General features: G+C 45.8%; 1 pseudogene; it reads left to right on the top strand.

The window, feature by feature from the left end:
- Positions 1-33,789: 33,789 nt before the first annotated feature.
- Positions 33,790-34,467, top strand: LOC144510270 (protein CDV3 homolog A-like; annotated as a pseudogene).
- Positions 34,468-72,089: the final 37,622 nt, after the last annotated feature.

The following is a 72,089-nucleotide window of genomic DNA, read 5'->3' as shown; positions in this document are numbered from 1 at the left end:
CTGAGCGTGTTTCCACTAGAGTTTAGAAGAGTGAAGGATAACTTGATCGAAGTACATAAGATCCTGAACGGTATTCTCAAGGTGGATGTTGAAAGGATGTTTCCTCTTGTGGATAAATTCAGAACTGGAGGGAATGTTTTAAACTTGGGGGTCACCTTTAAAGGACAGAGAGGAGGAGAAATCATTTTTCTCAGAGGGTTGTGGAACTTTGGAACTCTGACTCAGAAGCAGTGGAAGTGGGGTCATTGAATATTTTTAAGGTGGATGTAAATACATTTTTGTTAGGCAAGGGAATCAAAGGTTATCAGGGGTAGAAGGGAAATATGGAACTCAACACATACAGCTCCGAGGGGCCAAATGACTTACTTCCGCTCCTATTTTGTATGTTCATATGTTGTGCCCTGGGGCAACCTAATATGGCTGCCCAATTTGTTCCCACCTCCTTTCAGATGATTTGTTTCTGATGATACATGTAATCTGTCTGTTATCAATCTGAATCTCAAACCTTCACAAACTCTTAAGTGCCTTCAATTGAGATGTGCCAGAATCTGCCACCTTGAAAGTGACACTCAGCACTAGTATTTTTGGGGCCACTCCCAGCATCTGTTCCCAACTTCGGAGGGGGATGGTGGATGGGTGGGTGCATGAAATTCCAATCATTTGTTTCAAAACAACTAAACAATATTAAATCTCTTTGCTTGTTGAATACAAAATGAGTGTTCACCTTAATCTTTTGAGGTGAAGTGAGTTTTTCAAATTCGACTGCATTTTTGAAAAGATTCAAGTGGTTTGTTTATAGAAATATCCCTTTATTACCTTCTGGTATTTCATCATTATGAAATTGATGAAAATAATTTCTGTGGCAATTGTTCCTTTAAGGACAACGCAGCAAAAGAGGTTCACCTGATTTGAAGGATCAATTGGGACTGAGAGTGGGTAATCATCCCAGGGTTGGAGTTCTCTCTTAGACAGAAGACAGTCTGAAGGCAAATAGAAGACATGTAGGCTGCTCCGGGGCAGAGTGATGCTGTGGGCCTCTAGTTTTCCCTTGTTAAGAAATACCTTTTGTGTTCCTGACCAAGACTGTAGCATGCATCATTACAATTTTCACAGTCAATATTAATCTAATGAATGCATTTTAAAATACACTATTACTAGATTTGGGAATAAAATTGTCCTTTGTACTTTTGATGTTTTTTTAAACTGAAGATTGCTAATATTGCTGGTGAGATATGGGATAATTTTGAGAATGTACCACAGAAAGTGATCCCCTGAATGCAGTGGATAACATCCTTGTCCAATATATTGCTGAATTTATTAATGTTAACCAATTGATTAATTTTCATCAAATTGTCTGTCAGTCTGCCCTCTAATTTATACATCTCACCTTGAAAACAGTAATAATTGCTAGAGTAGAGTAGTTTATTATGAATTACACTGAAGTGCAGTGTCGGCAAAAGTGGCAACCATTTTGCACTCAAGAAAATTCCACAACTAGATGACAACTTTCAATGTCAAGGGCCGTGGAAATAAAAAATTGCGAGAGAGAAAATAGACTTGCATTAATTAGACACTAGTCCGCAGGATGTGCCCATGTGCTTTACAGCCAATGAAGTACATTTCAAGAATATTCATTGTTGTAAGAAATATTCACAGGCTGTGATCTTACGACCTTGTCCTGCCCATCGATTGGCGTGGTGAGATGGTAAGATTTGGTGCGACGCGAAAAATTGGAAACGTGTCCAATTTCACACTGTTTCTGATGTTACCAGCCACCTTTTCCAAGCATGAACAGCTTTGCGCCCAAAATGGGTGAAATACATTAGCATGCATTTAAATGCATTTCAATATCATCAGTTGTAATTGTTGTTGGTGTGACGTCTGAACCAGACATCACACTGGCAACAATTACAGCTGGTCTATGTAAGTGTGGTTCAGGCGCAGCAGTGACTGGGAGTTGAGTGCCACTGAGCAATAACCTCAGGGTGCGGGGGGGCGTTCTCAGCCATGGCCATGTGGTGGGGTGGGGTGGGGGACTTGCATGGGTGCAAGAGTTGGGGAGGCTCGTGCCGGTTTGGGGTCCTGCAGTCGAGGGTTGCCGCGGCTTCGGGCTCATGTTGTACGCATTCCCTGCTCATTTATATCGGCGAGGGGTTGCATGTGAGGTCGACTCCCAACCCCACTGGCGTTGCAATGGCTATCCTGCCATCTGTCTGCTGGACAGGTTCTGTGGCTGACTGCAGACCATCCATCCCAGGCCCCACTAACAGTAACAAGCAGCAGCTCTGAATAACCTCACGGACTGTCTCTCTCCCTCGCTCACCCATACCCCCATCCCCTCCCAGAGCAAAGATGGATGTGACAGACCCTACATCACCTAAAGCCTGCTAATTGCAGCCCTTTCATGCTTTTTAACGTAACTGGGACCTCTTCCTGTCCCTGTTCCATGCATAGGACTGATTAAAACTGACAGACTAAGAACTGACTCCCCAAGAAGTATTGTTCACTGACCCTTGAACTGATCCGATGAGCTATAACAGCATACCAAGTGGTTTCTGCCCTTGTTACTAAGCAGGTCCAAACATAACAAGCAGTAGGACATCCTGTACCTCAAATGTTATACAGAGACACAAAAATAATGGATTTCATAACTCTACATATCTGTGCCATCTCATTCTTGATCCTTCCAGCATTTTGGCTAAGGTGAAGCATCAGATCAAGTCCAATATGGGTGCAATACCTCATCTTGGCAGCTTAAATCTTGTTCATCCCTCTCGTGGGGACCATGAAATTGGGTTGAATTTGAATTTGATTTTTTGGATGGAATAAAAATTTTAAAAGAAATAATTTTAAAAATCCTTCCAATAGTAGAAACAATTTTTCACGAACTACTCTGTCCAGACCCCTCATGATTTTGAATACCTCTATCCACAAAAAGGTGGCTTCAGGTGTGCACAAGATGCCGAGGGACCAGCCATGATACTTTCATCCTGTGGCAGTCCAGAGTTTCTGCCACTGCGCCCATCCTACAACCTAATTGAAAAGTCACTATTGCTGTGTCCTTCCCCTAACAGAAATCAGACCTGCAAACAACAAAGTATCCCTTTCAAATCCCCCTTTTCTTTCTGCTTCTGAGTGGTGTAACCGCTGTGGCTTCGATGAAGTCAGGCCGCTCAGATCCCTATTATTGAGTTTCTCTTGACTGACATCCTTTGGGGTTTGGTGCCCTTGAGGGCCCTGTTAAGGACTGTGCTGCATCTGTGCAGAAGCAGACTCAGTTACTGTGACACAAGGCAGCATGTTGAGTGGGGTGAGGGTAGGGGTTTGGGAAATGAGTGAGAAATTGAAGCCCTTTAAACAACACCCCTGCTTTCATATCACCATGAATTCTCTCATGGCCTCCACTATCTGCTCTTAGTCATTTGTGAAGTACAATTCACCAGGTAAAAATCCAACACTCTCCATAACCGGTTCCATCGCAGTGCCAAGTATCTGAACTGGTGTATTGTCAGTTTAAGCCTCATTACAGTGCAAACTTAGGGGGATTGAACTCCTTTAAGGATTTGTTGTCAGCAATCTTGACTAATTCCTGCTGAATGTATGAAGGCCCTGTGGGAATTAAAATACATGAACGTGTGTTATCAAGGTGAGAATGTTTGAAGTTATCATTATGAATATGATCATAATTCAATCGCTGTTGGCATCAAATCAACTTGACTAAGTGCTGTATGCTTATGTGGCTGGCTGATATTTAATTCTGTTATAACCCCCATCGCCCATCTCAGACAGCCAGAGATGTCAAAACTCCAATGATTTCCAGTGCCCCATCCTTTGCGCTTGTCACTAATAATGTTTGCGCCAGTTAGGCCATTAAACTGTTTCCAGAATTGTATCCAGGAGCATGCCACTATGCTATTGGTTTATTCTGACACCTCCAATCCTAGTTTCCCCAGGAAACCATTTCCTCTAGTTGGAAGGAAAAGAATATCTTCCTCAAGCCCCCAGCACATCCATGGTCGCATTTATGAAGTGGAGCAGTCTTGACTCATTTGCTTCCACTTCTGACCTTCCTCCTCTCTCCTTCCCAAATCCAAATGCTTCAACTTGCATATTTGGAGTGTATGGAGCTGAGATAATGACATGGGGTCATCAACATGCCTGATGATTTTGATTGAATAGAAAACCTAGAAATAAAATGCTAATGAAATAGCTGCGTTAAAAACCATTGAAAGACACAATAACATATTTTGGGCATCCATTGCTAACAAGCTGCAAACCTCACACTACCTTTTAACAACACCTTGCAAAGTCCATAAATCATCAGACAGTTTTCACAATTGCACATCATTCTTTGGTGTAATACATACTAGAAAGTAAGTTTCAAATACAATAATTAAAACAGTGCAAAAAGTCCCAAATTAAATAAAGTGAGTTTCTGGCTGAATATTACAGGGCACAATATAATGCTGTGACATTAATATAACACTAAGAGAAACTGCTGGTAGAGTTATGATTTGCTAGACTAGTTTTTTCAAAGTTGTATGGTGAATCACACATTTAGTACATTCTATTAAATAATCAACTCTCCAAGTACAGATTTTATCATGAATCGTAAGCTAAAACTAGAGTACAGACCAACCATCTGCAGGAGAACCTACTATTGAAAAGCCCGCAATTCAAGCATTGTTATCAACCTCAAGACAACATAGTTCCTGCTGGCACTAGACCACAAAACAATGATATATTCTATACAACCTCTTCACCTCAGGGATGAGATGTGCGCTCATAGTTAAACCATTAGGTTACGCAAACATCACAACTTGGCAATAAATTATATATTTGAGCCCTGCTGTAGGGCATCAGCATATAATCTAACTTGACATTTCAGCGCATTATTGAAGAAGTGCTCCATTTTTGGAAGGGTCATATGAGAAAGACAGTTTGCATTGATATAAGACTTGTGATGACTTGCAGCCCATCCATAAGTTCTTTCCAGCCAACACAGTACTTTTGAAGTGAATCACTGCTGTAATGCACGGAAATGTGGCAGCCAATTTGCATACCTCAAGCTCTCACAATCAGCAATGTAATAATGACTAGATAATGGTTTAATAGAATGTTGGTTGAGGAAAATTATTGGTCAGCACACTTCTGACAGAACCATGGAATTGTTTATGTCTGTCTGGGATGGCAGGGACTTTGATATAATGTTTGATTCAAAAATTGGCAGCTCTGACAGTGCAGTATTCCCTCAGCTAGTATTGAAGTGTCAGCCATAAATGTGGGCTCAAACCTATGGCCTGAGACCTAAATCTACAAATACCTGACTCAGGAATTTTTGTGCTACCAATGAACAAAGACTGTTACCAAGTCTAGCTAATAAGATGAAAACATGTCAAAAAATACAAGTAAATTCTACATTTGGTATTTCTAAAACTGACTTAGTCTGATTGAGCTGAAGTGAAATATTGATTCGGTTACAAGTTTGGCTTTGGTTGTGATGGAATCAACTTGAGCTGATTAGTTGAGAACAGCAAACAAAAAATACCTTGGCACAGCATTAAATATTTTATATCTTTTTGAAAGGACAGAAGGGGCCTGCCAGTTTAGCCAGTGAATATCACAATGGGTTTCCTTTTTGTAATCATGTGACTTATAGTAATTGATTGTAAAGGATTTTCCACAATAGACGTAAATTACAAAGTACGATGTGAACTTCAACGCTGCCATATAGTTCAAGTTCAATCTGTGAAAAATTATTTGTTGGTGCATATTGTTACTGTTTCCACCTACCTGTTTTTTGTCTCAATCCTTCTTATGATGTACAGGATAGATTGTGACTTGCCAATAATGCCTACCCACAACTTGTTTCTGGGACAGAGAGGAAAGTAGAGCAGAGCACTCTGTATGAAATTCCCTCGCTTCTCAAAGAAAGTGCCATCAATTGGAGAGCAGAGCACATGACAAACTGGAAGCACTCCAATTACAGGTGACAGAATAAACAGGATCATTAGTCAGAAGTGATGTGTGGGAAATCTGAAACCATTCATCTACACAGACAAAGAGAGAATCTGAAATAAAAACAGCAAGTGGAAACACTTCCCCAAGGACCTTGAAGTCACAATCCATCATGACTGATTGGCACTTTACTTAGTCAATTCTCTATAATTCTAATGAAAGGTGCCATCAGAAATATAAAATAGGTATGGAATAGAAATTATATTAGATGGTTGAAGAGTGTTGGACTAGGCAGCATTGTCTCATAATTCGAGCCAGATCTTTCAGGAGTGAAATTAGGATATACATCTGAATACGAAGGGTGGTAAAAGCTTTGAATTCTCTTCCACAAATGGGAATTAATGGTAGGTCAATTCTAAATTTTAAATATGAGATTAATAGATTTTTGGTATCCAAATATGCTAAGGGACAGGAGGTAAAGGCGGGTATATGGTGTCGGCGACAGATGTCACTGAATGGCGCAAAACAATTCAAGGAGCTAAATGGCTACTTCTTTCCCTCAATTCTCTTTCAGATGCTGAATGACAGCTATGTATTTCTAGTACTTTCCAGGTGGAGTCCAGGAGGTATGCTCTAACTTGCTATCCTCCCCTCTTCTAACAAATATGATTCTTGCAAGGTTTCACAAGATGACACATCCTTATATTTCATTTGTGAATTGAAACGAGTGCTGAATTGGTGGGAGAACTGTTCTAAATCCCGGCTGTTCTGTCAGTTCAGCTTCTCACCTGAATCTCCGCACTCTGTGCACTGAAGAGGTCCTAGTCGGGAATTGGGAATCTCATTAAAAACCCGGGGGGTGGGATCTTTTTGCTCCACTGCATGCGCAGTGGCCCCAAACTGTCAACCCACCATTTGCTGGCCAGCTCAATCGCCGGCCAGCCTGGGACCACCGCAGTGCTGCCCCTCCAGCCCCCACCGCAATTCCCGGGCCAGCCCTGACCCCCCCCCCCCCCCCCCCCCCCGTCCTGGAGCGCCCTGATGTCCAGGCCCCATCCCCCAGCATTGGAGATCCCCCACAACCCCCTCAACCCAGCAGACCCCCCCCCCCTAGGGTCAGACCCTCCCGGAGGCAGCCCCTCTCGGGGCAGCCGCCCTCGGCAGGCCAACCCCCTCCCTCCAGCCCACCCCAATCACTGCCCTCTCTCCATCCCAGACCTGCTTCCACTCTGTGTGCAGAGTGGAAGCAGGACCCCCACCCCCACCAATCACCCCTTGGCCCTGCCCACAATAGGCCCCACCCCCTTGACACTGCCCAATGCCCGATGGGCAGTGCCAAGATGCCCCTGGGCAGGGGTACTTTTCCCCTTGGGCAGTGCCAGTGGGCACAAGCTGGCACTATCACAGTGCCCATGCCTAGGGGGCACCAACCCCCACTGCCCGACTGCCCCAATTGCCCCTTCATTCCGGCGGGGTCCCCCGCTAGTTCCCCAAATGTGGGGAGCTGGTCTGTATCCCACCAGAATGAAGTACCCCTGGTGGGGTGGGAGATTCAATCGGGACCTGAAAGGTCCTGATAATTAACTAATATGCATATTTAAAACAGATTAAAAACAGATTTAAATGATTTACCTGCCTATCCGCCGGTTTCCACTGTGGCAACTGTTCACTGGCTCTGGGAGACGCACATGCGTTCTCGGTGCATGCGCAAATCCCTGTTCAAGGCCGCAGATGCGCGTCTCCCACCGCGACCGGACAGAAAAGTTGCGGGTCGCAATGGGAGAATCGCAGCCTCGGTGTCCTATCCATTCATGAAAGGGAACATGCAAAACTTCTGGGTTTATTCAAGGTGAAACGGAAATGAAGTAAAGATGGAAGTAGATTTCGGAGCAGCAGTATCACTTCTCGCACAAAGCATATACAATCAGAAACTTAAAAATTTATCACTAAAACCTGCAAACGTAATGCTGTGAATTTATACTGAGGAGCTGGCTCACTGAAGGGAAATATCATAGTTCAAGTAGAAGCTAATGGTCAATCAGCAGAATTGCCTCTGCACATAGTAAAGGGAAATTTTCCTGCACTCTTTGGAACAGCATGATTACACAAAATCAAGCTTAACTGGAAAGCAATTAACCAATTGGTTGACAGCAAGGACATGGTGCAAAAACTACTGGAGAACTATAGGGAAGTTTTCGTGAATACCCTAGCATCCATGAGCGGAGTGGAGGCAAAGTTCAAGATCAAACCTAATAGCAACCCTAGATGTTTCAAGACAAGATCTGTGCCTTATGCAATTAAACCAAAGGTAGAAGTGGAAGTAGAAAAATTAGTCAAAGATGGCGTGATTGAACCTGAAACGATTAACAAATGGGCAACCCCAATTGTCCCAGTTATTAAATCTGATGTTCCTGTACAAATATGTGGGGACTTTAAGACAATTAATCCAGTCCTGTGTGTTGACTAGTACTCCTTTACCATTAATTGACCTATTCACTAGATTGTTCATATATTCTTGACTTTCCAACACCTCAAAGGCTACTTGAGCGCCCTTCTATGTCTGATAGGCTTTCTATTAATAGATCTTTTAATAGATTTTCCAGACTTCTCTCATAATGCTCAGTAACAACTTCCAGCCTTTCATATTTGCCATGTGATATGTCCACATACTGGTAGAGCCTGGGATGTGAGATGGCCTTGAGGATTTGGAATTGTCCTAGAATCTGGATGGAGTTTGGGGAGAGTGGAAACCCATTGCTGGTTGTCAGCAGTTCAGTAAGATAGGCTTGTCCCAAGCATATCTCCAGATGAGGGTGGGAAATAGAGTCATAGAGTCATAGAGGTTTACAGCATGGAAACAGGCCCTTCGGCCCAACTTGTCCATGCCGCCCTTTCTTTTTTAAAACCCCTAAGCGAATCCCAATTGCCTGCATTTGGCCAATATCCCTCTGTACCCATCGTACCCATGTAACTATCTAAATGCTTTTTAAAAGATAAAATTATACCCGCCTCTACTACTACCTCTGGCAGCTTGTTCCAGACACTCACCACCCTCTGTGTGAAAAATTGCCCCTCTGGATACTTTTGTATCTCTCCCCTCTCACCATAAACCTGTGCCCTCTAGTTTTAGACTCCCCTACTTTTGGGAAAAGATATTGACTATCTACCTTGTCTATGCCCCTCATTATTTTATAGACCGCTATAAGGTCACCCCTCAGCCTCCTAAACTCCAGAGAGAAAAGTCCCAGTCTATTCAGCCTCTCCTAAGAACTCAATCCATCAAGTCCCGGTAGCATCCTAGTAAATCTTTTCTGCACTCTTTCTAGTTTAATAATATCCTTTCTATAATAGGGTGACCAGAATTGCACACAGTATTCCAAGTGTGGCCTTACCAATGTATAATTTTATACGTTTTTATAAGATCGCCCCTCATTCTTCTGAATTCCAATGAGTATAGCCCCAGTCTACTCAGTCTCTCCTCATAAGCCAACCATCTCAACTCTGGAATCAACCTCGTGAATCTCCTCTGCACCCCCTCCAATGCCACTATATTCTTTCTCAAGTAAGGAGACCAAAACTGTACACAGTACTCCAGGTGTGGCCTCACCAGCACCTTATACAGCTGCAACATAACCTCGCTGTTTTTAAACTCCATCCCTCTGGCAATGAAGGACAAAATTCCATTTGCCTTCTTAATTATCTGCTGCACCTGCAAACCAACTCCTCGTGATTCTTGCACAAGGACACCCAGGTCCCACTGCTGCAATTTTTTACCATCTAAATAATAATCCATTTTGCTGTTATTCCTACCAAAATGGATGACCTCACATTTACCAATATTGTACTCCATCCACTGGACCCTCACCCACTCACTTAGACTATCTATATCCCTTTGCAGACTTTCAGCATCCTCTGCACACTTTGCTCTGCCACTCATTTAATGTGTCATCTGCGAATTTTGACACATTACACTTGGTCCCCAACTCCAAATCATCTATGTAAATCGTAAACAATTGCGGTCCCAACACTGAACCCTGAGGCACACCACTAGTCACGGATCGCCAACCAGAAAAACACCCATTTACCCCCACTCTTTGCTTTCTGTTAGTTAACCAATCCTCTATCCATACTAATACATTACCCGTAACACCGTGCACCTGTATCTTATGTAGCAGTCTTTGATGCGGCACCTTGTCAAATGCCTTTTCGAAATCCAGATACATCACATCCATAGGTTCCCCATTGTCCACTGCACATGTAATCTTCTTAAAGAATTCCACCAACTTAGTCAAACATGACCTTCCCTTCATGAACCCATGCTGTGTCTTACCAATGGGACAATTTATATCCAGATGTCTCGCTATTTCTTCCTTGATGATAGATTCAAGCATTTTCCCTTCTACAGAAGTTAAGCTAACCGGCCTATAGTTATCGCATTTTGTCTACCTCCTTTTTTAAACAGTGGCGTCACATTTGCTGTTTTCCAATCTGCAGGAACCACCCCAGAGTCCAGCGAAGTTTGGTAAATTACCACTAGTGCATTTGCTATTTCTATGCCATCTCTTTTAGTACCCTGGGATACATTCCATCAGGGCCAGGAGACTTGTCTACCTTTAGCCCCATTAACTTGCCCAACACTACCTCTTTCGTGATCATGATAGTTTCTAGGTCCTCACCTGCCATAGCCTTCCTGTCATCAATTTTTGGCATGTTATTTGTGTTTTCCAATGTGAAGACCGACACAAAATACCTGTTATAATAGAGAACAAGGCAATGGCAGGCCAATTTGAGTTCTGTGTTTTAGTTCTGCGTTCATGGATGAAGAACCAAATAATTTCCCAGAAATATCAGGAAGCCTCGGCTCCAACGAGAAGGAATTAAAGCAAATTAGTACTACTAAAAAAAAACAGTGTTGAAGAAATTAATGTGATTGAAAACTGATAAATCCTCAGGGCCTGATAATCAATTTCCCAGGGTATTAAAGGAGGTAGCCATGGCAATAACGGTTGCCATCTTCCAAAATTCTGTCGGTTCTGGGTGACATATGTAACCCCGCTGTTTAAAAAAGGAAGGAGGAAGAAAACGGAATTACAGACCAGTTAGCCTAATATCAGGAAGAGTGAAAATGCTAGAGTCTATTATAAAGGATGTGAAAACAGGACAAATGAACTGCAACCATTGCTAACAATTGTTACCCACAAGGGATTGTTCTAATATGTTGGGATAGCAATAGCATTGACACCGGTCATATTCCAGAAATCAATGGACCAAATCGTAAGTGGTCTCAATGATGTCCAGTGTTATTTGGATGACATTCTAATCACAAGCAAAACTGAACAGGAACATTTACAAAACAGGACACTGGAGTATCTAGAGAAGTACAACCTCCACGTGTAGAAAGAAAAATGTAAATTTTTTAAATCATTCATCAGTTATTTAAGTCATGTAATAGACCTCAACTAAGAAAATGACAGCAATGCTAGATGCGACAAGACCATAAGGGCTATTACAGTTGTAATCATTTTTAGAACTGATCAATTATTACAGGAAATTCATCCCAAACCTTACAACACTACTAAAGGCACTTCATACTTTATTGTGTGCTGCCCAAAAATGGAATTGGATGAAAGAGTGTGAAAGTGCCTAAAAAGGAGTTAAAACATGCTCAAGCAATCCGAGGTATTGGTCCACTTTAACCCAGAGTTGAAAATTCAACTAGCCTGTAATGCATCACCCTACAGGATGAGTGCTGTTGTATCTCACATTATGGCAACTGGGGGAGAGTGACAAACAGCATTCTCATCAGGAATGTTATCAAGCGTGGAACAAAATTATGCCCAACCTGAGAAAGAAGCGCTCAACATAACTTTTGGTATTAAATGATTTCGCCAGTATCTGTATGGCAGATGATTTACTTGTTTGACCAACCACAGGCTATTGACAACCATTTTTGATCCGTATCATTTAGCTGCAAGTCATCTACAAAGATAGGCATTGATACTGTCAGGGCATAATTATGAAATCAAGTATCGGAGATCAGAACAGCATGCCAATGCAGGTGCCTTATTGTCACTTCAGGACGAAACAAAATCACAAGACAGCTACATCAATATATTATACATCTTCAGGTAGAGAATGTCCCAGTAACATCATCTAGGGTGCAAAGGCACATGAGGAATGGCTCAGTAATGGGTAGGGTCCTGGACATGGTTTTAAGAGGAACATCACTGGACAAACAAAAGAAGAGCCCTGAATTTCGACCTTCTATGAAGAGGGAACTTGAATTAATTGTCCAAAATGATGTATTTCTCTGGGGGATCGGGGTGATCATTCCTCCATGCTTACGAAGCTGAATCCTGGATCAACTGCATGAAGGTCATCCAGGGGTAGTGCAGATGAAAGAGCTCTCACAAAGCTATTTTTGGTGGCCGGGACTTGACTCACAAATAGAAGAAAAAGTAGGACAATGCCAGTCATGAACGAGAATACGGAATACTCCACTTCTACAACCATTTCACCCATGGGATTGGCCAAAGCAGCCTTGGCAGAGGGTACATATCGACTTCGCAGGACCCATTGAAGGCTACATGTTTCTTGTCCTAGTGGACGTGCATTGAAAGTGGCATAAAGTCAGGATGATGAAATCTATCATGACGGAAAGAACCATAGAGGAGCTGTATGAGTTGTTTGCAAGAATTGGACAGCCCGAGCAACTAATCAGTGATAATAGGATGCAATTCACATTCCAGGAATTTGTGGATTACCTTAAGAACAATGCTGTACAACACATAAGGGCTATTACAGTCACAGAAGCATGTTATTAAAGCATCCAAAGATGAAAATCCTTTATCCAGGAGAGAAAACAACTTTCTCATGTCTGATTGGAACTCTGTTGGTGCCACCACACAAAGCTCACCAGTAATTTTGTGCCTGAAAAGGAAATTGAGAACTAAATTTGATCTACTCACACCACCTGACACTCCTATAATAATAGTGACAACAACAAGCACAGGTTACTCGTCATGAACAAACATTGAAACCGAAGAATTTTTAACAAGGAGAAAGAGTTTTAGTGAGGAACTACCCTACAATGAGAAGTGGGTATCTACAACAACCTAGCGACGACAGGGTCAATTTGATGGAGAGAATATGGCGAGACACTGATCAAACCCTCGTTTCAAAAGTGAATTAGCAGATACAGTATCAGAAAGGCTTACATCAGGCACCCCAAGGTTGTGAAATCCCTGGACCAAGGATTACTACAGATCCAAGTTCAGATTCTTCTGTAGTCGAACAGCCAACATCTCCGGAAGCTGAAAATGAAGCAACTTCACAAGATGAAGTACCCAATATTCATGAGGAACAGGCTATTGAGGGTGTCAAAAATCAGACTAGAACGTTATATCTTACCAAAATGAAATCAACCTCTACCAAACGACTCTCTTATTAATTGTACATACGTAAGTAATAATACTTGGTAATGTAACTGGTGTTCATGGTGCACAATCATTAATGTTTAAAGTTTGTTGTCATACTACTGAAGTGAAGGGGGGGTTGTTGTTATGGATTGTAAAGCAATGCATCTCTGTGGATTAGTCACATGACCTGTTGTGACATCACCAGAATCATTCACAGGGTTCTATCCCTCTTCCACCCTAGGCTGTGATGAAGCAACACCTATCTCAATAAACTCTGACTTGGTGGTTAAGTAATCTATGGTGTGGCTAGCTATTCTTTTGTTCTTTGCTGTAGAAGAGGCTAAAGCACAAAAAATATAACAATAGGGAGTTTCAGGATTCTGATCCAGCGACAATGAAGGAATGGCAATATAGCTCAAAGTCAGGGTGGTGTGTGACTTGGAGGGGAATTTGCAGGTGTGGTGTTTCTATTTGTCTGCTGTTAGGGACCATCAGAAACTCCAAGATATATTATGAACAAAGAAAATTACAGCACAGGAGGCCCTTCGGCCCTCCAAGCCTGCACTGACCATGCTGCCCGACTGAACTAAAACCCCCTACCCTTCCGGGGACCATATCTCTCCACTCCCATCCTATTCCTGTATTTATCAAGACGTTCCTTAAAAGTCACAAACGCCCCTTAAAAGTCACTATTCTTAGAGTTGTTCCCTGGGGTTTTGAGAGTATTATTTGTTTAGGTTAGCCTAGACCTCAACTTTTCTTTTTATTTTGGTATTAGTGCAAGCATAAGGTGTTCCGCACCGAATGTGATTCTATTGACCCATGAGGAACCTTTTATTAAAACAAACTTTATTCAGTAACACAGTTAACATACAACAAAATGAATTGGCATAACCTTTACCAATTGAAATACTTAAACATGACAAGATATAATTCTTAACTGCTAGCTATTTCCATTCATTCCAATTTAAGCAATATCCCCATAGACGTAAACCCCTCTTCAGAATCAGTTAGCAAGATACACAGGCTTATGTGGGTTGCTTGTCTTCCAGTCTTTTAACACCTCTGGTCAGAGGTACAGAGAGACACTTGACTTTTCAAACAGCAGAACTCCAGCGAGAGAGAGAGAGAGAAAACACCTCTTGCTTTTTGCAGATATCTGGAGAGAAATATGTATTTTCTAACAGGTTCCCAGACTTCAATTTGCAGAAGTAGAGAGAGAGAGAGAGACAGCAAAAATACTCCTGATCTTTTCAATTTCAAAGTGCAACTGCCCCTTTTTTCTCTCTCTAAGCCTAGCTCCACCCACTCATGATTTTGTTCTTGTCAGTCAACCTAATCAAACATTACTGTGAAAACCCCAGGGAACAACTCTAAGAATAGCAGTGTCCTTGTCTCTATCTTTCTAGGGGTTAGAGGTCACGGGTTTTGGAACATGCTGTCAAAGCAGTCTTGATGAGTTGCTGCAGTGCACCTTGTAAATGGTACACATCGCTGCCACTGTGTAGTGGTATTGGATGGATGGAATGTTTAAGTTGGTGAATGCAGTTGTTTACCCTTGAGGGCGTTGATCTTCTTGAATGTTGTTAGAGCTGCACTCATGCAGACAATTGGAGAATATTCCATCACACCCCTGAATCATACTCCTGACTTTTAGCAGCATGGCACATCACAGCTGATCTCGAAATTCTTGGATCTGTCTCTAATTGGTGTTGATTTATGTCACGAACTAGTAAGACCCTCAGTGTCATAGATTCATAGAAGTCCTACAGTGCAGAAGGGGGCCAAACAGTCTGTAGCAACTCAGCATCTTACCAAGACTCCCACAGCCCACCATCCCCGCTCTATCCCTGTAACCCCTAATCCACCTAACCGACACAACTTGGGACACTAAGGGACAATTTAGCAAGGCCAATCCACCTGACCTGTGCATGTTTAGACTGTGGGAGAAAACGGGAGCACCCAAAGGAAATCTACGCAGATACTGGGAGAAAGTGCAAACTCCACACAGAGAATTATCCAAGGAATTGAATCCGTGTCCCTGGTGCTGTGAGGCAGCAGTGCTATCCACTTTGGCACTGTGTCCTTGGGCTAACGAAGAGAAAGCGGTCCAGGCTGCTCCCCATGATTGAAAACTAATAAATTGTTTGTGAACATATGGGTGTTTATTAATTAATTTAATCATTATTACTAGTATCACAAATAGGCTTACATTAACACTGCAATGAAGTTACTGTGAAAATCCCCTAGTCGCCACACTCCGGCGCCTGCTCAGGAACACTGAGGGAGAACTTAGCATGGCCAATGCACTTAACCAGTATGCCTTTCAGACTGTGGGAGGAAACTGGAGCACCTGGAGGAAACCCACACAGACACGGAGAGAACGTGCAGACTCCGCACAGACAGTGACCCAAGGCAGGATTTGAACTCAGGTCCCTGGCGCTGTGAGCCAGCAGTGAAAACCACTGTGCCACTGCGCCACCCCTAGTGTCAGTGAGAAGTGAGGGTGGTAAATTATGCTCATCTATGATGTGCCTTGAAGTGGACCTGAAGCGGCACGAAGGTGAGGTTAATGCAACCAGGCAATCCTGAGGCTATGTAGGAACAGTGCACTTGAAATGCAGAGCTACTCTCAACTCCCAGGACAGAAGACTTGGCACTTCGGGATTCTTGGTACAAAATGTCAATTTTCATCACCAGCATCTTCATGGTGATCATGAAGCTGTCAGTGAGTGGCTTCATACATCAAATGGTAGCAGCAAGAATACATAATCTACTTTGACAAGAGCTGTCTGTTTGCTTAGGGTTGCTTGCATGTGATTGTAGGCATGTTGCAAGATGCCTCAGCTATTTATTTCTGTTACATTTCTAATGTGTTCATACTGCCATGGATAGAATTACTCCACTCACCACCACCCCTTCCCACTGTCTAACTCACACTGATTAACAAGAAACAAATTGAGACAATTATGACTTAAGTTTGTTGGATGGATATACCATAGCCTCGTTTACCTTTGCTGCAGATGACGGCAGAAAAATAAAACATCACTGAGCTGTACTGCAACAGTATAAGAAAAAAAATCATTGATGATAAAAAGGTTAAGCAGAAATGAAAAGAAATATTATGAATAAATAACTGACAGGAAAAATTATAAATACATAGCAGATCCATTTGTATTTGAGAGAGAAAAGTAAGAAGTTGTCAGATTATGGTAAAACCCTAATTTAGGGAAGGAAACCTGACACACCCGCACTGCCTGGTTTATATGTGACATCATCTTCAGCACAAAAATTAAAGTTGACACCCCAGTATAGTACTGATGGACTGCTGCACTTTCAGAGATGTCACTTTTCTGGTGAGACCTCCTGGGCGCGAGGCTGATTACATTGTCAAAAATGGTCAGGGAGGATCATAAATGGCCTGACGCCGGGTGCGACTCCAGTTTTTATCCTCCAGTTTATATACCCTCCCCTCAACATTAATCGACTAGTGAAGCAGGCCAGGAAGATTACGCCCACAATGTTTTTAAAAATCCACCAATCCTCTGGCAAATACTGTTTTCTAACAAGTTATTAAATATGTGTAATAGTGCCTCTGGAATCTCTTCCCTGGATTCTTTCAACATGTACAGATGCAATTGTCCGGAACATGGGTTTTATTGTCTTTGAATTTATTAGGTTATTTAGTATTTATCCTCTTTTTATTTTAAATGTGGCTATACAGTTTCCATACTATCTTCAAATGTCACGTTTACCTGATCTGTCTGCCTGGTAAATACTGAAGCAAAATAATTTAATATTCCTGCCATTTCACTATTGCTGCCTCGGATTTTGTCCTATCCATCCCTTACTTACTATTCCAACTTTCATTATATTCTTTATATTCCTGTAGAATATTTTGCTCATTTGTTTCATGTTCCTTGATAAATTTCTTTCAAAGTCCCTCTTTGCTTTCCTAATAGTTGTCTTCATATTCTGCTCTCTCCGGCAGTCATATGTCTCTTTCATTGCTCAACTTTCCATAATGACTTTATTCATCCATTGTGCCTCATTCATGTTTAGTTTGTTCTTGTTTTTAGTGTAATATATTTTACTGGACTCAAAATCAATGTTTCTCCAATCTGTTGACTTGGTTTGTGTCATGTCTACGCCCCTCTTAGTCTAGATGTTTCTCAATTTTACTTCCCTAATCTGCTCTGGTTAAATCCCCATTAATGGATCCAGTAGCAAACCCTCCCTTTTTGTCTTTTTCCATGTGAGGTAAGGTAGAAGATCTATAAACCTTGTAGGAATTATATTCCTTTATCCCATTTACTTACCTCTTCTGGCCAATTAATTTCTAGTTAATACTATTCATTGCTCTTTATTATTTGTCACTGGAGTCTTAAAGTTTTACATCATAAAAGGAGGCTCTTTTACCTGCACCAGCTAACAAACACCTAACCGTTCTAATCCCATTTTCCAGTACTTGGTCTGTGGCCTTGTATGCTATGGCATTTCAGTTGCTCATCTAAATTCTTTTTGATTTGATTGATTGAATGATTTGATTTATTGTCACAAGTACTGGGGTACAGTGAAAAGTATTGTTTCTTACACTCTATACAGGTAAAACATATTGCTCATGAAGTATATAGGGGAAAAGGATAGAGTGCAGAATATAATGTATATATAGAATATAGGGTGAAGAGAAGGATCAGCTTAGTATATGATAGGACCTTTCAAAAGTCCGATAACAGCAGGGAAGAAGCTGTTCTTGAGTCTGTTGGTATATGTTTTCAGACTTTTGTATCTTTTTCCTGATGCAAGATGGTGGAAGAGAGTATATCCAGGGCACATGGGCTCCTTGATTATGCTGGCAGCTTTTCCGACGTGGTGGGAAGTATTGATAGGGTAAATGGATGGGAGGCTGATTTGCGTGATGGACTGGGTTACGTTCGCAACCTTTTGTAACTAGTTGTGGTCTTGGTCAGAGCAGGAGCCATACCAAGCTGTGATACAACCGGATTGGATGCTTTCGATGGTGCATCTGTAAAAATTGGTGAGAGTCGTAGTGGACATGCCAAATTTCCTTAGCCTTCTGAGGAAGTAAAGACATTGGTGAGCTTTCTTAACTGTAGCGTTGGCATGGAGGGTCCGGGACAGATTGTTGGTGATCTGAACATCTAGGAACTTGAAGCTCTCAACCATTTCCACTTCATCACAGAATCACAGAATACTACAGTGCAGAAGAGGCCCTTCGGCCCATCGAGTCTGCACCGATGCATGAAAGGTCCTGACCTGCCGACCTAATCCCACTTGCCAGCACTTGGCCCGTAGCCTTGAATGTTATGGCTTGCCAATTACTCATCCAGGTACATTTTAAAGGATGTGAGGCATCTCGCTTCCACCACCCTCCTAGGCAGTGCATTCCAGACCGTCACCACCCTCTGGGTAAAAAGGTTTTTCCTCAAATCCCCCCTAAACCTCCCACCCCTCAATTTAACTTGTGTCCCATCATAACTGACCCTTCAACTAAGGGGAACAGCTGCTCCCTATCCACACTGTCCGTGTCCCTCATAATCTTGAACACCTCAATCAGGTGGCCCCTCAATCTTCTCTGCTCCAAAGAAAATAACCCAAGCCTATCCAACCTCTCTTTATAACTTAAATGTTTCATCCCAGGCAAGATTCATATGAATCTCCTCTGCACCCCTTCCAATACGATCACATCCTTCCATGTGACTAGAACTGCACATAGTACTCAGCTGTGACCTCACCAAAGTTCCATACAACTCCATCATGACCTCTCTGCTTTTATAATCTATACTCTGATTGATAAAGGCAAGTGTGTCATATGCCTTTTTTACCACCCTGTTAACCTGCCTTTCCGTCTTGACACATCTTTGGACAAACACGCCAAGGTCCCTTTGTTCATAGAATCATAGAAACCCTACAGTGCAGAAGGAGGCCATTCGGCCCATCGAGTCTGCACCGACCACAATCCCACCCAGGCCCTACCCCCACATATTTACCCGCTAATCCCTCTAACCTACGCATCCCAGGACTCTAAGGGGCAATTTATAACCTGGCCAATCAGCCTAAGCTGCACATCTTTGGACTGTGGGAGGAAACCGGAGCACCCGGAGGAAACCCACGCAGACACGAGGAGAATGTGCAAACTCCACACAGACAGTGACCCGAGCCGGGAATCGAACCCGGGACCCTGGAGCTGTGAAGCAGCAGTGCTAACCACTGTGCTACCGTGCCGCTTTGTTCTTCAGAACTTCCCAGTGTCAGAGCTTTCATGGTATACTTCCTTGTCAAATTACTCCTTCCAAAGTGCATCACCTCACACTTTTCAGGGTTAAATTCCATCTACCACTTATCCGCCCATTTGACCAGCTCGTCTGTATCTTCTTGTAACCCAAGACACTCAACCTCACTGTTAACCACCCGACCAATCTTTGTGTCATTGGCAAACTTACTGATCCTACCCCACATAGTCATCTATGTCATTTATATAAATGACAAATAGTAGGGGGCCCAGCACGGATCCCTGTGGTATGCCACTGGTCACTGGCCGCCAGTCACTGAAGCAGCCATTTGTCATCACCTTCTGTCTCCTATTGCTAAGCCAATTATGAATCCATCTTATCAGATCACCCTGGATCCCATGTGATTTACCTTCTTAATAAGTCTCCCATGTGAGATTTTGTCAAAGGCTTTGCTGAAATCCATGTAAACTATATCAACCATACTACACACTTGATTATATGCTCAAAAAATTTGTTTGGCGTGATTTCCCTCTGACAAAACCATGCTGACTATCCCTGATCAAACATTGCCTCTCCAAATGGAGATAGATTCTCTCCGGAATCTTCTCCAGTAGTTTCCCAAATACAGAGTGAGACTCACTGGTTTGTAGTTTCCTGGCTTGTTTCTGCAACCTTTCTTAAATAGTGGGACCACATTAGCTGTTCTCCAGTCCTCTGGCACCTCCCCGGTGGCCAGCGAGGAATTAATGATGTAGCCAGAGGCATGAAATCCACTACGTTTCCTGAAGTCAATGACTAGCTCCTTCATTTTACTAACAGTGAAGGAGAGATTACTGTATTTGCACCATTTCACCAGATTCTCTGGGCAGGATTTTAAGGCCGTGCTCGCCCCAAGGCCAGAAATTCCCACCCGAGGTCAACAGACCTTTGCCTGGTCCGCCCCCCCACCCGCTACGATTCTTGCGGCGGGGGGAACGGGAAAATTCCGCCCTGTATCTCTTTCCTATACTCTGTTGTCGTAAGTGTTCTGAGGGGTTCCCACCTTTATCATCCATTTAAGCAGTGAGCTCCAGTTTCTCACCACACTCTGGCTGAACAGGTTTATCCTCAAATCCCATCTAAATCTCCTGCCCCTTACCTTAAATCTATGCCCCCTGATTATTTACCCCTCTACCAAGGATGAAGTTCCTTCCTATCCATATCCCTCATACTTTTGCACACCTTGAACAGGTCCACCCTCATTCTTCTCTGCTCTAAGGAAAGCAACTCCAGCCTAACCAGCCTCTCTCCATAGCTGAAATGCTCCAGCCCAAGCAATATCCTTGCCTTTCAAGTGGAGATTAATTTTGTCCCTCAGAATGTTTTCCAATAATTTCTCTACCACTGATGTTAGACTCACTAGTCTAGGCTAATTACCTGATTTATCCTACTTCTTTTCCTGAAAAATGATACCACATTAGCTATCCTTCATTCTTTAACATTTGTCACAGTTTCGCATTCATCACTCATTAAGGAAGCTTACCAAATTACAGATAGTGATGAATGAGACAACATATATATATAGGGCTACCACATTATATAGTCATCATATATAATAGGCAATTTGACTGTGTTCATTATAATTAGTGGGGACTATATTGCCTTTCCTTCATTATTGCTGACTGAACATCTTGGAATATCCAACCTAACAGCACTGAAGCAGCACCGTCACCAGAAGGACTGCACTGGTTCAAGAAAGTTACTCACCACCATCTTTCAAGGGTAATTACAGAGGTGCAATAGACACAAGTCTTGCTAGCAATGCCCCATATATCAAGAATTATTTTTTTTAAATGGTTAACATTTTGGGCATATGACCTATTTCAGGTGTACAGTTAGTTCCCTTGAAGTTCCTTGACCTCAAATGCCAACAGACCTGCTGTATTTTTCCAGCATTTTCTATTTTTATTTTATAACGTTTCAGTAATGGTGTCTAATTTCAGACTAAATCTTAAATAAGCCATGTGGAACAAAATCTTAAACAAGTAATGTGGAAAAAAATCAAAGCAGTGACATGAGGGTGCCCATTCATTTAAAACTTAATTATTTCTGGAATTATTCCCTGTACTTTGAGAAATCTGCAGAAAGCTATTATTTCATTTTTCTGAGTGCTTATTTATAATTGTACAGAAATCACATATGAATCGAAGCAATAATAAAACTGAAATGCAGGGTGCTATTTTACCATTTTTTGTCTCAATGCTGGGTGGACTTGAAGCTGGAAGAGTTTCAGATCCATCTTTTGGGCGTGTTTTTAGGCCCACCCATACCACTCTGCCTACAAAATTATCAGCGAGTCCAGTTCTCGAAGCCCATGGGTGGGGCTTAACGCACCCAAAATACTGCAACTCCGATCAGAGCTTCCAACTGCGCATGCGCAAAATAATTGAAATAAAATAATGTTGCTCCCCTGCCACATCCCTCCTGGGACAGATTTGCCTCCTCCTAGCCCCCATGGACATTGAACACCCCAGATGTTACTGACCCCCTTATCCCCCCACCACCCAGACCGATCGCGCCCCCCCCCCCCCCCCCCCCCCCCCCCCCGCCACCGATTGCAGGCAGAGTGGCAGTGGCCGCCCTCCCCCCAACCCGGACCCACCTGCACAAGGCCTCCATCTCCCCCTGACTCTGATGGCTGTATGACACCTCCCTCTCTCTCTCTCTTGTCCCCATCATCATAGAGGCACTGATCCCCCCACCCCCGACATCACACCTGCAAGTGCTCACTTGCCTTCCACTCAATGCTAAAAAGCAAACTGCATTTAACTTGCTGGAATGCACTCTCAAACTGCCTGCAGCTGATCTGCCCGAACAAGGGCCAGCTCCATAAAAACCCCTAGGGTGGACAGGAAGTCCAGGAAAAAATGTCCAAGACGCCAGCGCCCAGGTTCACGCACGATGACCTCAACAGATTGCTGGATGCTGCAGAGGCGAGCAGGACACCCTCTTCCCCCCAGCAGGACACAGACCCGGGGAGGTGACGGCAAAGCAGCCTGGGAGGCAGTTGCTGCTTTGGTTAGTGCCATGGCATTGGCCCCCAAAATAGGGAAGCAGTGCCGCAAAAAGGTCAATGATCTCATCCGGCAGCAAGGGTGATCCCCAGATCCCTAGCACCCTGCATGCTTCCAGCCCCTGACCCCCCACACACCTCCTTCCTCTTCCCAAGAGTATCACTGCGCTGATACTCTGCAGGAGTCACGCCATCATTCTTTCATGCCTCCTTCTGTCCCCATAGGCGAGAGGATGAACACAGAGAGTATTGAGCCTGACCTCCGGGTCCTCACGCCCTTTGGGGAGCAGGTGCTGGAGCTGTCCAGAGAAGGGGACATCCGAGCTGTCAGTGACAGCATGGTCAAGCTGGAGTGAAGAACTGAGCACCTGTCAATCCTCCATTCAATTTAAGGCAATTACTAGGGGGAATGGGCTTAAGGTGCGGGGGGAAGGTTTAAAGGAGATGTACGAGGCGTGTTTATTTACACAGAGGGTGGTGGGTGCCTGGGAGGTCATGGAAGCAGATACGATAGTGACTTCTAAGAAGCATCTTAACAGATACATGAATGAGATGGGAATAGAGGTATATAGTTCCCGAAAGGGTAAGGGTTTACAATTCAGATGGACAGCATTGTCGCTGCAGGCTTGGAGGGCCAAAGGGCCTGTTCCTGTGATGTAATCTTCTTTGTTCTGCGTTCAATGGAAAAATGTCAAGCCACATTCTGGCATCCCAGATTCCTCTCCCTCTCATGCACTTAACCTTGTGTCCTGTGTTGCAAGAACAGCTATGGATGCCCTGGGGCCACCTGACATTGCGACCCCACTGGGGCTCCCGCCCATCCGCCCCAGACACCTCGGACGAGTATAGAGACCAGGATAGGAATGAAGGGACCTCTGAGGGTGGCACCTTTTTGGCGTCAGCTTTAACCTCACAACTACCATCCCAAATACTCTCACATCGGTGGGTCCAGTTAGTGGTGAGGCTTCTGGGTCACTCTCTGGTGAGCACGGCACATCTGATAATGTACATCGGGTGGTGGAGAGAACGTCTGTGGCCTCTGGCACCCGGGGGCCTACTGGAGGTGAGGCCTCAGGCTACATGCTAGGCCTCTGAGATCACTTCTCCCTCAGCTGCTGGAGGTGCAGCAACAGAGCTAAGGAATGCAGGAGGGGCTGACGACCATACTGGACTGACTGTGAGGCTGTTGGGAGGAGTCCCAAAGCTTTCGGGCGGACTAGGTATTGCCTATCTTGCGTGCTTCCCAGGCCAACACTGCAAGGGTGGTGTCCATGGTGGGAAGCCTGGGGCAGGGAATCCTCACCATGAGTGGCAAGCTCTAAGCGATGGCCGAGTCATAGCAGGCCACAGCTGAGGGACTCAACAGGCTTCTCGAGGTTCTGCGGCCCATGGTTGAGAGGCTCGAGAGCTTGCACAAGTCCCAGTGGGACAGCGCTGAGACACAGCGGGCTATGGCAGCAGCCCTTGAGACCGTGGCCCAGTCACAGAGGGCCAGAGAGCGTGGCACAGTCTCAGAGAGCACTTACTGCAGCCATTGACAAGTGGCCCCTGACTCAGGTGGCCACCGCAGAGGACTCGACCACCATGGGTAGGGCACAGGTGGTCCTCCAGAACTGGCAGGGCCAGGTGATGCTGGAGCCTCTGGAGCTCACTGCTGAAGCACCTCCGTCCCATGGAATGATCCAGAGGCCCACAGGAATCCCAAGGGAGGAGGAAGGGCTCGAGCCTATGCCGGGGTCTTCTAACCAGGAGACTGTGGCTGTGGCTGCACCTACTGACTCCCTCCTTCCTGACTGTGGTGAACCACTGTTACTACATGTATATGCCTGGACACGCCCATGCTGCACCTGGCCCGAGACTCCTCCCTTTCCACCTGAGACTCCTCCCTTTCCACCCAGAGTGGGGTATAAAGGTGATGGTCCCTCCTCCTCGCCTCAGTCTAGACCAGGTCAGCTACAAGGGTGTGCTCCTGTTCTCTGTGAATAAAAGCCTATTAGTTTCCCTCACTCACTGGAGTCTTCGTGTTGTAATTGATAGTGCATCAATTTTATTCACAGAGAAAAAAAAATGGAATGGAGCAACTTCTAAAGCCCGATACCTTAAACCTGGATCCGCAAGCGCCGGGGGCCGCCAACAGCTTTAATCACAGGCTGAAGTGCTTCGAAGCCTTCCTTGGAGCCTCCACGGCCGTCCGGTCCGATGCAGACAAGCTGCACGTGCTCAACGCCCGGGTAAGCAACGGAGTTTTTGCCACCACCTGTGACGCAGAAACGTACGCAGATGCGCTAGTGCTCCTAAAGAGCCAATACAGCCAACAGACAAACAAAGTCTACGCCAGGCATCTGCTAGCTACCCGTAAACAGCGGCCGGAAGAATCAAACGCACAGTTCCTCCGCGAACTACGCGCGCTCGGCAGGGCCTGTAACTGCAAGGCTGTATCCGCTGCGCAGTATACAGAGGACTTAATCCGTGATGCCTATGTTACGGGCATCGCATCCAACTATATTCGGCAGCGCCTGCTAGAACAAGGCGGGCTAGATCTTCCAAAAACTGTGACACTCGCGGAATCCCTAGAAGTGGCATCCCGTAACCTCGAGGCGTACGCGTCCGATCACGCGACATCGTGGGCCTCACGGCCACTATCATCCCAGTACCTAGGAGGGCCTCAGACTTATGCCACACAGCGCCCCACCAATGACTCGACTGCTGCGGCCGTGGCAGCCCCAAAGTGTTATTTCTGCGGCCTAGCGAAGCAGCCCCGACAACGCTGCCCGGCAAGGGAGGTGTTCTGCTCAGGGTGCGGAAAGAAAGGCCACTACGCGAAAGTCTGCGGGGCAAAATTGGCCTCGAAACCAAATAGCGCAGCGTGCGACCCGAGGGAACAGAAAATCCGAACGCCATCAGCCGTGTGTGACTCAAGGGAGCCGCCATGTTGGACACCAGCAACCACGTGTGAGCCCGGGGAGCTGCCATTTTGGACGCCATTGGCTGCGTGGGAATCAAGGGGGCCGCCATCTTGGACGCCATCGGCTGCATGTGAGACAAGGGAGCCGCCATTTTGGACGCCGGCTGATGATTCTCCGGGATCCACGGTGGCAGCGATCCAGCTGGACCAGTCTCGTCCACATCAGCTCGCCAGGTCCATGATGGACATACAGGTAAACGGCCGCGTGGGAAATAGTTTGTTTGACAGCGGGAGTACGGAGAGCTTCATCCACCCCGATACTGTGCACCGCTACGCCCTTTCGGTGCGGCCAGTCAAACAAACCATTTCCTTGGCCTCAAAGTCCCACTCCGTGGACGTCCTCGGGTACTGTGTGGTGACCCATACGGTTCGGGGGACCGAGTATGCAAATTTTAAGCTCCTGGTGCTCCCACACCTCTGTGCTCCTGTACTCTTAGGGCTTGATTTCATGACCCATCTTAAGAGTGTCACGTTATAGTACAACGGGCCTCTTTCCCCGATCTCCGTCTGCAACCCACAGTTCCTAGATTACCCACCACGCACCACCTGCGGCCTTTCAACCCCCCCAAGTCACCCCTTCACCGCTATTCGAACACCTCACCCCTCGAGTGTAAGCCCATTGCCACTAAGAGCAGATGGTACAGTGCGGGGGACAGGACCTTCATTAGGTCCGAGGTCCAGCGGCTCCTGAAGGAAGGGATCATTGAGGCGAGCACCAGCCCCTGGAGAGCGGAGGTGGTAGTGGTCAAAACTGGGGAGAAACACCGGATGGTCATCGATTACAGTCAGACCATCAACCAGTACACGCAGCTGGATGCGTATCCCCTTCCGCGCATATCCGACATGGCCAATCGGATTGCGCAATACCGGGTGTTCTCCACGATCGACCTCAAATCGGCCTACCACCAGCTCCCCATCCGCCCGGAGGACCGCAAATATATGGCTTTCGAGGCAGATGGCCGCCTCTACCACTTTCTTAGGGTTCCCTTCGGCGTCACCAATGGGGTCTTGGTCCTCCAGCACGAAATGGACCGAATGGTGGACCAGAACGGGCTGCGGGCCACCTTCCCGTACCTGGATAACGTCACCATCTGCGGCCATGATCAGCAGGACCACGACGCCAACCTTAATAAATTCCTCCGTACGGCTGCTCTCCTGAATCTGACCTATAAGAAGGAGAAGTGTGTTTCCCGCACTCACCGCCTCGCCATCCTGTGATATGTGGTGGAAAACGGGGTCATCGGCCTTGATAGTGCATCACTGACACCGGGACATCTCAGGGCAGCGGGCTGAAGAGGGTGTCATTGATACGTCCCAGATACCAGGAAGCTGGCCAGGGCCTTCAAGGTCCAGGCCCTCCAGAGGACGCCCGTCCTGCGCATCACAGGCCGTGGGGCTGGTCACCTCCATCTCCGATGTACATTCTGGGGAGACACCAAGGCCATGTAAGGTTAGGAAGTTCTAGTTGCACTAAGATGGCTGAGGTGAAGGGCTGCACTAGTTAGATTTTTAAGCACCTTAAGGTTTTTTATTTGCACGTTTTTATGTTAGCACTTATTATTTAGACACTTTATTGTAATCAATCAATGTTTTTTCACCAGTCACCTGTGACTAATTTGTCTCAGGTTTGCCTCGAACAGGAATCCTTTTCCCTTGATGGTCGGCGGAGGGATTCTTCTTATTGATGTCAGTTGGGGAGGCCCCTCAATGCTGTGTCACTGATAAAATGAAGCCATAAGTTCCCCAGAACCCACGAGCGATTCCTTCCCCTCCCCTACCCTACCCGCCCTGGGGCCCTATATGGAGGTTCACTGATCCCTTACCCACTACCCAGGTGTGGGCCCGGTGCCAGCGTGCACATAGAGCTCAGGTAGTAGTCAGACTACTTTGCACAAGGGCAATGGTGCTTAGCGAGTCATCCTCACCCTCCTGCCTGCCAAAGAAACTCGCTAACATAGCATACCCTGGCCTATCACTCTGGTGTTACAATGTTGGACGAGATAGTAGGACTTTGGTGGGGGAGGGGGAAATGGAATCCACATGCGGAAATGTAGGCCCTGAGTAAGTGAAGTTCCTGGTGATCAGGGCCACCCTCACTGCCCTTGCATGCCTCGTTCTTGCTGCCAGCCCTCCAGTGCCTGGGTGGTGTTGCTCGGTGTGGTCCTCTTCTTCCTCCTCCTTCTGCTGGTCGGTCTCCTCCCCAGCGATGCCTGGCTGGTCGGCCTGCATGTCCTCCTCCTCCTCCTCCAAAAGGTCTCTTCTCTGCTGCGCCAGGTTGTGAAGGACACAGCACACCATTAGAATGCAGGAAGGAATCGGGACTGTATTGTAGGACACCGCCAGAGTGGTCCGGGCACCTCAACCGCATCTTCAGGAGCCCTATGCACATCTCCGCTATATAGCAGGTGACAACATGGACCTCATTATACTGGGTCTCCATCTCAGTCACAGGGCTCCGCACAGGCGTCATCAGCCAAGTTTGAAGCAGATACTGCATGTCACCCACGAGCCATCCCTGCAGCCTGGGCTCCTCCTCAAAGGCCTCCAGTATGTCTGAGCTCTTCAGAATAAAACTGTCATTCACGCTGCCGGGGTGTCTGGCGCAGACGTGCATGATGTTCATCTTGTGGTCACAAACCAATTGCATATTTAGGTAGTGGAATCTCTTTCTATTGACAAATCTTTGTGCATTCTGAAGTGGGGCCTTGAGGGTGACGTGGATGCAGCCTATAGCACTCTGCACATTAGGAATCCCCACATTGGCCATGAATCCTGCAGGCTTCCTGCTGGGCCTGGTCCAGGTGAAATTAGATATACTGGCCAGCCCGGGTATACAGAGCATCCATGATCTCCTTGACACAGGTGTGAAAAGCTGACTGAAATGCCACATACATCGCTGCTGGGGGTCTGGAAGGAGCCAGTGGCATAAAAGTTAAGAGCGGCTGTCAATTTGACAGCCACAGAGTGGGTGCCCCCCACCCGCCCTCCCCCCCCAGCCCCAAAGTGCCAGGTCCTGCAACAAGTGGCACAGCTGTTGCACTATCTCCTTTTGGAGCGATAGCCATCGGCAGCACATGGCGTCCGACATTTATTCAAACGACACTCGTGTGGAACTGCCGGGGTCTCTGCTCCCCCCTTCTCCTGCGCACTCCCTCTCTGGGTGAATGGCAGCCACATTCTGCCTCCGGTGGCCATCTCTCTCTCTACTCCTGCGAGTGGTAAGGCCTGGGCTTCCTCTGCCCGCAATTCATACTCCTGCTCTTCCTCCTCAGCTCCAGCAGCAACCAAAAGAACAGCAAGATCAATGGGTTGCATCGCAAGAGCCATGTCGTCAATCTGAAGGTGGGAGTGGGGGGGTGGTGGTGCAGGGTTTGGAGAAGGGGGGAAACACATGGAGAGGTTAAGGAACACTGCTTGCCCGTAGCCCAGCAACACACACAGCCCCCCAACTCTCACCCACAAGCCCCTCACCAACACAGCCCTCCTTGATCCCCCACCGAATGGCCCTTCCACCAACACATCCCCCACCGACAGGCCCCCCACCAATACAGACCCCCATCCTCCCCCCAGTAACACACACCCAGAACTCATGCAGTAGTGAGCACAGACACTGCTGCTTGGAAATTTCTGAGACTGCAGCAGTGCAATTTCAAAGAGCTTCGGGCACATCCTTCGACTGGAAGGGTGCTGCATGCACTAGGACCCAGTAGCATCCCCAAGACCCAAGGTCAGTGCTGAGACCTGGGTCCGTGCTGCAAATGGGACATCGGACACCCTGCTGAGCAACAGCCCCCACCCCCTCCACACACACTCACAGAACACTTCCGACCTGAAACGGAACATGGCCGCCACGAAAGGACCCCGGTGAGCAGTACGAAGCCATCCAACGGCATCATCTTATCTCCTCACTAACCCTCATTGATGGAGCGCCCGAATCGGACTTTTATCGAGCCTGTCTGTTCCAGGCTGATTCCGGATTGGGCGAACGCAGTAGTAAAGGCAGACATACTGGTAAAGTGGGGCATACAGCTCGTTAAGTGGATTGAAATACGTGCGAATACAGCAGGGATTCCTGCTGGGGGGCAAACCCATCACAATTCAGCAGACAGCAACTTGATACTTATGGAAATCCCCTTTTTTAAAACATAATTAGCGGGCTTGAAGCCCATTTCAAAGCCCTTGCGCAATGCACTCAACATCCCCTCCCCCCAGCGGGCACTGCTGTGCTTGGCATTGGCCCTGACAAATGTCGATCTGGCGCATTGCACCACAAAGTGCTCTGCCCAGGTGCATCACTGCTGCTGTTAAGCTGCAAAGGGAGGGTCCCCCAAGGGACTTAAGGTTGGGGACAGGGCCTGAGGGCAAGGGATTGACTTTTGGACTCTCCCCTGGGATGGAGGTTTCATGGCTGAACCACACCTTTTAGCCCTGTGGAACCTGAAGATTACTCTTGGCATGGTGATTTCAGGCAGCTCTCTGAACAAAATCTTAATTCTTGTTTGTGTACCGCGAAAATTTTAAGTGGCCTGGTCAGTTTAATCTCCATGCCCCTGGAAATCTGGAGGCTTCCAAATCACTGCAGCAGTCCATTCTGAAGAAGGAATTCGCCTTTCTCTCTCCAAGAAGCCGGAGGTGTGAGAAGACCCTCTGACTCAGTTTCACGAGGGGGAGAGGGGATTTCCTTTTCCAGAGCTGCTCACTCAGCCCCATTATTTTAACACTTGAAGAGGGAAATTATTAATCAGCTAATAAGGTTTTAGAAAGAATACATAAGGCACTGACAGCACTACCAGCAAGGGGTTAAATGATTCTTGAAACAAACTTAATAAGCTAATGAGACAAATAGTTTCCACATATGTGGATGCAATAAGATAATTAAATAAATAATTATGATTTTAAGGCACATATTTTAAAACATGTTTTAAGTATTGAATGAATCATAGAGTCATAGAGATTTACAGCATGGATACAGGCCCTTCAACCCAACTTGTCCATGCCGCCTTCTTTTTTAAACCCCTAATCTAGTCCCAATTGTCCACATTTGGCTCATATCCCTCTATTGCCATCTTACCCATGTAACTGTCTGAACGCTTTTTAAAAGACAAAATTGTACCTGCCTCTACTACTACCCCTGGCAGCTTGTTCCAGATACTCGCCACCCTCTGTGTGAAAAAATTGCCCCTCTGGATACTTTTGTATCTCTCCCCTCTCACCTTAAACCTATGCCCTCTAGTTTTAAACTCCCCTACCTTTGGGAAAAGATATTGACTATCTAGCTGATCTATGCCCCTCGTTATTTTATAGACATCTATAAGATTGCCCCTCAGCCTCCTATGCTCCAGAGAAAAAAGTCCAAGTCTATCCAGCCTCTCCTTATAACTCAAACTATCAAGTCCCAGTAACAGCCTAGTAAATCTTTTCTGCACCCTTTCTAGTTTAATAATATCCTTTCTATAATAGGGTGACCAGAACTGAACACGGTATTCCAAGTGTGGCCTCACCAATGTCTTGTACAACTTCAACAAGACGTCCCAACTCCTGTATTCAATGTTCTGACCAATGAAGCCAAACATGCTGAATGCCTTCTTCACCACTCTACCCACCTGTGACTCCACTTTCAAGGAGCTATGAACCTGTACCCCAAGATCTCTTTGTTCTGTAACTCTCCCCAATGCCCTACCATTAACTGAGTAAGTCCTGCCCTGGTTCAATCTACCAAAATGCATCACCTCGCATTTATCTAAATTAAACTTCATCTGCCATTCGTCAGCCCACGGGCCCAATTGATCAAGATCCCATTGCAATCCAAGATAACCTTCTTCACTGTCCACTATGCCACCAATCTTGGTGTCATCTGCAAACTCACTAACCATGCCTCCTATATTCTCATCCAAATCATTATATAAGTGACAAATAACAGTGAACCCAGCACTGATCCTGAGGCACACCGCTGGTCACAGGTCTCCAATTTGAAAAACAACCCTCTACAACCACCCTCTGGCTTCTGTCATCAAGCCAATTTTGTATCCATTTAGCTACCTCACCCTGGATCCCGTGAGATTGATGGAATTTATGGAACAACCTACCATGCTGTACCTTGTCAAAGGCCTCGTCAAAGAATTGTTGTTCATTTCAGCCAAAAGCAAGTTACTGCAAGGAATGATGGTAAAGGCAAAGTGTTCAGAACCAAAGGCCTGGGAACCTCAGTGGTTAGCTAAATTCATATCAGAAAGTTTTTGGAGATGGAACATATTTTGCAACTTTATGGATAGGGAATATGAATCGGGACATTCATTGTCTAGCTATAGAATAGATACGTACCTGGACGTAGGATCATATGTCTAGCCAGTTTTGGCAATGAGCCAGTGGGAATGTTCACTTTGACTTCTATGATGAGCGTTCACAGTTACATAGCAACAGGGAAGTGAGTTCAGCCAAAATGGGAGTCAGCATCCGAATTAAATGGATGAATAAGATATCATTATGCCAGATGGTAAAATGCGATTGGCTGAGTTACTTGTCAGGAATTATTATTGATGTATGTTTACTAAATGTAATTGATTTTAAACTAATATGAGGCTGGAATGATCGATAAGAAAATCTATAATTGATCTGTTTTTGATTGTACACACTAGATTCATCGGACCGGTTCTGTCGTTCTATTCCAGAACTATTTAAGAACTATTTAACCCTTTTGGTGATCTCCGAGCAGCTGCTCATTGTGTTTTTATTTTAAATATACGGCACGGTAGCACAGTGGTTAGCACTGCTGCTTCACAGCTCCAGGGTCCCGCGTTCGATTCCCGGCTCGGGTCGCTGTCTGTGTGGAGTTTGCACATTCTCCTCGTGTCTGCGTGGGTTTCCTCCGGGTGCTCCGGTTTCCTCCCACAGTCCAAAGATGTGCGGGTTAGGTTGATTGGCCAGGTTAAAAATTGTCCCTGAGATGTGTAGTTAGAGGGATTAGTGGGTAAATATGTGGGGATAGGGCCTGGGTGGGATTGTGGTCAGTGCAGACTCGATGGGCCGAATGGCCTCCTTCTGCACTGTAGGGTTTCTATGATTTCTATGAAATGTTACGTCTTTATACAGAGATACCTGCCTCATGAGTTTTGTATTGTCTGTAGTTAAAGACAATGCTGTCCATCTTAATTCACCCCACAACAACACTATTGTTTCAAGTCTCTGAACCTTTCTTGAAGGCTCAAAACCTTTGAAGACATTTGAAATCCCTTGCAAACCTTTGAAGCTCTTTGAAATCTCTTGCAAACCTTTGAAGTGCTTTGCTTTCATGCAATTTAACAGTCCAGTACCTTTAACTAACCTTTGATAGCCTAATGGTTTTTACACAACATGCTCGAGGTTTGTTTATTTATCTTTTCCTTCACAGGCGAATGCATCTGAAGTACCCCCTATTCTTCCCAACTGCATTGTTTAGAAACATCCTTGTTCTGCTTGATAGCTGCAGGCATCTTCAAAGCAGCTAGGTGATTTTAATTCCTTTTGTCTCACCACATTGAGCGGGGCTGGAAAATCATCCTATTTATTTCTAATACCCACAGTACAAATATAGATTACTTAAAATTATATCTGTTTCCTGACAGTGGTCGCGCTGCCAGCAAGAACAGAGATTTTGGTGATCAGCATGACCAGAGGATCCCTGCTGCAGGTGAGGTCAGAGAACCCAAATAAATAATGAATAAATGTGAATAAATAATGCTCCTGATTTAAAAATCCATGAAAGTCTGCTGCTTCTGACTTTGTTAAAAACTGACCATACACAAATGAGAATTTGGGAATGCACCTTAACGTTATCTAAATAAACCACACTAATTACAAACAGAAGGATAGAAGAAATAATGGTTTTCAGTTTGTCTGTCTCCCCGTCTGAAATACTTGTCATTTTGAACTAATGAATTCTGCCTTGATGGTTCAGCTGAGGCAAAGTGGCCAAGGCATCGCCTTTCACTCTGCTAGCCTAAGCCGTGGTGTTGACTGAGACCCCAGTCCTAATCCTGGCTCTGGACCCACCCCAACCCCCACCCGCCACCACTGCCACCACCGCCATCTCCCTCATGTCAACAGCGGTGACTCCCGCTGAAGTTGCGCCATTATTGGCCCCCCAAGTGGCCCAGAAAGTGAAGAATGAGAAAGAGGAAGTGTCAGGGTCCCCAACAAAAGCGGGTCAGGGAGGAAGAAGAATGGAAGGACTTTGACTTGAGCAAAAAGAAGGTGACCTGGAGCAGCTCAGTGAACAGAAAGTTGGGGCTGGGCTGAAGCCAGACACTCACGCCATCTCGGCTCAGTGACTCAGAGGGTCAGGTTGGCGCAGGAGGAACCAGGAGCTGGCCACGCTGGAAGTTGATTACAGTGGCTTGAGAATCCATGCCTTACAAATTAGTGATGAAAGAAAGGAAGAAGTCAATGAGAGGAGCTAAAGAAGATCTGGGTGAAGATGGTGGAGAAAATATTGTATAGAGTAGGAGACAACACAGTTGGGCGCTGGAACAAGATAACTCCAGCACCTGTTGTTGTGGTTGCACAAACCACAGAATGAAAAGTATCTGGGGTTTATTGACCTCCTGCAGCTAGATAGAATATAAGTGAGAAGAACACAATTACAAGGACCACCAGAGATTTACAATGATGCACAGTTTCCATCCCTACAAGGCTCTGCAAAGCATGTAGAAACCCAGGAAAGATAAAGAAATGGAAAACACCTTTGAGATGGTGAATTACAAAAATAAAGCCAGAGAGGATGTTTCTAAAAGTCAGTCCGTCCAACTAGAACTTGGCAACCAGTTTGCTCTTGGGGAGCAGTAATCATTAGTGCACATTTTACAGACTGGTGCTCTGTATTCCATCCCAGGTAACTAATCTACATGGAACCCATCTGCCTTCATCCCACAATGCCAGAAAGTTTTTTAATTGATTTGGGATAGACTTCTGCAGACAAATGTGGCATCTGCAAAACATCATGGGAATTTTAAACTTGAAGCACAATAGCTGCTGTCCTCTCTATGTATTGGAACAAATAAAAGGTTTGAATGAAGTGTCAGTCGCTCTTGGAGCAACGTTTTTGGATAAAGATTAAAAATGCACCTATTAAATGGTCCATTTGTTTATAGTCCTGCTTCCTGTTTGAATGTTGACCCTCTTAAAGTTGACTAGCTCCCAAACCGGCCTTTGGCCGCTTACATCAACCAACGCTGGTTTATGAAGGAAGGGGTAAGCAGGATCCGAGTCAGAGAGGGAAAGATCCAAGGGACGCTCTTCATCTCACCAGGTAACATCAAATTTTAAATTTAACGTCAACATTATTCTGAGTTTTCTTCATCTCATGCTTTGTAATGATATTGTTCTCTAAACACTGGGCTGTGCCCTAACACTGTGTGGATACAACATTTTCAGACATAATCGTATCTTATATTGTAGTCTTACTTGAATTCACATATATGAGTGAGCATCTACCAAATCAAGTTACTTTTTAGGAAGCTTTTCAAACTACTTATAAATGTTTACATTGTCACATTTAGCAATATTAATTTAAAGTGTAAAATACTAATTTGAGTAGACAACTTCATTAATTCTTGAGGGTGGACAATAGCTAAAGTAAGACCAATAACTATTCGGCATTTAAAGTGCAAACATCATTGGGGGTGGGGCATGACACCATTGGAACAGGATGTGACATCACTGCAGGGAGGTGGGCCAAGAAGTGACGATGAGCGCAGGGTCCCATAACCCATATAGTCCAGTGGCTATAACCACTAGACCACCAGAATCATTAAATCAAAGAGAAATAGTTAGTCACCATGATTATTTGAAGGCTAAACATGACTAAAGGAAAAGATGTTTGCTGGCAGCAGGATCCTCTGGTCCCGCCAATAGTGCACCACTGCCTGCGGGTTTTCCGGCAATGTGGGGTGGCTTCAATAGGATATCCCATTGACATCGGTGGAACCAGAGAATCGTGCTGCCAGTGAATGGAACGCCACCTCCCACTGCCAAGAAACATATGGCTGGGAGGCCAAAGAATCCTGCCCTAGAAGTTCAAGGTTGATGGTTGGGAAAACCTATTCATGAAGAGTGTGAAGTATCCAGGCAGTGTGTGTAGAAAATATTCTGCCGTAATTTAGGATTGTGGGTGTCATTGCAAGGTTAAGCTTGTTGGTATAGATGGTCTCCCTGATCTCTGTACTTGTTTTTGTAATCTTTGTGCTATGAAGAATGTTTTTGGAAAATAGAAGAAAAAATACATTTCATAAAAATGCAAAATGGATTAAAAATTGATTTATTCATGAGTAAAGTGACTGACATTGATGCATTAAAAGAGCCACTGTGGTCAATTTAATATTTTCCATTGCAAAACACCACTCCCCCTCATTAGCGGCATGTTTTTGCACCCTTTCCTAACATGGATTGCTGGCATTGGGGCCATTCCAATGTATCCTTCTGCATGGCCCCTAACATCCCCCCCTCAGGCCACACACCACTCAGGCCCCACCCCCTTGGCACTTCCCCGGCACACGAAGTGCCCAACTGGCAGTGCCAGGGTACCAGGTGGGCACTGCCCGATGGGCACAGCCCAGCCATTTCCTTGGCTTCAGTGGCCCCCAAATCCCCAGCGTGGTTATCATGCTTGGTCTCCATGAGTGGAAACCTGTAGTGATTTTCACCAGGTTCTCACCACGCCCATGGATCGGAAGATCCCAGGAGCTGGGAGAATCTGTGTTGAATGGGTAAACATATTTAAATGTTACTTTAAATAAGCTAATCGGCCTCGAGGGCATGATACAGCTTGCACCAGTAGAACAGAACCAGGATGAGTGCAACCCATTTTGCGCCAGGCGCAAAACATGTTTTTAGGCCTGCATGTAATTTTCCAAGTTTGGCATGATCTGCGCCAGGTGCGGCAAGGCTGGAAAATCACCTCCAATTTGTCTGGCAGTTCTTCTAAGTTTCCATACATTCTACTCCACAAACTCAGGTGATGGGAGCTTTGAAAGCAACCTTCATAACCACTGTGTACCTGCGAATATGAAAGATAGTTTCACCCTTAGCTGATTCTCAATATACAGAACCTGGTTGTGCTCTGCAATGACATTTACTCAGCACCTATTCAGTATGAAAACAACAATTTTGAAGGTACTGCTCTTCTGGAAAGATCTATAGCAATTTCATAATATTCACCCAACCTTTGACCCATCAGTTGATGGTAAGCAACCTCAAGTTGCTATGAGCACAATCCTTTACTTGAACAACAATTCCTCGTCTATAATAATCTTGTCTCCTGGCCAGCGGTGCTCAGTTGAGATGTATAAATTTCTTACTGTGCTTACCCCAGTCCAACGCCGGCATCTCCACATCATGTGTAAATTAGCCAGAGGTATTATAAATGAGTGTTGTCATGACCCTAATAGGTTAGTCATTACAGACAGGGTTCCAGTTTACCATAATTGGTGAGAGATGTTCTACGTTCTTTTGAATTGCCTGAAAATTGTTTCCAGAATGTTTTCTAATGAGAAATGAGCAATAAAAATGTAAGGATTGGAGTGAAGAATTCATTATGTACTGAAATGGTGCAGTAGGTTCCTGGCTCGAGTACAGTGTTAAGTGTGTTGAAACACTATGGGAAGCCTTACTATTTATTACTGTTTGCTGTATACGATGGAACAGAACCTAACACTATATTTTTAAAATATACCCTCAGAACTATTTCTTAATTTTAAACTGAACCTTTCAACTGACAAAGACCAGTGAGTTGGCTAACATTCTGTGAGTTATTGTCTGTGACTCAACAGAACAAAAGAGGCCATGTTGCAGTATTAGAAATGTTACCCTTGTTATTTCTGAGGAACTACCAACAGACCATGGGCCAGGCTTGCCAGTGGAGTCAGAGTCTACTAAGACAATAACCTTTAAAACATTCCTTTTAATCCATAATGGCAAGGATATTAGCAGTCCTGAAGGCCAGGCAGAAGACCACATACTGGCGAAATATTCTTTGTTGAAGACTTTGTGGAAATGTTAGGTCACATGACCTCAGACTCTGGCTTGTTGGACAAGTTAGTATAGAGTCATGGAGTCATAGAGGTTTACAGCATGGAAACAGGCCCTTCGTCCCAACTTGTCCATGCCACTCTTTTTTTTAAAAACCCCTAAGCTAATCCCAATTGCCCGCATTTGGCCCATATCCCTCTATACCCATCGTACCCATGTAACTATCTAAATGCTTTTTAAAAGACAAAATTGTACCCGCCTCTACTACTACCTCTGGCAGCTTGTTCCAGACACTCACCACCCTCTGTGTGAAAAAATTGCCCCTCTGGACACTTTTGTATCTCTCCCCTCTCACCTTAAACCTATGCCCTCTAGTTTTAGACTCCCCTACCTTTGGGAAAGGACACCAACTATCCAACTGATCTGTGCCCCTCATTATTTTATAGACCTCTATAAGGTCACCCCCCAGCCTCCTATGCTCCAGAGAAAAAAGTCCCAGTCTATCCAGCCTCCCCCCTCAACTCAATCCATCAAGTCCCGGTAGCATCACAGTAAATCTTTTCTGCACTCTTTCTAGTAATAATATTCTTTCTATAATAGGGTGACCAGAATTGCACACAGATCTCTCCGCTCTGCAACCCTCCCCAACGCCCTACCATTAACTGAGTAAGTCCTGCCCTGGCTCACTCCACCAAAATGCATCACCTCGCATTTGTGTAAATTAAACTCCATCTCCAAACTTCCTGAGCTGTAAGCCAGTCTGCTATTTTAACATCTGACTAGCAGGTCACACGGAAGGGGTTCTGGCCAGGCTGCAGAACTGACCCCATCTATCCTGCTCTGATGAAAATCCTGTACCATCACCTTCAAACTGATTAATCTCAGGATGCCTATTTCAGCTTGTGAAGTCAACATGCCGAAAAAGTGACTCTTACACCACCAGTTTCTAGCCTGCCGACCTCCATGAAGGAATTCTTCATGGGACTTTGATTCTTGACTCTGGACCAATAGTTATTTTCTCTGTAGTATTTGCATTGTAAAAACCTTATGTATGTGGAGGAGGGTGTTATGAACCCTCTTCATGGTTTTTGAATGCATAGGAAGGGAGGTGGTCAATGCAGGACTGAGGGCGTTGTACCTAAATATGTGCAGTATACGGAACAAGGTACGATGTTGAAATTGGCCGGTACGATGTTGTGGGCATCACAGAGACGTCGCTGCAAGGGGATCAGGGCTGGGATCTAAATATCCAAGGATATGTGTCCTATTGGAAGGACAAGCAGATGGGCAAAGGGGGCCGGGTTGCATTTTTAGGAAGGAATTAAGTTAAATCGATAGCAAGAAGCGATATAGGATCAGAAGGCATAGAATCTTTGTGGGTAGAGTTGAGGGATCGCAAAGGTAAAAAGACCCTGATGAGAGTTATGAACAGGCCCTCTAGCAGTAGTCAGGGGGGACCTCAATATGCATGTGGACTGGGACAATCAGGTAGGTAGTGGATCCCAAGAAAAGGAATTTGTGGAATGTCTGAGAGATGGTTTTTTTGGAGTAGCTTGTGACAGAGCCTACTAGGGAACAGGCAATTCTGGATTTGGTGATGTGTAATGAGGCAGACTTGATTAGGGAACTTAAGGTGAAGGAACCCTTAGGGAGCAGTGACCACAATATGATAGAATTTACCCTGCAGTTTCAGAGGAAGGAGCTAGAATCAGATGTAACGGTATTACAATTAAATGAAGGTAACTACAAAGACATGAGGGAGGAACTGGCCAGTGTTGATTGGAAAGGGAGCCTAGCAGGGAAGACAGTGGAACAGCAATGGCAGGAGTTTTTGGGGGTTATTCGGGAGGCACAACAGAAATTCATCCCAAGGAGGAGGAAACATGCTAAGGGGAGGACGAGGCATCCATAGCTGATGAGGGAAGTCAAGGACAGCATAAAAGCAAAAGAAAAAGCATATAAAGTGGCGAGGCTTAGTGGGAAGCGAGAGGATTGGGAAGTCTTTAAAAGCGAGCAGAGGACAACCAATAAGGCAAAAGGGGGGAGAAGATGAAATATGAGTGTAAGCTAGCTAGTAATATAAAAGAAGATAGCGAGAATTCTTTTCAACATATAAAAGGTAAGAGAGAGGCAAAAATATACATTGGACCACTGCAAAATGAGGCTGGAGAAGTAATAATAAGAAACAAAGAAATGGCAGAGGAACTGAAAAGTTACTTTGCATCAGTCTTCACGGTGGAAGACACCAGTGGGATGCCAGAGCTCCAGGAGAATCAGGGAGCACAGGTGGGTGCAGTGGCCATCACTAAGGAGAAGGTTCTGGGGAAACTGAAAGGTCTGATGGACTACACCCCAAGGTTCTAAAAGAGATAGCTGAGGAAATTGTGGAGGCATTAGTGTGATCTTTCAGCAATCACTGGAGGCAGAGAGGGTCCCAGAGCAACACCGCCGTTTGGGAAGGGAGAGAGGCGGCAGACGGGAAATTTTAGGCCGGTTATCCTGACTTCAGTCATTGACAAGATTTTAGAGTCCATTATTAAAGATGAGACTGCGGAGTACTTGTAAGTGCATGATAAAATAGGACTAAGTCAGCATGGCTTCGTCAAGGGGAGGCCATGTCTGACAAATCTGTTAGAGTTCTTTGAGGAGGTAACAGGGAAGTTAGATAAAGGAGAACCAGTGAACGTGATTTATTTAGATTTCCAGAAGACCTTTGACAAGGTGCCGCATGGGAGACTGTTAAATAAGGTAAGTGCCCATGGTGTTAAGGGTAAGATCCTGGCATGGATAGAGGATTGGCTGACTGGCAGAAGGCGGAGAATGGGGATAAAGGGGTCTTTTTCAGGTTGGCAGCCGGTGACTAGTGGTGTGCCTCAGGGGTCGGTACTGGGACCACAACTTTTCACAATGTACATTAACAATTTGGAAGAAGGAACTGAAGGCACTGTTGCTACGTTTGCAGATGATACAAAGATATGTAGAGGGACAGGTAGCATTGAGGAAGCAGGGGGGCTGCAGAAGGACTTGGACAAGTTAGGAAAGTGGGCAAAAAAGTGGCAGATGGAATACAATGTGGAAAAGTGTGAGGTTATGCACTTTGGAAGGAGGAATGGAAGCATAAACTATTTTCTAAATGAGGAAATGCTTAGGACATCAGAAACACAAAGGGACTTGGAAGTAATTGTTCAAGATTCTCTTAAGGTTAACGTGCAGGTTCAGTCGGTAGTTAGGAAGACAAATGCAATGTCAGCATTTCTGTCGAGAGGGCTAGAATACAAGAGCTGGGATGTACTTCTAAGGCTGTATAAGGCTCTGGTCAGCCCCATTTGGAGTATTGTGAACAGTTTTGGGCCTCGTATCTTCATCTAAGGAAGGATGTACTGGCCTTGGAAAGGGTCCAGAGGAGGTTCACAAGAAAGATCCCTGGAATAATGAGCTTGTCGTATGAGGAACGGTTGAGGACTCTGGGTCTGTACTTGTTGGAGTTTAGAAGGATGAGGGTGGATCTTATTGAAACTTACAGGACACTGCGAGGCCTGGATAGAGTGGATGTGGAGAGGATGTTTCCACTAGTAGGAAAAACTAGAACCAGAGGGCACAACCTCAGGCTAAAGGGACAATCCTTTAAAACAGAGATGAGGAGGAATTTCTTCAGCCAGAGAGTGGTGAATCTGTGGAACTCTTTGCCTCAAGAGGCTGTGGAGGCCAGGTCATTGAGTGTCTTTAAGACAGAGATAGATAGGTTCTTGATTAATAAGGAGATCAGGATTATGGGGAAAAGGCAGGAGAATGGGTATGAGAAAAATATCAGCCATGATTGAATGGCAGAACAGACTCGATGGGCCGAGTGGCCTAATTCAGCTCTTATGTCTTTTGGTCTTTTGAGTTCATCCTTGAGTTTGTTGTGGGATTATTAGTAGGAATTGAATCTCTCAATACACCATCACTTACTAAAAAGGAAACAAAGCAAAACATGTCTCTGTTTATGGATGACTGGGGAGTGGGAGGAAAAATTAATGCTGTTTGAATAGATCTTCCTCTTGTCTGTAACATGTTGAAGGACTTGATGTTATCTCCCAGGACCTTAAATTAACAATGGGATACGAATGTATAATTGCTTGGTGTGCTCACACAGAGGTCTTAGTATTTTTGTAATATTGAAATAAAGTAACTGCGAGATGATAAGCTGTTACTGTTATGTCAGTCAGACATGAAAGAAATCCAAACCGTGTATATCAAACTTTATCTTTTTTACTATTTTAAAATTGAGTTTTTGCTGTATCCAACAAGATGATTGCTGCAGTCACATGACCACAGGATTGGCCCTTTGTTCTGGAAGCTTCCACCAGGAGTTCCAAGAACAACATAATCCTCTCTTACCACTGTGGAATCTCACATCCAATTATAACGGCATTATGATCATGAAACCAAGGGACTTGCAGATTGAAACTTGTTATTCTGGCAGAGTTGTTAATAGACCCATCTCACTATCCAGGTTCTTTTCAAAAGGGGTACAATAGTCATCATTTGCATCTTGATAAATGTACCCTCCTAGCAGAGTCAGATGATCTGCCCAAACAATGGCTGGGACATTATCAGTCCTGAAACCAAAGTCAGTCCAAGACAATAGATAAACGTCCCTTTTGAAATCATTGTGGAGAAAGATGGTCATGTGACTCAATGACCATTTTGGAATCTCTATATTCCTTTGAGAACTGAGAAATCCTCAGTCTGCTGAATTATCAACTAATTGAACAGATCCACAGCAGGACTCACAGCTGACCAAGCAGTTGGTCACCTTGCCTCAACTCTTCAAAGCCTGTTTGTTTTTAAAAGTCTCTAATCATTGCCTGCCAAGTGGGCTAAGGACAGAAACCCATTGTGCTACATTGTTATTCATTTCAAGGATTTTTGTGTTGCGCTCGCCAACGAGGAACTCATCCGGATTGAACTCTACCATGAAGGAAACATCGTCTGGACTTTGATTTTTTTTCAGAAATTGTGTGTCTGTGTGTGTGCGCGCGCGCGTGTGTGGTTGTGAAAAATCCCTCCACCCAACCCATCCCAGGTTTGAATGGGAAATAAACTAACCTTCTGAGCTAATCATAACAAAATGTATTTTTCCTATAAAATTGGACCATTCAAATTCAGAGTTTGGGAAAACATGTCACAGCCTATTTTAAATAAGATTCAAAAACATTTTTGCTTATGGACAGACAGTGAGGAGATAAAGAAGTTCAGGCTGTCTCTCTATGGCCATAACATCACTAAATTTAAAATAAAATCTTTAGACTTTTTGAATCATTCAATCTAATCTCCTGTCTGGATGGAAAGTTTTAAGAATTTTCTCGAATTCTTGATGTGAGTCACCATGGAGCTAGAGCAAGACATTTGTCAGATGGGGCCTGAAGCACATCACTACCTTTGCTTCTTTAGGAACTCATTTTTCCTAATTTCCCACCTGGATGTTTGATTTTTAAAAATGTGGGCAGCAGTACTATTACATATTTAAAAGGGTTGCAGGTTGCTTTAAGAGCTAATCACATGATGTGATGGTGATGTCATTTGGGTGTTGCCACAGACTGCTGTTTTGCTTTCAGTTTGGTATTCTGTGTAGTTCAGAGAACATCTCTCAATAAAACCTTTTGTGTGTTACTTTGAATCCAGGTGTGCAAACCACCGAATTCATTTCTATCTGTTAAAACCCACATCCCTAACATAGTTAGGCCACTGAGGGAAAAAAATTGGCAATGAGCACAATTTTGTTTCACCAAGAATATGAGAAAAGATCATAAGGTAGAAAAAAGATTGTGGGGTCCTCATATTTCAAATATTAGAAGAACAGGGAGAAGCAAGAACAGGATTAAAGATTAAGTGCCAATGAAGGGACGCTGAAGTAAGAAAAAAGCTTTCTGTGAGGTTTTAAAAGAAGGTTTTTTTTCTGATCAGAGAAAGATGAGATTCCAGGAAGTATCTGGCATATTTGAAAAGCATGGGTGCTTTGCTGTATAGCTGGTGTTATTTGAAAAAAAAAACATCAAGTCAACAGTCTCCAGGATGAAAAGGGGAATACTGGGAAGACAGAAAATAAAAAGAAGTACACTGACAATGTCGAGTTGCTAGTGCTGCAAGAGAAATGGTGGGTCAATTAGGATCCATTGGGCCTTTCAATGAAGAAAACGAATCAAGGATTTCCAATGCTGAATGTTTTCAGTAGTTTGTACAAGCAAATAAAATTGCAGATGAGTTGACCGTACCAGTTTTTCTCAGTAGAATAGGATGTAAAAATTTAAATTTGCTCCAGAACTTGGTTCATCCAGCAAAGCCAAGAACCAAAATGTACAGTGACTTGATGAAGATCCTTGAACAACATTAATCTCCAAAGCCACTGATCATCGTGGAACAGCACAGTGGCACAGAAGTTAGCACTGCTACCTCACAAGCCAGGGACCTGCGTTCAAATCCCGGCTTGGGTCACTATATATGCGGAGTCTGCACATTCTCCCCATGCCTGTATGGGTTTCCTCCAGGTCTCCCTCGGTGTACCTAAACAGGCGTTGGAGCGTGGCGATTAGTATATTTTCACAACTTCATTGCAGTGTTAATGTAAGCCTACTTGTGCACTACATAAACTTTAAAACTTTTGGAAAAATACTAGAGTGCATTTGAAGAGACACTTGGTTCAATGAAGGGAGTTCAAGTGAAACTCGAGATAAAACCTAACAGCCAACCAAAAAGTCTCAAAGCAAGAATGGTTCCATATGTAATTCATTCCAAGGTTGAAGAAGAATTAGTACGACTTGTTAACACTGGTGTGTTAGAGCCAGTTAAAGTGAGTGAGTAGGCTACCCCCATCATACCTGTCATTAAACCAAATGGTTCAGTTTGCACTTGTGGTGATTTTAGAACAACCACAATTGCATGATGGTCAATGTCTGCCTCCTTTAATTGAAGATTTGTTTGCTGGATTATCAGGTGGGCAGAAATTCAGCAAGATTGATCTTTCACTCTTTCATAAGCATATTTACAGATGCATGTAGCCGCTGAATCTCAACCATTGTTGTGGAAGTTTTTCAGAGAGCTATATATTATGCTGGCTTCATGCGGGAGAATTCTCTATTAATACAGCTCAGCAAATACAAAGAACTTATGGAGGCAGTAAATTCTGGTTGAAGACATATTTTATTGACCCAGGCCTGGTTCCACCACATGAGGGAGAGCAATTTAAGATAGCTCAAATTACTCTAATTAAATTATCAAGACATTCTGTAATTATACTTCAGAAATCATCTGCCCGCCTACTCCGTCCATCTTAATAGGATGGACCAATCATGTTAATTTGGTTTACTTACCTTGGCCAATTACATCCCACTCTCTGGCAGCATGACAATTCATTGGTCTGTAGAATCCGGAAGCTCCCACCCACTTGTCTCTCAGGAACTTCAATTACATAGATAACAGAGTTCAAATGTATCTTTCCCACTGTCTCTCAATTATGTAGGTTGTAGAGTTCAATAGTTGCTGTTCTCACTGTCTGCTAAGCATTTCTTATCAATAGAAAATGAACTGTCCCATTTATTTAGTGTCTGGGAACTATACTGATAAAAACTCCAGTAAGTAGTCTCACAACACCAGGTTAAAGTCCAACAGGTTTATTTGGTAGCATGAGCTTTCGGAGCGTTGCCCCTTCATCAGGCGAGTCACTGACTTGATGAAGGGGCAACACTCCGAAAGCTTGTGCTACCAAATAAACCTGTTGGACTTTAACCTGGTGTTGTGAGACTACTTACTGTGCCTTCCCCAGTCCAATATCGGCAACTCCACATCATGGATAAAAACTATGCTCTGTGGCCATATTGTTCTTAAAGAATGTGGTTCATCTCACTTAGCTTTCATCCCACTATGCCTTGGGGCAGTCTGTATTTAGCCAAGGTGTACAGCATACTTTCAAAAATACATATTTAAAATTTCTAACAGTGGTTATATGTGTTTCTATGCAACTATACCTTTGTAATTCCAGGTACGTCATACTTTTTCTGCAATATATTCATTTCTAATGTAGTCTACCCCAATTTTACTAGTCTTTTAGTACCAGACTATCCTTATTTCCTCTAACAATTGCTTACCATCATTAAACAGGATCAGAGGAGGCTTAGGATCATAATACTCTTTTACTAAGTCCTTCAATTCCAGGAAGGTTCTTGTGTCCAGTGCCTCCGGAAAGGTTAAACTGCACGTAACAGTGAAAGCTGACGGTCCACAAATGGTCAGCAAAATAACCCATTGCTTTTCATCTGAGACAATGTCGTTAGCTCTGAAGAAATAACTCAACCATTCTACATATTGGGCCCAGTCTTCTATGGTAGGGTCAAAAGAATCCAATTTCCCGAATAGAGGCATGTTTGCCAGGCAATGGCTTACCCCCAATATGTAGCGGCTGATAGCAAACACGTTCCTTCGGGTCATTCCTTTTTCCTCGTCGCCACAGTAATAAGTCTTCGGAGGCAGAAGTCCCTTAGCCAAAATCTCTTTATTTACAAACTCTAACAGCAGTACACGGAGTGATATCTGTTAGCAGTCTATCTCCGGAGGTGTCAGAGGAACTGACACTCCAGGTTAAGTATAAGGCAAAGACTCCCTGATTGACCCATCAATTGGATCCTTAATCAGGGAGTTCATACTCCAATAGGCCAATTTCAGTGGCCTGATTGAAGTCATTACACCATCCTTGATTCAGAATCACATCCAACGTCTTTCATGTCCACTGCACTGACCTCATCGTCATGATTAACTATTTTACCAAGTATCACATCATTTGACAAATGCACAATACATCATTCACAACTCTCACACTCTAACTCTTCTTTTCAGATTATTTGCTATACCCAGAGATCAATTTGGTTGACAGTACACAATTTATTGATAAACCATTTCAGGATATGTATGAGAAATGGAACATCAATCACACTACTGTTTCTTCTCACTACCCTAGATCCAATGACCTGGCTGAACAAATAATTTGCATGGTGAATTCGATAATTCTCATATGTCGACAGGGCAAGAAAAACCCGCAAATTGCAATGTGATATCTGAGAGCAACACCTCAAAGTGTAACTATTCCATCACTGACAGAACTCCTGTTCAGCAGATCGTATATACCAGTTTATCTACTCTTAACCATGGGACTCCAAATTTACAGTAGTGTGTTGACTCTTAAATGCCTTCTGAAATGGCTTGGCAAGCCACTCAATTCAAGGACAATTAGAGATGGGCAGTGAATGCTATCTCAGCTAACAATGCTCACATTCCATGACTGAATTAAAAAAACAACAACTTCTGTTTCCATATCTATCATATGCATTAGAGGATTTCCAGACTCCGGAACTAACTTCTGATCTCCCAAGATCTCAGCTTGGTGCCTGGCTGTGACCTGGAGCTTTACTATGACCTGAAACTTTGCTGTTCCCTTTACTCCTGCTTGGCATCTGAATATGATCGATTTTTCTGGGATGGTGAGCAGGGAGGAGGTAAAGGGGCAGGTGTTGCACCTTCTATGATTGCACGGGAAGGTGCCGTGGGCAGGGGGTGAGGTGTTGGGTGTGACGGAGAAGTGGACCAGGGTGTCCCAGAGAAAATGGTCCCTGTGGAACGCTGACAGGGGGAGTGAAGGGAAGATGTGTTGAGTGGTGGCATCATGCTGGACTTGGCGGAAATGCCAAAGGATGATCCTTTGAATGCGGAGACTGGTGGGGTGAAAAATGAGGACAAGGGGACCCTATCCTGGTTCTGGGAGGGAGGGGAGGGGGTGACAACAGTGGCCAGGGGGATGGGTTGGATGCAGTCGAGAGCCCTGTCAATCACAGTGGGTGGAAAACCACGATTGAGGAAGAAGGAAGACATATCGCCAGCACTATTTTGTAAAGTGGTATCATCAGAACAGATGGGGCAGAGGCAAAGGAACTGAGAGAATGGGGTGGAATCCTTACAGGATGTGGGGTGTGAAGAGCTGTAGTCAAGGTAGTTGTGGGAGTCGGTGGGTTTGTAATGGACAATGGTGGACAGTTTTTCACCAGAAATGGAAACAGGTCAAGGAAGGGAAGGGAAGTTTCAGAGATGGACCATGTGAAGGTGATAGAGGGGTGAAAATTGGAAGCAAATTTGATAAATTTTTCAAGGTCCAGATGAGGGCATGAAGTGGCACCGAAATAGTCGTCAATGTACCAATAAAGGAGTTGTGGGAGAGGACCGAAGTAGGACCGGAACAGGGAATGCTCCACATAATGTATAAGGAGACAGACATAACTGGGATCCATGCAGCTGCCCATAGCCACACCTTTTATTTGGAGGAAGTAGGATGAGTTAAAGAAGAAATTGTTGAGTGAAAGAACCAGTTTAGTCAGACGGAGGAGAGTGGTGGTGGGTGGGGATTGTTCAGACCTCTGTTCGAGGAAGAAGCGAAGAGCTTTGAGGCCACCCTGATGGGGAATTGAGGTGTAGAGAGATTGGACATCCATGGTGAGGAGGACGCGATTTGGACCAGGGAACTGGGAAGTTGTTGATATGACGTAGGGCATCGGAAAAATCACGGATGTAGGTGAGAAGGGACTGAACAAGAGGAGAGAGAATGGAGTCAAGATAAGAGGAAATGAGTTCAGTAGGACAGGAACAGGCTGACATGATGGACCTACTGGGACAGTCCTGTTTTGTGGATTTTGGGAAGGAGTTAGAAGTGGGCTGTCCAGGGTTGGGAGACTATGAAGTTGGAAACTGTGGAGGGAAGATTTCCGGAGGGGATGAGGTCATTGACAGTCCTGGAAACAATGGTTTGATGTTCGGTGGTGGAGTCATAGTCCAGGGGGAGGTAGAAGGAAGCATCCGAGAGTTGGCAGTCAGCCTCTGCGAAATAGATGTCCATATGCTAGACAACAACAGCACTGCCCTTTTCGGCAAGTTTGATGACGAGGTCAGGGTTGGATCTGAGAAACCCAGAAACCCAGATAATGTTCTGGGGATCTGGGTTCGAATCCCATCACGGCAGATGGTGGAATTTGAATTCAATTAAAAAATATCTGGAATTAAAAGTCTACTGATAACCATGAAACCATTGTCGATTGTTGGAAAAACCCATCTTGTTCACTAATGTCCCTGAGGGAAGGAAACCTGCCATCCTTACCTGGTCTGGCCTACATGTGACTCCAGAGCCACAGCAATGTGGTTGACTCTCAACTGTCCTCTGAAATGGCCTAGCAAGCCACTCAGATGTATTAATCGCTACAAAGTCTCAATGAAGAAATGAAACCAGACAGACAACCTGGCATCGACCTAGGCACTGGAAAAGACGGCCAACATTGCAATGTCCTCCTTACTAACATCTGAGGGTTAGTGCCAAAATTGGGAGAGCTGTCTCACAGACTAGTCAAGCAACAGCCTGACGTAGTCATTCTCACAGAATCATATCTTAGATAACACCCCAGACACCACCATTACCATCCCTGGCTATCTCTTGTCCCACCAGCAGGACTGACACAGCAGAGGTGATGGCAACACAGTGGTTTACAGTTGGGAGGAGTTGCCCTGGGAGTCCTTAACATCGACTCTGGACCCCATGAAGTCTCATGGCTTCAGGTTAAACATGAGCAAGGAAACCTCTTACTGGTTACCACATACCATCCTCCTTTGGCTGATGAGTTGGTACTCCTCCATGTTGAACAACACTTAAAGGAAGCACTGAGGGTGGCAAGGGCACAAAATGTACTCAGGGTGGGGAATTTCAATGTCTACCAAGAGTGGCTCGGCAGCAGCATTACTGATCGAACTGGTCGGGTCTTAAAGGAAATAACTGCTAGATCGGGTCTGCAGCAGGTGGTGAAGGAACCAACAAGAGGAAAAAACATACTTTACCTCATTCTTACCAATCTGCCGGCTGCAGATACATCTGTCCATGACAGTATCAGTAAGAGTGACTACCGCACAGTCCTTGTGGAGATGAAGTCCTGCCTTCACATTGAGAATAACCTCCATTGTGTTGCGTGGCACTATCATTGTGCTAAATGGGACAGACTTCAAACCGATCTTGCAACTCAAGACTGGGCATCCATGAGGCGCAGAGGGCCATCAACAGCAGCGGAACTGTACTCCAACACATTCTGCAAACTCATGGCCCGACATATTCCCCACTCAACCATTACCATCAAGCCAGGGGATCAACCCTGGTTCAATGGAGAGTGCAAGAGGGCATGCTAGGAGCAGCATTAGGCATACCTAAAAATGAGGTGTCAACCTGGTGAAGCTACCAAACAGGATTACTTGCATGCCAAATGGCAAAAACAGAAAGTGAAAGAGCTAAGCGATCCCACAATCAACGGATCAGATCTAAGCTCTGCAATCCTTCCACATCCAGTCGTGAATGGTCGTGAATCCAGTCATGACAATTAAACAACTCACTGGAGGAGGAAGCTCCACAAATATCCCCATCCTCAATGATGGAGGAGCCCAGCACATCAGTGTAAAAGAAAAGCTTGAAGCATTCGCAGCAATCTTCAGCCGGAAGTGCCGAGTGGGTGATCAATCTTGGCCTCATCCAGAGGTCCCCAGCATCTCAGATGCTAGTCTTCAGCCAATTCGATTCACTCCACATGATATCAAGAAACGGTTGGAGGCACTGGATGCTGCAAAGGCAATGGGCCCTGATAAAATTCCAGCAATAGTATTGAAGACTTGCGCTCCAGAATAGTTACAACACTGGCAATGTGGAAAATTGCCCAGGTATGTCCTGTACATAAAAGGCAGGACAAATCCAACCCAGCCAATTACCGACCAATCAGTCTACTCCCGATCATCAGTAAAGTGATGAAAGGGGTCATCGACAGTGCTATCAAGCAGCACCTGCTCAGCAATAACCTGCTAGTGTCGCGCAGTTTGGGTTTCGCCAAGGTCACTCAGCTCCTGACCTCATGATAGCCTTGGTCCAAACATGGACGAAAAGCTGAATTCTAGAGGTGAGGTGAGAGTGGCAGCCCTTGACATCAAGGCCATATTTGACCAAGTGTAGAATCAAGGAGCCCTAGCAAAACTGGAATCAATGGATATTAGGGGGCAAATATTCCGCTGGTTGGAGTCATACCTGGTACATAGGAAGATGGTTGTGGTTGTGGAGGGTTGGCCATTTCAGCTCCAGGACATCTCTGCAGGAGTCCCTCAGAGTAATGTCCTAGGCCTAACAATCTTCAGCTGCTTCATCAATGACTTTCTCTCCATCATAAGGGCAGAAGTGGAGATGTTCACCGATGATTGCACAATATTCAGCATCATTCGCAATTCCTCAGATACTGAAGTGGTTTATATTCAAATGCAACAAGATCTGGACAATATCCAAGCTTGGGCTGACAAGTGGCAAGTAACATTCGTGTCACACAAATACCAGGCAATGACCATCAGCAATAAGAGACACTCTAACCACAGCCCCTTGACATTCAATGGTGTTACCATCATCCCCCACTGTCAACATCCTTGGGGTTACCATTGACCAGAAATTCAACTGGACTCGCCACATAAACACAATGGCGACAAGAGCAGGCCAGAGGCTAGGAATACTGTGGTGAGTAACTCACCTCCTGACTCCCCAAAGCCTAACCACGACTTACAAGGCACAAGTCAGGAGTGTGATGGAATACTCCCCACTTGACTGGATGGGTGCAGCTCCAACAACACTCATGAAGCTTGACACCATTCAGGACAAAGCAGCCCGCTTGATTGGCACCACATCCACAAACATCCACTCCCTCCATCACTGACGCTCAGTAGTAGCAATGTGTACTATCTACAAAATGCATTACAGCAATTCACCAAAGATCCTTAGACAGCACCTTGCAAAGCCACAACCACTTCCATCTCGAAGGACAAGGGCAGCAGATACATGGGGAACCACCATCTGTAAGGTCCCCTCCAAGTCATTCACCATCCTGACTTGAAAATATATCGCTGTTCCTTCACAGTCGCTGGGTCAAAATCCTGGAATTCCCTCCCTAACGGCATTGTGGGTCAACCCACAGAACATGGACTACAGCGATTCAAGAAGGCAGCTCACCACCACCTTCTCAAGGGCAACTAGGGATGGGCAATAAATGCTGGTCAGCCAGTGACACCCATGTCCCATGAATAAATTTAAAAAATGTACTCATGTCACAAGTAGGCTTAGATTAATGCTGCAATGAAGATACTGTGAAAATCCTCTAGTCGCCACACTCGCCTGCTCGAGTACACTGAAGGAGAATTTAGCATGGCCAATGCACCCAACCAGCAGGTCTTTCAGACTAATTAAGCAGGTGTGCAATGATTGTGATTCGTTTTGATATCTGTATCTTATGCATGATATAACATTAATCAGTAGCAGTGAATGGATAGAGATAACTACTATACCTTGATTGGTAAATGTTAATTACTTGTAATCAAATTTGAAATTATAACTGCTTGTGTATTCCTGAATTCTGTACACTGGCCAGTTACGGACTGTGAGCTGTGGCTTTTCAGGGTCCTCGCTATAGCTTGTATTAAACAGCTGTTTAAGAGAACTCCATGACCCTTGGTCTGGTTACTTGAAGGGAACCAAGTTGTGATGAATTAAAAAGCTGAACATCAAAGCTCTCAACAAGGAACAAGTACTGTGTGTCATTCTATTCATAAGATTTCAGTCACTAGGAGTGACAATGTAGGTACAGAAGATTTTTGGTTGGATGCTGCTTGAGCACATGCATGGTGCTCACTGGGTACTTTCTTCTCCATGTTCATGTACATTGAGGGCTGGTATGGCGATTCCTTTGCATTGCTTCCAACTCTGGGTGTCCTTGGTAGAATTGCTGGGTATAGTACCTCTGCAGAGAGGTGGGGATGATGGATTGTTGCTTATGCAGTATCGGTCTTGTACAGTTAGCTCCCCTCTCATAGAGAAGAATGTGTGGAGGGTATGCTCCTTTGAAGATTGGGCCAATCTTTCATAATGATGTCATAGAACTGCCTGCATGTAAGATCTGCCTGTAGGGCATACTTGATTCGATGAGACGCAAGTACCTCAATGGTCATGATGTCAATATCCTCCTCACAATCTGCCTGGTCAATGGTGGGCAGTAAGGCTCTAGAAAGGTACAGTTCCATACCGCGTTTGTAGTTGACACCGAGTTTGTAGCGTTGCGCTGCAGTCAGTTTTTTAAGAATTATTAAATAGAATAAATAATGATTGTTTATAGGTTTCAACACTTAGAGGAAGACCAAAGAATGAAGTCATGAAATTTCCAACAAGCGAAGACTAGGCCAACAAGTTCCTTCTCTATATGGGCATAATGAATCTCTGTGTCAGTGAGGGTCCTGAATGCGATGGTTACTGGTCTACCATTCTGTATGCTGACTGACCCAAGTCCGTGCTGGGTGGTATCTGCTGATAGGCATACAAATGCTCGAATGTCGAAGTATTGTAGCACTGGAAGGGGTGAAAATGCCTTCTTGGGATTGTTGAATGCAACAGTATGGTGTTCCTGCCAACACCATTGACATCTTGGTGGAGGAACTGATGAAGAGGTCCAGTGAGCTCACTGTAACAAGGAGTGAACTTGGAAAGATAATTTATCATATTAAGGAAACGCTGCAAGGCGTGCTTGTTCTCAGAAATGAACATCTGTCATGTCGCCAGTGTCTTGCCTGGATCTAGCTTCGCACCATCAGCTGTGATCAAGTGACCCACATAGACAACCTGGTTTACCCTGAATTTGCATTTAGCAGGGTTGTGCTTCAACTATATGGTCCTGATTCCGTTGAAGACTAAACGCAAATGTGCATCATGTTCTTGCATTGTATGACCCCAGACCAGGATGTTATTGACAACGTTTTCGCAGGGTTGTCCTGTAAATACTTGCACCATGCATTGTTGGAAGACCTCACTACCATCGTTCATGTAGAAGAAACAATATCTGCTGACTAGGGGCATGAATGTAGTAAGTTTTGAGGACTCTTCATTCAAAGGAATGTACCAGAACCCACACTTTGCATCCAAGATGCTGAATACGTTTGCATTGGGCATGTCAGTTTTAATCTGTTCACCGTCTTCATAGGATGATGATATCTCAGCAGTTCCTAGCTTTAAGTGAACTGGATCAATGCAGATCCTAACCATATTGTCTTTTATTTACTGCAGCAACCATTACAGAAACCCACTCTGTGGCCTTGCCAATGGGGACTTCGACACCCAGTCTTGACATCTGATCCAGCTCATCAACTACATTCTGCATTGTCACCAGGGGGACTCTTATTAGAGTACAGACCATGGGTCATGTAGCCTCATGTGGTATATGACAGGCAGCTTCACCATGATGTCGCAGTTGAATAAATCTTTATATTCTATCATTTCTGGAGACTGCTGCTGCAGAGTATGAATATCTCTACCAAAGTGGATTAATCCCAGTGTGATGACCCAACAGCAGCCTGGTCAATGACATGAAACTAGAAGCTACCCTGTGTGCAATGGAGAGAGGCCACACTTTCCTTGCGGATAGTTTATACGTCATGAGGTCACCTAATTGTTACGACCTGGTGCAGCATATAGATTGATTTCTTGCAGCAACTGCCTAGGCAGAATGTTGCACTTTGCTCCAGTTTTATTTTTTTGCTCCAGTGTCACTCTTGAATTTAGCCCCACTAAACTTATCTTCTTTGATTTGTCTGATAGGCCGGTACCACAGTAAAGTTGCAAATTTTGTCCACTTGTCTGCGAAGTGTTCATCAAACATGAGCAGGTCAATGCGGCGAAGTCCCTGTACTCTCTCTGGCAACACCTGACTTCAGATAGAAGTATTGGGTTGCATTAACTGGCAACAAGGGATTAACAACTATGTAGGTTTATTAACAGTACTGAGAGGTTGTTACATGCTGTGTGCCTGCCCGCCCCTAAGTCCACGCTACAGACATCTGAACCCTTTTGTACCTGCATCCTCCGAGCGTCCATGTAACCACCCAGTCTACATCTACTACAAAGTATTGAAGTTGTATCAATAAATTATTTTTAAAATGAATTAAAGGACGAAAAGTCTCTGTTATATATTTAGGTAGTTGCATGATTGATACTGATGCCCTTGGGGCATTTTACAGGCTTCTTCCTGAGTTTCATTTCCTAACCTATGCAGCCAATGTCTCATACATATGCCTGTTATTTTGAATCTATGGGCGGAATTATACCAGCATGTCCACCCAAGGTTTGTACGAACCCACCTGAGGCCAATGGAGAATGCCGTTCTCCGAGCCTTGCCCGCCCCCAGAATCGGGGTGGGCATGCCGGTAAAATTCCAGCCTATGTGTGCAAACCACTTTCTTTTTATTTAAAAGCCACAGTCTCTTTTAGGCTCAATGGAGGGAAGCTTGATGAAAGCCGAGAGGTATAGCATTCCCATAGATGGGAAGGCTGTGGGAGGAACCCAAAGATGAAAGAGGTAGTTTGGAATATTTTCTTGGAATCAACTCCTAGACTAATTCAAAGGTCATAGTGGACTTGATGGGTTTGCCTATAGTCAGGATTACATCTCTGATCCTGCTTTCTGCCTGATTTTCCGGTGCAATGTCCCGCCTGTAGGAGGTGTTTGTGCTGTAGGTCTGTACTTGGGGCGTACCTGGGTCACAGGAAGGTAAACACAGTCACATGTCACACAGTCACATGTCACACTATCTGTAACCCCCACAACTTGCCTGGATGTGCAAAATCTCACTAGCTGTCCTGTCTGGAGACAATACACATCTCTTTAACCTGTGCTTAATGCTCCCTCCACTCACATTGTCTGTGCCTTTAAGACTTGATTAGCTGTAAAGACTCACATTCCAATCATTATTCATGTAAATTGAGTTTGTGTCTTTATGCCCTGTTTGTGATCAGAACTCCCACCCACCTGACGAAGGAACAGCCTGTTCCGAAAGCTAGTGGCTTTTGCTACCAAATAAACCTGTTGGACTTTAACCTGGTGTTGTTAGACCTCTGACTGTGTTTACCCCAGTCCAATGCTGGCATCATCACAGAGAAGGCCCAGGATAGGAAAATCACGTTGGGTGTGTTGCTCCTGTTGGACACCCATAGAAGAAATTTCAGACTGGTTCTTGGTAAAGCAAGCAATAGGATGTACAGGATTCCCTCTCAGCTATTTAGACACACCTGTCCACAAATAATTGGCAGAAAATGCAAAGTAGCCTTGTGAGTGTGCTTAAGGACACAAATTTGCAAACTATCCATCTGCTATGCAAGTTAAATGTTCTAAATTGAACCAAATTAAAACTGGCTCAATTCCAAGCAGTTTGGATCCCTCTTATGATCAGGTACTGATTCCCAATAAACAGTCTTTATAATTATCCCTTTCAATACAAGCAATTCTTATCAACAATTAAAGTACGTACATTTAACCCCAAATAATTTTTATGACACAAAAATATTGATTTTTAATACATATGATGTGGCACATTCTATCTATGAAGGCTGAACCATAACGGCATTCTGTGGGCCGAAGTGCAGGAGACCTGAATCTGTGCAACTATGGCAAGGTCTGCTAAACTTAAAGGTACAAGATGAAGGCATGTAAAATCACTGGCTCCAATGCACCCCTCCCTGATGAGCTCAATACATTTTACACCCGTTTTGAGCGACAGCATGCCCTCCACCCAGGAAGCCCTGGATGAACCTATATCTGGAGTCACCATTGCAGATGTCAGAGCAGCTTTCTCGAAGGTCAACCCATGGAAAGCGACTGGCCCGGATGGGGTACTCGGACGAGCACTTAGATGCTGTGTGGATCAGCTGGCGGGAGTATTCGCAGACATCTTCAACCTCTCTTTACAACAATCTGAGGTCCCTATCTGCTTCAAGAAGATGATCATCATTCCAGTACCTAAGAAAAACCAAGCAGCGTGCCTTAGTGACTATCGGCCAGTGGCCCGGACAGCCATTATTATGAAGTGCTTCGAAAGGTTAATCATGGCCCGAATCAATTCCAGCCTCACAGACGATCTGGATCCATTACAGTTTGACTATCACTGCAACAGGTTCATAGTAGATGCCATCTCCCTGGCCCTGCACTCAACCCTGGAATACCTAGATAACAAGGACACCTATGTCAGACTCCTATTTATTGACTACAGCCCAGCCTTCCGCACCATTATTCCCATGAAACTCATCTCCAAACTTTGTGGCCTGGGCCTCGGTACCTCCCTCTGTGACTAGATCCTCAACTTCCTAACTCACAGACCACAATCTGTAAGGATAGGCAACAACACCTCCTCCACAATCATTCTCAACAGCAATGCCCCACAAGGCTGTGTTCTCAGCTCCCTACTCTACTCCTTATATACTTATGACTGTCTGGCCAAATTCCCCTCCAATTCGATTTTCAAGTTTGCTGATGAAACTACCATTGTGGGTCAGATCTCAAACAATGATGAGACAGAGTACAGGAATGAGATAGAGAATCTGGTGAACTGGTGGGGCAACAATAATCTCTCCCTCAATGTCAACAAAATGAAGGAGATTGTCATTGACTTCAGGAAGCATAAAAGAGAACATGCCCCTGTCTACATCAACAGGGATGAAGTAGAAAGGATTGAGAGCTTCAAGTTTTTACGTATCCAGATCACCAACAATCTGTCCTGGTCCCCCCATGCCGACACTATAATTAAGAAAGCCCACCAAGTCTTCTACTTTTTCAGAAGACTAAGGACATTTGGCATGTCAGCTATGATGCTCACCAACTTATACAGATGCACCATGGAAAGCATTCTTTCTGGTTGTATCACAGCTTGGTACAGCTCCTGCTCTGCCCAAGACTGCAAGGAACTACAAAAGGTCGTGAATGTAGCCCAATCCATCATGCAAACCAGCCTCCCATCCATTGACTCTGTCTACACTTCCCGCTGCCTCGGCAAAGCAGTCAGCATAATTAAGGACTCCACGCACCCCGGACATTCTCTCTTCCACCTTCTTCCGTCAGGAAAAAGATACAAAAATCTGAGGTCACGTACCAACCGACTCAAGAACAGCTTCTTCCCTGCTGCTGTCAAACTTTTGAATGGACTTACCTTGCATTAAGTTGATCTTTCTCTACACCCTGGCTATGACTATAACACTACATTCTGCAATCCTTTGTTGCGCTGCCAGGCAAGGTGGCGGAGGCGGACACACTGGGAACGTTTAAGACTTATCTAGATAGCCACATGAACGGAGTGGGAATGGAGGGATACAAAAGAATGGTCTAGTTTGGACCAGGGAGCGGCACGGGCTTGGAGGGCCGAAGGGCCTGTTCCTGTGCTGTATTGTTCTTTGTTCTTTGTTCTTTGCACTCGCTCATTTCCTTCTCTGTGAATGGTGTGGTGAACCATAGATGGTTACCACTATGGGTACTGAACCATAGATGGTTATCACTATGGGTACTTGTACATATGTTACTCTTGTTACTGTTGGAGTTAGGGTTGGGGTGTTCCACCTGTTGGTATTGTTCTGTGGTACACTCCGGTTGGCTCCGCCGACCTATAGGAGTATAAAGGTCACTGCACTGCCTAATGACCCTTTAGTCTGGGATTGTATTGTTAAGCAGTATGCTCCATTCTTGTTACTAATAAAAGCCTTCATTTCCCGGGTACGATCCAGCTTCCCGAGTGAATTAATCGCGCATCAATTTTATTAGTAACAATTTTGGTAGAAGGAAAAAAAACCATGGAGCAAATGTTAAAACCCGATCGGCTTACCTTAGATCCGCGTGCAGCTGGAGCGTCGAACACTTTCGACCATTGGTTGAAGTGTTTCCAGGATTATATCGACGCCTCAACAGCAATTCAAAACGACGCCGATAGATTGCGGGTCCTCCACGCAAGGGTAAGCGACACTGTGTATGCAACAATCCGTGATGCCCAAGACTACAAAGGGGCCATCGAACTACTTAAGAAGCTGTACAACAAACCGCCAAACGAGATTCATGCTCGGCACCTACTAGCCACTCGACGGCGGCAGCCCGGCGAAACGACGGCACAGTACCTGCGCGAACTTCAGCAGCTAGCCAGAGCCTGCAATTGCAAGCCAGTGTCGGCTACTCAATACACTAACGATTTGATCCGAGATGCGTTCGTGGTGGGAATCGGCTCATCCTATATTCGCCTGCGGCTGCTAGAGCAAGGTAACATAGACCGAGCTAAGACGGTGGAATTGGCTGATGCGATGGAAATGGCCTCCAGAAGTCTTGAAACTTACCCCACCGACCACGTGGGAACATCATGGCAAGTACAGCCAGCGACTCAACTCTACCCAGCGGCTCCTAGAAACTGCGCGATCGTGCTTTCAACCTCGGACCTGACGGCGGCAGCAGCTCCAGGTGGCCTGCGGTGCTATTTCTGTGGATTGGCAAAGCACCCTCGTCAGCGATGTCCGGCCAGAACGGTATTTTGCTCCGCGTGTGGGAAGAAAGGGCACTATGCTAAAGTGTGCCAAGCTAAACCACCTTCGAAGCCAAGCAGTGTGGCGTGTGACACTCCAGGATCTGTCTCCTCGTCTCTGGCTTCGTCGACGTCTTCAACCACGTGCGATTCACGAGCGCCGCCATTCCTGAGGACGACGACGCAAGACACGTGCGACCCGCAAGTGCCGCCACTTTCAACGCCATCGACCACGTGCGATCCATGGGCGCAGCCATTTTGGTCGACACCGACCGCAGATGACCAGCAGGGGTCATCATCATCGACCATCTCAGCTGCCTGCAGTTGCACTCAAGATTCAACGGTGGCGTCAATCATCCTGGACCAGGCCAAGCCTCACAGACTCGACAAGTCCATGATGGACATAGAGGTAAATGGACGCCTGATACATTGTCTGTTTGACAGCGGGAGCACGGAGAGTTTCATTCATCCTGACACCGTGAAACGGTGCGGTCTCCGAGTACAGACTGTCAGACAGACAATTTCTATGGCCTCGAGGTCCCGATCTGTTACCGTTCTTGGGAGCTGCGTGGTAAACCTAACGGTGCGGGGCACAGTTTATGAGAACTTCAGGCTCCTCGTGTTACCGCACCTTTGCGCTCCGATACTCCTGGGACTAGACTTTATGGTCCACCTGAGGAGTGTGACCCTGCAGTACGATGGGATACTCCCTCCACTTTCAGTGGGAGAACAGTAGCCTCCAAATTGCCCAGCGCGCTCCACGTGCAGTCTCTCGACACTCAGAATCACCCCGCCATCTTTATTTGAGAATCTCGTGCCAGGCTGCAAGCCCATCGCAACTAAAAGCAGGCGTTACAGCGCTGAGGATCGGATCTTTATTCGATCTGAGGTTCAGCAGCTCCTCAGGGAAGGGATCATTCAACCTAGCACTAGCCCATGGAGAGCACAAGTCGTGGTGGTTAAGACTGGAGACAAGCCCCGGATGGTCATAGACTATAGTCAGACCATTAATAGGTACACGCAGCTGGACGCGTAGCCTCTCCCACGCATATCCGACATGGTCAACCAGATTGCGCAGTACCGGGTGTTCTCCACCATTGACTTGAAGTCAGCCTATCACCAGCTCCCCATTCGCCCAGAGGACCGAAAATATACGGCCTTTGAGGCGGATGGTCATCTCTACCACTTCTTAAGGGTCCCCTGTGGCATCACTAATGGGGTCTCGGTCTTCCAGCGTGCATTGGACCGAATGGTGGACCAAAACGGGCTATGGGCTACCTTCCTGTACCTGGACAATGTCACTATCTGTGGCCATGACCAGCAGGACCACGATGCCAACCTCCTAAAGTTTTTACGCACTGCGTCTCGCCTAAATCTGACCTATAACAGGGAGAAGTGTGTATTCAGCAAGCGCCGCCTAGCAATTCTCAGATATGTGGTGGAAAACGGGGTCCTTGGCCCTGATCCAGACCGTATGCGTCCCCTCCTTGAACTTCCCCTACCCACTAGTGTCAAAGCGCTGAGAAGATGCTTAGGCTTCTTTTCGTATTACGCACAGTGGGTTCCCAATTATGCGGACAAAGCCCGTCCGCTCATAAAGTCTACCTCTTTTCCCCTGGCAGCAGAGGCTCGCCTTTGAAGGGATAAAAGCTGACATTGCGAAAGCCACGATGCACGCTGTCGATGAGTCCATACCCTTCCAGGTGGAGAGTGATGCATCTGATTTCGCCCTGGCCGCCACACTTAACCAGGCGGGCAGGCCCGTCGCCTTTTTCTCTCGCACCCTCCAAGGCCCTGAAATTCGGCACTCCGCTGTGGAAAAAGAGGCTCAGGCCATTGTGGAGGCCGTCCGGCATTGACGCCATTACTTGGCTGGAAAACGATTTACCCTGCTCACGGACCAGCGGTCTGTGGCATTCATGTTCAACAACACGTTAAGGGGTAAGATCAAAAATGATAAAATCTTGAGGTTGAGAATCGAACTCTCCACCTACAACTATGATATCATGTACCGTCCGGGGAAGCTCAATGAGCCCTCAGATGCCCTGTCACGTGGAACATGTGCCAGTGTGCAGGAGGACCGGCTACAGGCCCTCCACAATGATCTCTGCCATCCGGGGATCACTCGGCTCTTCCATTTTGTAAAGGCCCGGAATCTACCCTACTCCGTAGAGGATGTCAGGTCGATAACTCGAAGCTGCCAGGTATGTGCTGAATGCAAGCCGCACTTCTACCGACCTGACAGGGTGTGGTGAACCATTGTTGGTTACCACCAGGAGTGCTGAGCCATGGTCTGGCCATACTATGAGTCTGTAGATATGTTACTGTTGGGGTTAGGGTTGGGCTGTTCTACCTGTTAATATAGTCCTATGGCACACCCCAGTTGGCTCCGCCTCCTGGGAGAGGTATAAAGGTCACTGCTCTGCCTGGTGACCCCTTAGTCTGGGATTGTATATTGTATATAGTAGCTCCGTTATTGTTGGCAATAAAAGCCTTTATTTCCCGGGTACATCCTGCCTCCCGTGTGATTTATCGCGCATCAATTTTATTGCCAACAAGTAAATTCTTTTTTGAAAAAAAACCAAAAGAAAACATGGAGCAAATGCTGAAACCCGAACGGCTTACGTTGGACCCACGTGCGGCGGGAGCATCGAACATTTTCGACCACTGGTTGAAGTGTTTCCAAGATTACCTCGATGCCTCCACAGCGGTCACCGACGACGCCGACAGACTCCGGGTCCTCCACGCGAGGGTAAGCGACGCTGTATACTTAGCGATCCGTGAGGCCCCCGACTACAAAGGGGCCCTCGAGCTTCTCAAAAAGCGATACAACAAACCGCTGAATGAGATCCATGCTCGACACCTTCTAGCCACTTGACGGCGGCAGCCCGGCGAAACGACGGAACAGTACGTGTGTGAACTTCAGCAGCTAGCCAGAGCCTGCAACTGCAAGTCAGTGTCGGCAGCCCAGTACATGAGCGACTTAGTTTGAGATGCGTTCGTGGCGGGAATCGGCTCGTTGTACATTCGCCTTCGGCTGCTGGAGCAAGGTAACCTCGATCTCACTAAACCCATAGAGTTAGCTGACGCTCTAGAAACGGCCTCCAAAAGTCTGGAGATGTACCCCGACGACCGCGTGGGGACATTGTGGCAGGGGCAGTCGCAGACTCCACTTTATTCAGCGGGACCGAAAAACTGCGCGATTGCGTTTCCGGCCTCGGACCTGACGACGGCAGCAGCTCCAGGTGGCCCGCGGTATTACTTATGTGGGGGGGTGAAACACCCTCGGCAGCGATGTCCAGCTAAAGCGGTGTTGTGCTCCGCCTGCGGCAAGAAGGGACATTATTCCAAAGTATGCCGGACCAAACCTCCCTCCAAAAACAGCAGTGCGGCATGTGACTCCCCGGAGCCGGCCTCCTTGTCTTCTGCGTCTTCGAGGTCTTCCACCACGTGCGATTCCAGGACGTTGCCATTCCTAACGACGGAGTCGCAAGACACGTGCGACCTGCAGGGGCCACAGGTTTTGGCGCCATCATCCACGTGCGACCTATGGGGGCAGTCATTTTTGTCGGCACCGACCGCGAATGACCAGCAGGGGCCGTCATCAACCATCTCAGCTGCCTGCAGTTGCACCCACGAACCAACGGTGGCGTCAATCATCCTGGACCAGGCCAAGCCTCACAGACTCGACAAGTCCATGATGGACATACAGGTAAACAGACGCCAGATTTATTGTTCGTTTGACAGCGGGAGCACGGAGAGCTTCATTCACCCTGACACCGTGAAGCGGTGTGGTCTCCAAATTCGGACTGTCAAGCAGACAATTTCGATGGCGTCAAGGTCCCGGTCTGTCACCGTGCTAGGGAGCTGCGTGGTCAATCTGATGGTGCAGGGCACGGTTTACGAGAACTTCAGGCTCCTTGTGTTACCGCACCTTTGCGCGCCGATACTCTTAGGACTAGATTTTATGGTCCACCTGAAGAATGTAACCCTGCAGTATGATGGGCCACTCCCTCCGCTTTCAGTGGGAGATCCGCAGCCTCTAAATTGCCCAACGCGCTCCACATGTAGTCTCTCAACGCTCAGGATTACCACACCCTCCCTATTCCAGAATCTCGTGCCAGGCTGCAAGCCCATCGCAACAAAGAGCAGGCGTTACAGCGCTGAGGATCGGATCTTCATCCGATCTGAAGTTCAGCGGCTCCTCAAGGAAGGGATCATCCAACCTAGCGCTAGTCCTTGGAGAGCGCAAGTCGTGGTGGTTAAGAATGGGAACAAACCCCGGATGGTCATAGACTATAGTCAGACCATTAACAGATACACGCAGCTGGATGCGTATCCCCTCCCGCGCATATCTGACATGGTCAACCAGATTGCGCAGTACCGGGTGTTCTCCACCATCGACTTAAAATCTGCTTACCACCAGCTCCCCATTCACCCAGAGGACCGACAATACACGGCCTTTGAGGCGGATGGTCGCCTGTACCATTTTTTAAGGGTTCCCTTTGGTGTCACGAATGGGGTCTCGGTCTTCCAGCGTGCTATGGACCGAATGGTGGACCAGAACGGGCTGCGGGCTACCTTCCTGTACCTGGATAACGTCACCATCTGCGGCCATGGCCAGCAGGACCATGATGCCAACCTTCTTAGATTCTTACGCACTGCATCTCGCCTGAATCTGACCTACAACAGGGAGAGGTGTGTATTTCGCACGCGCCGCCTAGCTATCCTCGGATACGTGGTGGAAAACGGGGTCCTTGGCCCTGATCCAGACCGTATGCGTCCCCTCCTCGAACTCCCCCTGCCCACTAGCATCAAAGCACTGAGAAGGTGTTTAGGCTTCTTCTCATACTATGCACAGTGGGTTCCCAATTACGCGGACAAAGCCCGTCCGCTCATCAAGTCTACCTCCTTTCCCCTAACAACAGAGCCTCGCGTAGCCTTTGCAGGAATAAAAGCCGACATCGCGAAAGCCACGATGCACGCTATCGATGAGTCCATCCCCTTCCAGGTGGAGAGTGATGCATCTGATTTCGCCCTGGCCGCCACACTTAACCAGGCGGGCAGGCCAGTTGCCTTTTTCTCTCGCACCCTCCAAGGCCCTGAAATTCGACATTCGGCGGTGGAAAAGGAGGCCCAGGCCATTGTGGAAGCCGTTCGGCATTGGCGCCATTACTTGGCGGGAAAACGGTTCATTCTGCTCACGGACCAGCAGTCCGTGGCGTTCATGTTCAACAACACGTTATGGGGTAAGATCAAGAATGATAAAATTTTGAGGTGGAGAATCAAACTCTCCACCTACAATTATGATATCATGTACCGTCCAGGGAAGCTCAACGAGCCCTCGGACGCCCTGTCGTGTGGAACATGCGCTAGTGTGCAGGTGAATCGATTACAGGCTCTCCACAATGACCTCTGCCATCCGGGGGTCACTCGGCTCTTCCACTTCATAAAGGCCCGGAATCTACCCTACTCGGTGGAGGATGTCAGGTCCATAACCAGAAGCTGCCGGGTGTGCGCGGAATGCAAACCGCACTTCTACCGACCTGACAGGGCACACCTCATTAAGGCCACTCGTCCTTTCGAAAGACTGAGTGTGGACTTTAAGGGCCCCCTTCCCTCGACAGATCGGAATGTGTACTTCCTCAATGTGATTGATGAGTACTCACGATTCCCTTTTGTCATTCCCTGTTCTGACATGACCGCTGCTACGGTTATCAAGGCATTACGTGATCTTTTCACCCTGTTCGGTTACCCCTGTTATATCCACAGCGATAGGGGCTCGTCGTTCATGAGCGACGACTTGAGGCAATACCTGCTCTCATATGGGATTGCCTCTAGTAGAAGCACGAGCTACAACCCAAGGGGTAACGGACAGGTTGAATGAGAGAATGCTACAGTCTGGAAGGCTGTCTTACTGGCGTTGAGGTCTAAAGGTCTTCCAGTCTCCCGTTGGCAAGAGGTACTCCCTGATGCGCTCCACTCCATATGCTCACTCCTGTGTACGGCAACCAACGCTACTCCTCATGAGAGAATGTTTTCATTCCCTAGGAAGTCTTCCTCTGGGACCTCATTACCATCTTGGTTGACGTACTCAGGACCTGTCCTCCTGCGGCGGCATGTTAGGACCCGCAAGTCCGACCCTTTGGTTGAACAGGTCCATCTCCTCCATGCCAACCCTCAGTATGCCTATGTGGCATATCCTGACGGGCGAGAGGACACGGTCTCGATTTGAGATCTGGTGCCAGCAGGGGGCTTGGAAACCCCTGTCGCTCCCACACCCCCAGTTAGGGACCCCCCGACCATTATCTCCCCTCCTGTCAGGGCGCGGGCAGTATCGGGATCACCACTTAACCCTCTTACTCCCGTGTACAGCTTGCCTGAGTCCAGGAGATTGTCGCCACTTCGAGGCGTGCCCGAGTCCAGCGGATCGTCACCACCTCGTGGTCTACCGGACCGTGGGGAACTGGAGGAGTCACTGGACACCGCCTTGGAGAGAACGTCACCGCGATTGCCTGAACCGGTGTCATCACCGGTGTTGAGGAGGTCACAGCGTCGGTGCGGTCCCCCAAACCGTTTGAACTTATAGACAGATGAACATTTGTTCTGTGTTTTGTACCCCGCTGGCCTTTGTTTTCAAAGGAGGGGTGAATGTGGTGAACCATTGTTTGTTACCACCAGGAGTGCTGAGCCATGGTCTGGCCAGTACTATGAGTCTGTAGATATGTTACTGTTGGGGTTAGGGTTGGGCTGTTCTACCTGTTAATATAGTCCTATGGTACACCCCAGTTGGCTCCGCCTCCTGGCAGAGGTATAAAGGTCACTGCTCTGCCTGGTGACCCCTTAGTCTGGGTTTGTATATTGTATATAGTAGCTCCGTTATTGTTGGCAATAAAAGCCTTTATTTCCCGGGTACATCCTGCCTCCCGTGTGATTTATCGCGCATCACAGGGCACACCTCATTAAGGCCACTCGCCCTTTTGAAAGCCTGAGTGTTGATTTCAAGGGCCCCCTTCCTTCGACAGATCGGAATGTGTACTTCCTCAACGTGGTTCCCGATTCCCTTTTGCCATTCCCTGTTCAGACATGACCGCTGCCACGGCTATCAAAGCCTTGCGGGATCTTTTCACCCTGTTTGGTTCCCCCAGTTATATCCACAGTGATAGGGGTTCGTCGTTTATGAGTGACGACTTGAGGCAATACCTGCTCTCTAAAGGGATTGCCTCAAGTAGGACTACGAGTTACAACCCCAGGGGTAACGGGCAGGTCGAAAGAGAAAACGCTACAGCCTGGAAGGCTGTCTTACTGGCGTTGAGGTGTAAGGGTCTTCCAGTCTCCCGTTGGCAAGAGGTACTTTCTGATGCGCTCCATTCAATCCGGTCCCTCCTGTGTACGGCAACCAACGCTACCCCACATGAGCGGATGTTTACCTTCCCTGGGAAGTCTTCCTCTGGGACCTCACTGCCGTCTTGGTTGATGTACTCAGGACCTGTCCTCCTGCGGCGGCATGTTAGGACCCGCAAGTCCGACCCTTTGGTTGAACAGGTCCATCTCCTCCACGCCAACCCTCAATATGCCTATGTGGCATATCCTGACAGGCGAGAGGACACGGTCTCTATTCGAGATCTGGCGCCTGCAGGGGACCTGGAAACCCCCGTCGCTCCCGCACCCCTGGTTAGGGACCCCTTGCCCTTTATCTCCCCTCCTGACACGGCGCGGGCAGTATTGGGACCACCACTTAATCCTCTTACTCCCGTGTACAGCTTGCCTGAGTCCAGGAGATTGTCGCCACCTCGGGGCGTTCCTGAGTCCAGGAGATTGTCGCCACCTCGTGGTCCACCCGTCCGTGAGGAACTGGAGGAGTCACTGGACACCGCCTTGGAGAGAGGGACATCACGGTCACAAGAACCGGCGCTACCGCCAGTGTTGAGGCGGTCGCAGAGACGGTGCGGCCCTCCGATACGACTGAACTTGTGAATATATGGACAGTTCGTACTGTTTTTTTGCCCCACCGGCCTTTGTTTTTAAAGGAGGGGTGAATGTGGTGAACCATAGATGGTTACCACTATGGGTACTGAACCATAGATGGTTATCACTATGGGTACTTGTACATATGTTACTCTTGTTACTGTTGGGGTTAGGGTTGGGGTGTTCCACCTGTTGGTATTGTTCTGTGGTACACTCCGGTTGGCTCCGCCTACCTATAGGAGTATAAAGGTCACTGCACTGCCTAGTGACCCTTTAGTCTGGGATTGTATTGTTAAGCAGTATGCTCCATTCTTGTTACTAATAAAAGCCTTCATTTCCCGGGTACGATCCAGCCTCCCGAGTGAATTAATCGCGCATCAAATGGTATGCTTTCTCTGTATAGCATGCAAGAAACAATACTTTTCACTGTATGCTAATACATGTGACAATAATAAATCAAATCAAATCAAATCAGTGAACAAAACTGATTTCTTGATCTATGCATGGAACAGTCTGGCAATCCCTCCCATTCCTAATGGTAGAATTTTAGCTATATTTTAAGTTAATGAATTTTGTTGCACAAACATAGAAACGGATATATGACACACATAATTAATGAAAGAATGATTGTGAATTTCATTGTTTAAATGCTGTGGCTGATATGGCATAGATGCTGTAAAAATATTGAACATATTTTCACGCTAGAGTAATCAAAGGTACAAGACTTCAGTTAGCCAGCTGCATATCTTTAACTGCATGGGGCAGCTTTTCCCTGATTCATTTTCCTACCTGACAATATAGGACTTGTCTTAATGCTGTATTCGAGTGTCAGCCTAGATTCTGATAATTTATAGTGGCGTAAACTTTGATTGTGCCAAAAGGACTTACCTGCTGGTGGCCAAGAACTGAACACATAGGATGTAATGCAATGAACCAAACTGGCAATACTTAGCAATAGACTATTACTAAAGATGAACTGTTAATTTCATGAATGGGCACACGGAATCCCCTGAGTTCCTCAATCTATTACAGTTTGCATTTTTCTACTTGTTTACATTAATTATTTTTTACATGAAAATAAATGGTCCTTTAATTAGCAATGTTAAATGCAAATGGAAGGTTAAGTGGCTTTGGGATTTAATTTCTTAACCTCTGCTTATTCACAGCAAAATAAAATTAAATCAATGACCTGAACCCCGCTGACCTTACTTCATGAAGGTGATTTTATTTATTGGATCTTTTGAGCCTTGGTTATTCAGCTGTGTGCTGATTTTTAATTAATATTGGTGAATGTTAAGATTAAGATAAAAGAGAAATTATTGCTCTATACCTATTGTTGATGTCCTAATAAAAGTCTTATATTTATGCAAACATTCTGACTGTAAAACTTTAATTCCAGGTGTCATGTTTTTGATACAATTTCCGGGCCAACTTTTTGTCCATTATAAATTATGTTCACAATTATCGTGGATTTTGCTGATGTAAATGTAACACCGATTGCATAACTGGATGCCAATATTTTGCTTAAAATGCTTCCTGAAAAATTTCTATCTCAGTATATGAACTTTCTAATATTTAAAACTTAAAACAAATTTTAAAGGTTCAAAGATTAAAACCTTTCACAAGAGCATTTCTCCATTGAACTGTCCTTTATACCTTTTAATACCTTCATTGAATTTTTCACTTGAAGGTACCAGGCTCTGCTGAAGGCACGTGCTTGTACAGAATACTTTTGCACAGAGCTATGACCACAAGGTGAATTTGGATGGTACATTGGACAACACTTTGCTGGAAATCAGCAAAGGCTGATGGTGAGCGGGAAAGGCAGCATTTAGTTCACTAACTGCAATGGCATCTTTTCCTGCTGTATTGTAAGTCAGTTAGAGCAAAAATTTTGAAGCCACGGGATTCATGCCAGATAGCTAACGGGCAGCCTCTGATTCGCTCACCTCTCCATCATCTCAACCCATTAATTATGGGAACATGACATTTGAAGGCTGTCCCAGTGCTCACCAGATATATCTCCTTGGTTAACAGCAACTGGTGGCTGCAAGGAAGACTGACCTGAAGTTTTCCGACATCTCTCGCGAGACCACTGGATGCAATGGAGGCACAACATGATGTTCTGTACCTGTGCGCAGGGAGAAGTCAAGCTAGAAGGGAACACCAATCCAACATGGGAGATGGTGGCAGCGGTGGTCAGCGCAAACATACTGCAGAGGAGGACAGGCATCCAGTACCGGAACAGAATGAATTATCTCTCCATTCTACCAGGGTAAGTCACTCTTCTCATCACTCTCAAATCACACACCTTCACAAAGATCTCACTCATTGCTAGCTCAAAGGACACCAGCACTCGCGCTCCCATGCATATCTTCAGTTCCCCTGTGGGTTGTGTCCTCATCACCTCACTGGTCCCACTCATCATCAGACGTCCTTATCATCTGCCTTGGCACAAGTCCTACTTACACGCTCCCCATATATTTTCATGCAGGAAAAGCTGGCACATTGTGATGCTGCTGTGCCTTTAAGAAATGTATTTTAATCATGTTTCTCTGCAAGATGTTTCAAGCAGGCCCTGGCATTTTATTGGCGTATTACCTGTAACTGGAGTCCTTTATTGCTGCTGAGGCAATATAATTGACATCAGGGGGAATATTCCTGCCCTGCTCGCCACAGGAATTGTAGCGGGGGGGGGGGGGGCAGACCATGTAAAGGTCCGTGGACCTTCGGTGGGATTTTCTGGTTTTAGAGTGTGTGGCTGGAAAATCCTACCTTTCTCATGTTTATTTTTAGTCTTGACTATTGCAGTTGTCTGTTGTTTAATATGTCCCCTGGGATAGCTGAGTGGGGCTTGATTGAGGATGATTGACAGGTCAGACAATATACCTGGGGACGGCTTCTTTTTTTTACAGAGCAGTCCAAGTTTTTAGTTTCATTTCTCTGTTGCTGCCAGAAACTGGTGGAAGAAGGTAGTGTCTCTCTGTCTCTTTCTCTCTCTCTCTTTCCAGATGCTTTCTGAAAGTTCCAAGACTAGGGAGCCTTGGAGAGTTGATCTAACAATCAAAGGATCGATTCATATTGGTGTTAAAAAGCTCCAAATCCAGCATCACATTCGCATACTTGTTTCTGTGCCAAGTCTGAAGAAGGGTGTACATCTGCAGGATGGTGTTTAACTTGGAACAACAGGTAGCTAGATATTAGGAGTATATTGTATTATGTTCAAATCATGTAATTGGTAAAAGTTATGCTGATTCTTTTTGTTATATTTTAACTGCGTTCTTAAATAAACTTTGTTTGATAAAAGCTTCCTACTAGATCACTTGGAACATACCTGGAGTGAAACACCTTATGCTCACCCATGCCAAAGTCAAATGTAAAACCTAGAGTCTAAGCTAATTTCAAAAGAACCTTGGAGTTTCTGGCCTGGGTCTTAACACACATAATAAAAGGGAGAGATCCTAGATGGTTTGAGGGATGTCTAAGATAAAAGTCCTCAAGGACTTTGCAGAAAGAGCCCTCCAGCTGGCTAGGGAGGATGTCACTGCTCCTGTGCCAATGGTGAGGTTGGCAGTGATAAACCAAGTGAAGAGCCAGCACATCATCATCCATCAGAAAACACTTCTGTGAGTCATATCTCCTGTTTCTAAAGGCCCATACCATGCACTAATCAACTGTCCTTTCTTGAGCAAGCATATCTGGGAAGCAGTCCAGGATAACCTCAAGCCAGGTCCAAGAATCCAGCTCATTGACCAATATAGGTGATTTCCGGATGCTGTGATTGAAGAGCCGTCCCAGCTTTCACCCTCACAGAGACATACATCTAGGTGGAACCTAGATTTAAAGCAGTGTCATGTGACAATCTGGTGAGCTCATCACTCTTTCTGATTCACAGTAGGCAGAGGCAGGGGCGTCCCAGCATGCCAGCACATGCAGGAATTTTGGAGATCAAGAATGTACAGAGTCCCAGTGAGATGACGTGCACCTGAACTTGGCCATGCTTTAGTTGCTGAAACTCCAAAGGCAAAGGGAACATCAGGAAGGTATATCAGGTATACCCGGGTCCTCTCCCACAACTCCTTTACCGGTACATTGATGACTATTTTGATGCCGCTTCATGATCTCATCTGGACCTGGAAAAATTCATCAACTTTGCTCCCAGTTTCCACCCCTCCATCATCTGCACCTGGTCCATCTCAGACACTTCCCTTCCCTTCCTTGACCTTTCTGTCTCCATTTCCAACAATAGATTATCTACCAATATCCATTACAAGCCCACTGACTCCCACAGCTATCTGGACTACACCTCTTCACACCCTACATCCTGCAAAGACTCCATCCCTTTCTCTCAACTCTTTCACCTCCATCGTATTTGTTCCGAAGATGCCACTTTCCAAAGTGGTACTTCTAATATGTGCTCCTTTTTCCTCAACCGTGGTTTCCCACCTACAGTTGTCGACAGGACCGTGCAGTCCACGCCACGACCCTCAATCCCTCCCCTTCCTCCCAAAACAAGCATAGGGTCCCCCTTGTTCTCACATTTCACCCCACCAGCCTCCGCGTGCAAAGCATAATCCTCCGCCATTTTCACCAACTCCAGTGTGATGCCACACGTCTTCCCTTCACTCCCTCTGTCAGCATTCTGCAGAGACCATTCTCTCTGGGATAACCGTGTGCACTCCTCCACTATACCCACCACCTCTCCCATCACCCATGGGACCTTCCCATGTAATCGCAGATGGTGTAACACCTGTCCCTTTATGTCTTCCATACTTACTATCCAAGGTCCAAAACACTCATTCCAGGTTAAGCAGCATTTCACTTGCACCTCTTTGAATTTGATCTATTGCGTTTGCTGCTCCCAATCTGGTCTCCTCTATATCAGAGAGACCAAACGTAGACTGGGTGATAACTTTGCTGATCACCTCCGGTTTGTGCACAATCAGGAACCTGACTTTCCCGTTGCTTACCATTTTAACACATGACCCTGCTCCCATGCCCACATGTCTGTCCTTGGCCTGCTGCAATGTTCCAGT

Source organism: Mustelus asterias, chromosome 22 (assembly GCF_964213995.1).
Source record: "Mustelus asterias chromosome 22, sMusAst1.hap1.1, whole genome shotgun sequence".
Taxonomy (NCBI): Eukaryota; Metazoa; Chordata; class Chondrichthyes; order Carcharhiniformes; family Triakidae; genus Mustelus; species Mustelus asterias.
This window is presented reverse-complemented; position numbering and strand designations above follow the sequence as displayed.